This window comes from Harpegnathos saltator, unplaced genomic scaffold, assembly GCF_003227715.2.
Source record: "Harpegnathos saltator strain DR-91 unplaced genomic scaffold, Hsal_v8.6 scaffold691, whole genome shotgun sequence".
Lineage (NCBI taxonomy): Eukaryota > Metazoa > Arthropoda > Insecta > Hymenoptera > Formicidae > Harpegnathos > Harpegnathos saltator.
The window spans coordinates 636,244-708,332 of NW_020230528.1; the positions used below are offsets into that span (position 1 = coordinate 636,244).

At 42.2% G+C, this 72,089-nt stretch overlaps 1 protein-coding gene across 2 annotated transcripts; it reads left to right on the forward strand.

Moving 5' to 3' along the window:
- Nucleotides 1–6,394: 6,394 nt before the first annotated feature.
- On the forward strand, nt 6,395–49,390 carry LOC105186433 (uncharacterized). 2 transcript variants are annotated; one of them, XM_011146637.3, is made up of 3 exons: nt 6,395–8,423; nt 43,214–43,350; nt 46,069–49,390. In XM_011146637.3, the coding sequence occupies exons 1-3, from the start codon at nt 8,252–8,254 to the stop codon at nt 48,634–48,636; spliced, it is 2,877 nt and encodes a 958-aa protein (XP_011144939.1). In that variant the 5' UTR covers nt 6,395–8,251; the 3' UTR covers nt 48,637–49,390. The 2 variants fall into 2 exon arrangements, with proteins under 2 accessions (XP_011144939.1, XP_011144932.1); XM_011146630.3 differs by lacking the exon at nt 6,395–8,423 and adding an exon at nt 18,936–20,348.
- The last annotated feature ends 22,699 nt before the right edge of the window (nt 49,391–72,089 follow it).

A 72,089-nucleotide genomic window follows, 5' to 3' on the forward strand; every position in this document is an offset into this window, starting at 1 on the left:
TAAATGATGTATTGTTTATTCTTCTATTTTACTAAGTTATATAAATTTGAACAAAGAACGGCGGAAACTCATTCAAGTGCCTAATACTTGTAACCGATTCCCGAGAAGCGCGCTGCTAATCACTCGCTTCGACAGGCCAATTTAACTCGAAGCGACCGTGATAACAATAATAATTGTAATAATCTACGAACATATGCAGTTACGAGGTAGACGTCGATATGCGTCGGATAGAGGAGTCGGCGAGTTCCACAGCCCAAAATACATCCGCATCTTTTCCGATTTGGCTCGTTTGGCTCGTTTCGTCAGCCTGACAGGCGCGTCATTTTAACAGTAACGTGACACGGACGTCGTACGGACGATGTATATTTTGAGCGAGAGATCCTCGCGAGAATACTCCCCCGACATAATCCCGATTGGAACTTTATCCTCATCAGGTTAACCTCGTTTGGTTATCAAGTCTGGATAAGATAATACTATCGGACCCTAGTAAGTCATGTAACACGTAATGGATATCAGGACCTTGTTAAGGATTCATAGTCAGGTCCTTGTTGAGTTACCTTACTGAATCCTTATCATGTTTTATTTCAGATTAAGGCTCCTGGCTACTCGCTGCGGCCATATTGGATTGTGACGTCAGAAGTGAGAAATGACACGCTGAAAATTCTTGCGTGCTAATATAGATCTACAATAATATTAGATAACCAAGAAAATTCGTGCTGTTTCAACCAATAGAGACAAATAATATATTTCCGTAAGTATCACACACCGATAAATTCCCTGTTAAGTAAGCTTTTTTTAAGCGTACATAACCACACTTTTGATGGACAGTGTGCGTATGTGCAGTTTGACAACGACCCAAAACCTAGAAATATACCCTAAAGGCTCGTCTACATTAGCTGTAAGAGTAAGACTGTAAGGTTGCAAGACACGAAATGAAATATTTTCATTCGCTGACAGCTTACGTTACAGCCTTACAGCCTTACTCTTACAGTTAATGTAGACGAGCCTTAATAACCTAAATTATAATGAAAATAATAATCTAATATGGATATATGCTACAAATGCTAATATGGATCCAATCATTATAATCTTACTCAATTGTCATCAGGACGTTATAAGGTCTACGCTGATTAAAACGAGCCTTCACTCACCCTATTAGATCCTCGTGCAATATCAAACGTAGCTGATCAAAATTTCTAGTCGGGACAAATTGATTTCCAACATAGGCTACTTTCTTCAATTATCATGTCTTAGCGATGGACCTCGTCTGAGAAGCATACATAACCACACTTTTGATCGACAGGGTGCGCATGTGCAGTTTGATGACAACAACCCAAAACCTATAGTAGAAACGGCACGAACTCTCAAGGTTATCTAATAACCTAAAATATAATGAAAATAATAACCTAATAACCTAAAATATAATGAAAACAACAACCTAATACGGATATATAATCCAAACATGGACTCAATCATCATAATCTTACTCAATTGTCATCAGAACATTATAAGGTTTAACCTGATTAAGACGCGACCCTTTACTCACATCCTATTAGGTCCTCGCGCAATATCGGGCATACCTGATCAAAATTTCTAGTCGGGATGAAACGATCACTCTCGCTAACGGCGAGGAATAAGCGGGGGGGGGGGGACGCGTTTGTAGATACGGGAATGTAGTCGCTTCATGTCAATTGCTCCGTGCCGGAGCAATTCCTCCTTGGGAAGTCCTCGTGCTCATCCTCGCGACCCCGTGCAGCCGATGAGCATCATTTTGTTTGTCATTACCTCCACGTGATATTTTTTCGCTAGACGACGGGCTTCGCGTTGCGAGACAGCCGGCACTTGGAATGCGTTCAAATCGAATGTCCGCGCTAAGCATGCATCGACACACAGTCTTGTCGCTCTGCCACGAAACACACTCGGACTTTACGACTTGGAGCGCGCGCGCATCACCGGTCTCCGTATATTTACGCGTGTCCGCGCGCGAATTGCCTCTTCGTCCGCGCGTTCGCTCGCGACACCTTCGCGGACAAGAGGGAGGGGGAGAAGAAGTTTCCCCCTTTGTCATTTATCTTTTTATCACTCGCCGTCGGCGTTAATTGGGGGAAGGGGGGGGAGGGATAGTAGTAACTTCGTCAAGAAAGTCAGCGGGACGTATGGCGAGGCGCGCAAAATTTCCGCGCTTCTTCTAATTACCGCGTGAGATAATTACAAGTTTCAAACGCAAACTTGACGGGCCCGTTATTTATACAGCAATTAGGCTCTCATTCAACGTCCGAGCTAACTATATCCGAACTTCACGCGCGCGCTTCTCGTCCTTTTTACACACCTCGCCCTCCTCCCTTTCCCTGCTGCTTCCCTCCCCCCTCTCCCCCCCGTCCGCCTCTCTGCGGCATTCTCGGCGACAACTGTTGATATGTATAGCTCGCGGTGCGAGATGAGTTTTTGACGATTACGTAACTTCATACGCAGAGCGCAAACCTGTGCGAAATGTCGAAAGCTCAACCTCGCGTTGTTGTGTGTAAGACGATTTTTTTCTCTTTTATTTTCCTCTCGAGGATGAATATAAAAGCTCGCGAGCGGTTCAAAGCAATTTTTTTTTCCCAAAATACGATACCGAGAATCTCTTTCTTCCGCTCTCGATCTCTCTCTTTCTCTTTCTCCCACCCTCCCTCTATTCGTCTCTTTCCTCCTCCTTCTTTCTCTTTGTTATCCTTTGTGTCTGCTTGCGGAACAAGGCAACAACAAACGATCGAGAATATGCACCTGCCTCGCGCTTTGCCGCGCGCGATCCTCTTTGACGTCGTTCTCCGGACTTTGAGTGTCGCGAGAAGAACGAGCAGAAGCGGGAGAGAGGGGGGGAGAGAGGGGGGGAGAGAGAGAGAGAGAGAGAGAGAGGGAGAGAGAGAGAGAAGGAGCAAGTGCTGAGGGAGCAACATCTCGCTCGAAAAAAAAAAAAAGAAAGAACCGCTTTTCAAAGCGGATACACGCCCCTCCTGCACCCCTCCTTCTCTCCCGTTTCGCTGGTACACGGACAAAATGTTTTGCCATTCCGCGCATTTATCGAGCACGCACGTCGGATACTCCACAACCCGCAATACGGAAAGCGATTCTCTAGGCGAAGCTGTCGGGAAGGATTTAAATCACGTACATCCTACGAGGCGTCCTTCCTTTCTCACTCTCGCTCCTCCTCTCTCTCTCTCTCTCTCTCTTTCTGTATCCCTCGTGACTATCCGCGGATCGAAGTCTGGTTTGGCAAATAAAATCCTCGTCCACGAAGCCTCTTATATACCGCCGCGGCGATACTTTTCTTGATCGATTTCTGTCGATATAGCGCCGTCGCTTTGGCAATTTATATAAAGTTTGAGAAAAACACATTTTAATGCGGAGGTCAACAAAGTAATTTGCATGCCATACACGGCGAAATATGAATTATCCGATCTGCTTCGGCAGTAATGGGCGGTAATCAATTTGAGGAAGTTTTAATTGAGAAGTGGAATACACCGTAACGAACTGTAAAGTTAAATTAACTTTTCATTGAGGCAAGCGCTTTCTCCTCCCTCCCTCCCTCTCTCCCTCCCTCCCTCTCTCACTGTCTCTCTGTCTCGCCGCTATTATATAAAATATTAATTTGGATATGAAACTCCTGATGAGAGGTGCCGCATCATCAGCGCAAAAGTTAATCACATGCAGAGAACTATTTGATTGGTACAACTGAATTTCAGTCGCGACTACACCGAAAGCTCCGTTCCACAGAAATCAACTGAAAAGTTGCTTGCAACACAAGAGAAATTCCGTTAGGAGGTTTTTGTCGTCTTAGAAATACAAGATGAGGAATCTAAAACAGAGCACCTGAATAACTTTGGAAATATGAGAGATAGAACAAAACTGGCAAATATAGAAGTTGTAGCGTTTTAAGTAACTCATCACATAGCAATGTGTAAAAAAAGTATGACCTTAACCGCGTCGTCATCAAGTTTACAGAAAAGTCACCTTGAATGTTTTTAATAGAAATGCCATAATATTTTTTATTATGTGTTTATTATATTTTTTCTACCAAATAACTTTTCTGAAACATTTTTTATTTGCCTAATATTTTTTGAAATATTTAGGGAAAACTTGGCAAGTGAAATAAAGTAAATCTAGTACCGCTTTTTCTTCCGACAAATAATTCCGACCGAGATATCGTAAGCCAAATATTGAAAAAGTTACCAAATTTTCCTTAAAAATCTTTAGAAATAGTAGTCAAATAAAAAAGTGTTTCAGACAAAAGTTGTTCAAATTAATTGACAGAAGAAAATGATACAATAAAAAATGGAGGTTTTCATTAAAAAATTCAAAGTAACCTTTCTGTAACTTTTTTTTATTTTATTAATCCATTTTTTATTATATTTTTTTCTAACAATTAACTTTTGTTTGAAATATTTTTTATTTGCCTAGTATTTTTTAAAATATTTAAGGAAAAGTTGAAAAATAGAGTAAAAAGATCTAGTACCACTTTTTCTTCCGAGACCAATATAAGCCGAATATTGAGAAAGTTGTTCAAGTTTTTCCTTAAATATTTCAAAAAATATTAGGCAAATGAGAAAATGTTTCAGGCAAAAGTTGTTCAAATTAATTAGAAATAGAAAAAGATGATATAATAAAAAACAGGGATTTTCACTTAAAAAGTTCAAGGTCACCTTTCCACTTAAAAAGTTCAAAGTTTCAAGGTGACCTTTCCGTAACGTTGATGACGCTGTTCAAGGTCATATTAATATTGCTATATGATGCGTCACTTAAAATCCTACAACTTCTGTATTTGACGTTTTTTCTATCTTATTTTTTAAGTTATTCAGGTGGCCTGAATAACTTAAAAATTCAGGTTTTAAGTGCCTCAACTTGTACATCCGGCCACCTGAACCGAACATTAATGTTGTCGAGGGCGCAAGTTTCGTTCTTCACACGAACAGAGCGTCCCCGTCTACGTGGGTGGCTTGCGCGGCCGGTTTGAAAATCACATCATCGGCAGCGTCATGCAATTTCCTCAAATGAATATTTTCGGTCGCAATAGACTGAGATTTCGTTTTTATTTACACATGCAATATTTCGCGCCTTCCATGAGAGTAGCTGAATATTCCGCCGCGGCGATTATACTTTTGAGACGGAAAATTTGAATTCTTTCAGTCGAAAGCAGTTGTCGATGTGATGACGATTCCGCGATCTGCGACACAGAATTCCCTGTTACTCAAGTCGAAGCTCATGTAAACAGAAAAGAACCTCCGCAAAAAATGCTCGTTTTTCAGTCCCCGATTTTTAAATTAAATTTGATGCGAAATGACAGCTCATAATAAAACATTAATCACAAAAAAATTTTACATTGAGCATACAATTGGTTTCAGAGATATATAGGGTCAAAGTGGTCACTACCTACTAAGGAAGTTTGACACTAATAACGTTTTATCGCACGAATTTTTGCGAAATTCAGTACCTATGGGTTCTTTCAGTTGCTTATTACGAATTCGATGTCAGATTTAAAAAATTCAAGATGGCGGATGTAATATAGCGGACACAACTAGTGAAACAATTATTTACTTTTATTAGAACTATTATGTTGTGGTTCTTTTCGGCTAGCTGATTGCGAATTTTCTATCAGATTTACATTTACCTTCAGTGTAGGCAAGATGAAAAAGTTATTCAGCCAATGAAGGCAAGATAAAAATGTTATCCAGCCAGTGAAGTCAAGATGAAAAAGTTATCCAGCGCCAATGAAGGCAAGATAAAAATGTTATACAGCCAGTGACAGCAAGATGAAAGTTATCCAGCCAATGAAGGCAAGATAAACTTCTAAATATAACAAATAAAACTATCACGTTATCCTTTATGCGTCATGTAACGTATCAATTTGAATTTGATTTTTTATAAAAGAACAATAAAAAAATGCATATCCGCTCAAAAATGTCGTTGAAAAAATACTTTCGAAAATCTAATCGAAAATTCACAATCAGCCTAGCCAAAAAAACCACAACATAACAGTTCCGATAAAAGTAAATGATTGTTTCACTATGTGTGTCCGTCATGTTGCACCTGCCATCTTGAATTTTTAAAATCTCACATCAGATTCATGATCAGCAACTCAAAGAACCCATAGATACGGAATTTTGCAAAAACTCGTGCGATAAAGCGTTATTAGTGTCATACTTTCTTAGTAGGTAGTGACCACTTTGACCTTCTACATCTCTGAAACCAATCGTATGCTCGATGTAAAACTTTTCTGTAATTAATGTCTCATCATGAACTATTTTTGGCATAAAATTCGATTCCAAAATCGAGGACCGAAAAACGGGCAAAAAAAAAATCGACCCTTTTTGCGGAGGTTCTTTCTTGTCACAACTACAAAATATCTTTTCGCGTGCAAGTTAACACCGACGAGCGCTACCTCGATCTCCAAGCGAGTAATCGGACGCGCGACGAGCGGGCATAGTTCTAATAGAATGACACACGACCGCAGGAGGCACGATTTCTACCGCATAAAATCTATTTCAGATCGTCGACTGTCGGAGGAGTGGCCTCGACACGGTACTGTGGGACCGGCAGAAGCTCCATGGGATCCGCGAAGAAGGCAGGAAGAGAATGCTGCTAAAGCCAACTAATGACCGACGTAGATTGCGCACTTGGCTCTGCTCAACGCCAGCGTCGGCCACCACCATCACCTCGCCGCTCTTCGCCGTAGCTTAGACGTTGTCCTTGTGGTTGTCCTACCCGCGAGTCTTCTCGGCAACGCGGCGGCGCGCATATCATCGCGGATAATCGTCGTCGTCGCACATCACATCGCACGACCACTCGACGTCCTCGCCTTCTCGCGAACGCCAGCGTGTCCCCCGGCGCGCCGACGGGAAAGAAATCGCAGACGCCAGGACTGCCGGCCGGGCAGGTTTAGCAGAACTTGAAGAGCCGCAACTTTACGGTCCCCCGCGAGTAATCGCCGGCGAGCCGACGGGCGAAAGTCCCGACACGTTCATAACGGCCGAACGAGCCGTCCGCGCGCGCGGCGACAGATAAATTCCCCCGCGTGTGCCCGCGCCGACGTGCAAAACAAATTAGAGGAGAGCCAGCGAGGGAGAGGGAAAACAAAAAAGCGAGAACCGAAAGAGCAAGAGAAAACAACAAGGACACGCAAGGACGGGGGCTCGAGAGCGCGCGCGCGCGCGAGAGAGGGAAAGAGAGGGAAGGAGAAGGAGAGGGAGAGGGAGGCGGTCGTCGTCCACGGCGCGTTGATAAACGTTGAGTAATGGGGACGCAAATTGCGTGCGAGGAATACCGCGTGAGAAACGACCGGCCGATGCAAATTCTTCTGGTCGCGAGGCCGACGCAGCAGCAGCCGGCGGCGCTGCCGGACGCCGTGATTCTGTCGGAAGGCTCGTCCACCCGCGACCACGTGGCCCGCGCGGGCCCCAGCAAGATGGCCGTCCTCCGTGGTCTCCACGGCGCTCTCAAGAGGAGGGACGCGTGATCGCGTCGAGGGAACTCGCTCGCTAATTCCTCGAATCAGAATCGTCGCTCGCGATCCACGCGGATTTCTCCCGGTTCTTCGGGGAACCGCGAGATCTCGCGGAGGACGGGAATCCTCCATTGAACTCTCTTGAGCGCGACGCGGCGTGTCCTGGGCTGGAACTGTCAGCCGACTGTAATACAGCCGAATCGAAATGGCGCGGGGAGACATTGCATACGTCGTAATCGTTACACCGAATGTTCGCGAATGACAGCGCAGATGCGCGCAAATTACTAACGCACAGACCGGCGAGCGTGATCGTCCACCAGTGAGCGACGCACGGGGTGAGGGAGGAAGTGCGGCTGTTCGGAAGTGAGACACCTCGGCGCATAAGAGAGATTACGGCGAACTGCTCGACACGCGCCCCCGCTGCCCCGCTGGTATTTGTCCACGCCCGCGCTAGAGAGAGACGGGAAGAGCGTCGAGTGGCATCGAGGGCGCAGGATCTCGCCCGGCAACTTTTCCCGTCGCCCAGAGGTCGACGAGAAGATCAAACAGGGGAGATCGAGCACAGAGACACGAATAAGACGCGCTCGCTCGAGCTCCGCGAGGCGGGGGAGGGGGGAGGACTACGAGGGGTCGCGTGCCGGCGTCGGCCGGGACAATCGCTCGCGATCCGCTCCCTCTCTCTCTCTCTCTCTCTCCTCTTTGCGATACGTCATACCCACTACCATACCATCCGCGGCTGAGGCAGGCGAGTGGTGGAGAAGGAGAAGCACGATGGCGGGGACGGGGGTGGGCGTCGGCGGCGGGGGGATGCTGAGGACCAGGCGGAGGGATGTCAGCGTTAAGCCAAATAGAAAACTCGACCGGAAGTCCTCGAGAGGGATGATTTACGAGAACGAGGAGCTCAGACTGAGGACCATTCACATCAATGCCGAGGTGGAGCAAGGTAAAGACCGAGCGACGGCGGGGCGGGGGGAGGAGGACGAAGGGTAGGAGTGTGCGGTAACTCGCGCGGATTTATCGGCGACTCGTCTCTCGGCGGGGGAGAAAAGTCGCGACTGTGCGTCGGGGGACGGAGGGGGGTCTCGAGTGTATCCTTACGGGGAGGGGAGGGAGTTATACAATGCCGCGATTACTCTTCCCTTCGCTCCGATCGTCCGATCGCGCAGGGTTAACTGGGATATTCTCGGAGGACTGGCCGAGGAGGAGGAGAAGGAGGAGGCGAAACGTCCGCGCGCGAAGTGATGCTGCGCATCGAGCTGGGCGATTATGAAAATGTGGCGACCCGAGACGAAGGGGGCGTGAGACGACGGCGCAGCCTCTCGCGATAGTCGGAATTATTGGCCGTGCTCGCGCAAGTTGGGACACGGCGTTGATCCGTTTAACACCTCTGCGTCCTGTCCGATCGATTAATTCGCCATTCGCTCGGTCGGCAATTTCGCATGGCGAGTCTGTCTCTCTTCTCTCTCTTCTCTCGGCGAGAGATGCGAATGGCGAGCGTCTCAGACGAGCTTCACCGCGGTTTAATCGATCCGAACACGCTGTTGCTTGAATGATTAATATGTCATTATAAACAAACACTCGCACTCGGTGACGAAATTAATTTCGCAGGGACTCCCAGTGCGCGTTAGTGGCAGACCGAGCTAACTGATGATGTTAAATATTTGATCCTGCGAGCGCCGCGACTGCGCCGGAACAACCACGGATTAATTCGGCTGACTCGTTGGAGGAATTTTTCATACGCGTCGGAACGGTCTCCCGCGACCCGCGAAATTCGATTAAAGTTGCCGGATACTTGGCGACTAAGAGCGAGGGATCGGCTTCGTAATTCGCGGCTGATACGCGGGGTGGTTCGCTTAGCGAGTTGGAGAACCAACCCCGAATTCACTGGGGAATACGTTATCAACCCCCATCGAACGTTAGTGACAATTTGACACCGTTTGAAATTCATATGAATGGATCTTTTTCTCCCGCAATCCGATTAATGTCATCTTTTGGCTCCTGGCTTTGTCAAACTATAAAACGCCATCGTTATTTTAGATTTTACTGGTAAAACTTCAATTAGCGTATCGATTTACTTGCGAATCAAATCAAACTGTCTATTCATATCATCAGATTCGAGTTTTGAAACGAACGTCCGATGAGGATTCATTCTCACATGGCCATGGTTCCTCCTCCCCTCCTCTCTCTCTCTCTCTCTCTCTCTCTCTCTCTCTCTCTCTCTCTCTCTCTCTCTCTCTCTCTCTCTCTCTCTCTCTTCTCTCTCTCCTCTCTCCTCTCCTCTCTCTCTCTCTCTCTCTCTCTCTCTCTCTCTCTCTCTCTCTCTCTCTCTCTCTCTGTTTCTTAAGACAGGAACGTTTGCTATGCGCAGAAAATATTCTGTAATGACGACTAGAAATTTTCTGTTACATGAGCTTCGATTGCAGTAACAGAAAATTCCGTTTCGCAAATCAAAGAACCGTCACAGCATCGACAATTGTTTTCGATTGGAGGGACTAAAATTTTCCGACTCGAAAATATTTTAGGGGTATGCAACGAGTTTCCGTCATACGTATTTAGGCAATGTTTTTATTAATATTATTATAAATGACATGGGATCTTTAATCAAAATATTTTTATTATCTGCTACTTTTTGCCATCTTTCAGGCAAGAGATGGATACCGCGATAAAAGAAGTCTTTTTCGCTCTTGGAATGAATGAAGTTATCGATGAATTGTTGCACTTCCTCAACATTGCGAAATCGTGTATCAGAAAGACTGTGCTGCATAGAACGAAACAAGTGAAAATCCGACGGCGCAATATCTGAGTAATATGCTGGGTAGGACTTGCCATTGCAATTCCATTAAAGTTTCCCGGGTCGTCGATGCAACATGGGGCCTGGCATTGTCGTGCGGAAGAATCACTTTGTTCTGCTTTGTCGCAACATATGCCCGCTCCTCGATCAATTGCTCATTCAACCGCCTCAATTATCGACTATATAATTCCGTGGTGATAGTCTGAGATGGTTTTAACAGCTTATAATATAGCTTATAATATAGCTTGCAAGGGCAAGTCCCAGATACACCAGATACACAGGAGGACCTTATGACCATGAGTATTTCGTTTTGGCTGGGAGAGTTCTCCAGGATTTACGATCTTGTGCGATTGGGATTGTTATAATAAATCGATTTTTCGCCTCCAATCACAATTCGATACAAAAAAGACTCGTGTTCTTCGAAGCATAGTGATAAATATACTTATTACCTATTTATTCTCATATTTTCATGAAATATTTCATATTTGAGGGATTCTTATCGGGTTTTTTGCGTTCTTTAGCTTCTTATATGATATGGGAACATATATGAAAGGTTGAAAAGTGTTTTACATAAGTTGTCCATTTATTATAAATAAAAAAGTGTGAAAAATATACATTTTTAGAAAAAAATCATTTTCCACGAACTACGAGTGAATTTTTTGCTCAAAATCAAGATTTGGGGTTTTGTTGGGTCGCTGATTCTGATACGAATCTGAGGTCCAAATTCCAAAATTAATTTTCCAAGATGGCGGATTCAAGATGGCGAATTATAGAATTTTTATTAAATTAGCTAAAATTGCACTCTGTTTAGTTTTTGAGGTCGCTGATTACGAATCTGAGGTCCAAATTCTAAAATTTTCTAAGGTGGCGGATCAAAATTTTTATATGATTAGTTGAAATTGTATTTTAGTTAGCTTTCAAGATCACTGATTACGAATTCAAGGTCCAAAACTCATTGTTCAAGATTGCAGATTCAAGTTGGCGGATCATGGAATTCTAATATATTTACCTAACATTGTCTTCCGCTTAGTTAATTTTTCATATTTGTGGCCGCCATCTTGAATTTTGAAAATCTGATAACGAATTCGTAATCAGCGTCTCCGTAGACTCCACAATACCCGCTGTCACCGAAACTATCGCAATTTTTCATTTTTGCGTCCGCCATCTTGGATCCGTCATCTTGAATTTTGAAAATCTGATAACGGATTCGTCATCAGCGACCCCAGAACCCCCCGTATATAAATTTTCATGTGATTCGTATTTTCTGAAAAATACGTGCCTCAAAGGGTTAAGCAACAAAAGGCAAATATTGACTCGGCTGGCAATAACGTTCTCGGATACTTCATAGGGAACCCATTTTCCATCCTTTAGAATTTCCCGCATCTTATGCAAGCGTCGAATTACAGTACTCTGATTAACATGTGACCTTTTCGCAAGTTCTATCGCTCGATTGAGTCGAATCTTTTCGCAATAACGCTTCCAAGTCATCCGAACTCATCTCTTGCGGTCGTCCGGCACGCTTCTTGCTTTTCAAGTCAGAATCGCCACTTTTAAAACGCCGAAACTACTCAGGACATGAACTTTCAACTATCGTTCCCTCATCATAAATGTCGCAAATGATTCTGGTTGCTTCGGCAGCCGTTTTGTGCCGATGAAATAAAAAAGCATACAATGACGAATATGCGTCTTATCGACTTCCATCTTTATACGAATTAAAAATGTTTCTGTCAATGAATATGAATCAATTTCTACGCAGGTTGATCATAATCTAATAAAAACGCCTCGCAACTTTCATGTAAATAATTCACAATGCCATCTATACATGAAAGATGAAAACTTTTGTAGTACCTTTAATAGTTACCGCAGCAAAGTATACGGCTACTCTAATTCACACCTTGAGGATTCACACCTTAGCAAAAAGATAGAAAGCAGAAAGGCAGCAGCCAATCGGAAGTCGTGCTGGTAGTCTATCCTTCTCTTGAGAGAGAGAGAGAGAGAGAGAGAGAGAGAGACATACTATCAACACCAGGCCCTTAGGGAGGATTCACACCTTAGCAGAAAATAGAACAGCAGAAGCCAAGAAAATGACAAAAAGAGAGTAACAGACGCTGATATAGTCTGCCTCTCTCTTGCAAGACTATCAGCGCGACTTCTGACTGGATGCTGCCTTTCTGCTTTCTACTTTCCTCCCTAGGTGTGAATCCGTTTTCACAGAAGGCGCGGAACCATATCGTACATGTAAAAGGAAACAAAATCTCAGTCAGAAGAAATTTGTTTGAAGCAGTTGAATGACACTGTCAATGACGCAATTTTCAACTCGCTCGCGCAAGAATCTTCCCGCCCACTTACATACATAGGAACGCTCTGTTTGTTCATATGGAGAGCAAAACTTACACCCTCGCAACATTGATGTTCGATTCAAGTGACCGAGTATATTCCTGAGACGACAGAAACCTCCTAACGGAATTTCTCTTGCGCTGCAACCGAATTTTCAGTCGATTCCTGAGGAACGAAAAGTTTCAGTTGTCGTAACTGAAATTCAGTTATTGACTGAATAACTTCCTGCGTGTGGAGTAAATTTATTAAGGAGTTAGGCCATCTTGGATGGGTTAAAATCACTGTCATTTCCGGGAATTTTTTCTGAGGACATAACAACAGAAATACAAAAATGAAAATAATGTATTTATTAAGCAACTCTTTAAGAGAAAAAAAAGTATTTTTTTCTGTAAATGTTTTAAACAAAGCGGCGACGTTGAAGCCGAGAGCACTGGGAGCCCTTTTTGACCAACGCTCTCAGCGGTGTTCAGTCTCACGGTTACAATATTGGACATAAAACAAAAACGAAAAAATTCTTGTTATCTAGATGCCAGAAACTGAAGAAGTACATGTGGATATTTAGAAATATTTATTTCTGTGGAAATGGTAAACACTTGAAAAGAAATTTCATGTTTTGACCTCAAAATTTCGTGCAAAAGTGTTAATTGTGAAACAAGTTTTTAATATTTCGCAAAATCCATATGTACTTTCTTGGTTTCTAGCATCTAGATAATAAAATCTTTTTCGTTTTGTTTTACGTTCAATTCTGTAGTCATGAGACTGAACACCGCTGAAAGCGTCGGTCAAAAAGTGTCTCGGCTTCAACGCCGCCATTTTGTTTGATATATTTATAAAAAAAATACTTTTTTTCCCTAAACCCTTTGAAGCACGAATTTTTCTATGCAATAATAAAAGAAACTGATTATGTATATAGGGGTTTTCTGGGTCGCTGATTACGAATCTGGAGCCAAAATTTTAAAATTTTAAATGACGAATTCAATATAATGACTTCAAATGGCTAACTTTGATATGATATTATGGATATGTATCAAACTCGGTATATATATATGTTCTTTCGATCATAGATGACAAATCGAGAGTCGAAATTAAAAACATTCAAAATGGCGGATCCAATATGTCGACTTCAACTTTGATATGATATTATGGGTTTTAATTTCGGAAATCTGATAACAAATTCGTAATCAGCGATCCAAAAAACCTCCGTGTACCTATTTCTGTCGAAATCGAAGGATTTTTAATATTTTTGTCCACCGTATTGGATCCGCTATTTTGAATTTCGAAATCCTAACTCGGGATTCGTAATCGGCGACCTCAAAAACGTAAAATAAACAAGTTTCGTTACGATTGTTTTTATAGATAACTGTTAAATTTTTACTGAAAAATATATAATTTTATGCAACTTATTTATTTACAGGATGCTTAAAGTAAAAAGAATTGACATTTTACATTTTCAGCACGTATATCAATACCTAACGTATCTTAGAAGTGAAAAAAATTCGGACAAAAATATCAAAAAGATAGGTTAAATAATTAAAAATGAAGAAAGAAAAGGTGAGATTGTGGGATTCCACCATGCTTCGAAGGGTCAAAGAGTTGCTTAATAAATGCCTTATTTTCATTTTCGTATTCCTTTTGTTATATCCTCAGAAAAAATTCTCGGAAATAACAGTGATTTTGACCCGTCCAAGGTAACCTAAAACTTCTTAATCCAACGACGATCCAACGAAATTTCGAACGCTCGCGCGATTCCGCCGAGCGGAATTGCAGGATATTTTCGACGGGTTCTCATTAGTCTCGCTGTCACCTCGCTTGAATTATGAATTACGCGCGATATACGCGCAGCGACGGGGAGAAGCTGAATGCATTTGACGGGCGGTCATCATAGGGAATTCCTATGGCAGGCCTGGTAAACTGCAACGCGCGCGCCACGGTCACCTACAAATAGACCCGCGCCGGCGGCGACGGCGGCGACGGCGGATCGAAGCCTCCCGTATATCGCGCGGACTCGCTGCGGACTATTTTCGAGAGCTCGCCGCACCCGCCGAATTTGTCCAGTCGGCTGAGCGAGTGGTAGAGCCTCCTAGTGCCGGCGGGCTCGATCCAGCAGACTTGACTCAGTTGCTAAATGCGCCCGAGCGCGCCCGAGATGACGCCAAGCGTATCCGCGTGCTCCACTTCGCGCGCGCGCCGGCAGAAATATTTTCTTTCTTCGCGTGACGTCGGTTTATTTTGCCCCGAGGCCTGCGGAAACCTCCGGGTCTGCAGCGCGATGGAGATCGGCCGGAGTGCGCGTCGCCATTCGCCGCGACTGATAGTGCTGGTGGCCACGTGGAGATCGCGTGACTCGTGCTTCGGTTGTTGATCGGTACGTTCGCGACGAGGAGGGCTCGTTTCCGCACGCGGGCTAAACGAGCCGCGACGAGTAGCCGATCGACATCGAGAGTGATGGTCCGTCAGCTCGGCCAAAGTTCCCAAGTGAAAAGGCATGCAGCGGAAGAACATCATTGAGGTCGATCGGTCGGAGCAAACGCGGTCTCTCTCGGGGAAAGCCGATTAACGATGGTAGGTACACTCGTCGTTTCGTGTGACTCTTGCTGGACCAGGGACAATCCTCGATAGGATGAACGCGCGTAGTGTGCAGGAAGTGGCGTGACGTGGACGCGCGAGAAGGTTGAATGAGCGGCGAGCGTGCGCACCGGCGATACGTGATTCCTCCGCGAGATTTATTTACCTGTGGAGCCAAGAAAAGCTTTGTTTTGGCAAATATTCCGCGGGCATGTGGCGTCCATTCTCTCGGAACTCGAGGTCCAGATGTCGACGCTGTGCAGGCTCTAGAAGCCGAACGCGTCGGCGGCACACTTTCTTACGTAACGCACCGTTACGTCAAACACCGAAACGTCAAATCTCGGAGTTTGAGCTCAGTCGGCCGTCGTTCAGTCGATCGAGCGGTACCTCGGACTTTTTAACCGTCCCATCCGGCAATTATATCAAATTGAGTTACGAATGAAAAATCGCAATTTCTGCTTCATTACTGACTTTGACTGCATCGCGCATGCGGATGAGAGAGAAAGAGAAAGAGAGAGAAGTCACTCATTTGGACTAACTAACGTGATCGAGCGGAGGTTGAAATAAATTCGCGTGCAAATTTGCGCTTATAAGTTGATATTTAAGAAAAAAGAAAAAAAAACTGCGCCTCGCACAAATCGGGAATAAATAGTTCGACGTGAAATTTTCAAGACTGCATGCAGAAAACTATTCGGTTGACATAGTTCAATTTCAGCCACAACACACACCGAAATCTTCCGCTCCTCAGGAATCGACTGAAAAATCGGTTGCAACGCAAGAGAAATTCCGTTAGGAGAAATTCCGTTGTCTCAGAAATATATTCGGTCACCTGAACCGAACATTAATGTTGCAAGGATGCAAATTTCGTTCTCCACACGGATAAACAGAGCGTCTCTGTGTGCGTAAGTGGAGGGGGAAGACACTTGCGCAGACAGGTTGAAAATCGTGTCATTGGCAACTTCTTCGAACGAATCTTTTCGCTCGCGGTAACTGAGATTTCGTTTCACTTCACATATAGGGTGTATAAAAAGTACCGAGACGGTACACTAAGCATTTTAGAACAAAATGATTCAGACAAAAGTTGTATAGTTTCAGGGGGACGTAAAAGAACTATATTACAGGTTTTTACAGGTGATGCTTCGCCACACTTTCAAGACATTCACTGATCATTATTTTTCTTAAATGGAAACCTCATTTTTTTATTATATCATCTTTTTCTATCAATCAATTTGGACAACTTTGGTCTGAAACATTTTTTTATTTGCCTAATATTTTTTGAGATATTTAAGGAAAATTTGGTAACTTTTTCAATATTCTTTAACTTATAATACGAGGCAACTATATCTAAGTAACTACTAGTCAGAAGAAAAATAGTACTAGACTTTTTTATTCTATTTAGTCTCAAAAATATGTATTGTTATAATAGTGCCCTGAGTTGCCTTTTGTTAACTTATCGGCCTTTAGAAATTTCAAAATCATCAAATTAACAAAAGTCAGGGCGCGATTGTGACAATATATTTTTGAGACCATATAGAGTAAAAAAATTTAATACCACTTTTTCTTCCGACAAATAGTTAGCGAGATATATTGTAAGTTAAATATTGAAAAAGATCAAGTTTTCCTTAAATATGTCAAAAAATATTAGGCAAATAAAAAAGTTCTCAAACAAATTTTCGGACAAAAGTTGTTAAAATTAATTGATAGAAGAAGATGATATAATGAAAAATTGGGGTTTCCATTTAGGAAAAGTAATGATCAGTGAATAGTGGCGAAAGTGGCGCCATTTGCAAACAAAATGATATAGTTGTTTTATGTCCCCCTTGAAATCATACAACTTTTGTCTGAAACATTTTTTTCTAAAATGCTTAGTTTTCGAGACATTTCACCATCCCAGTACTTTTTACATACACCCTGTATATGTTATAGGTCCGCACCCTTTGTGAGAGTAGTCGAATACTCCGCTGCAGCAACTATATCTTCGAGACGGAAAATTTCAGTTCCTCCAGTCCGAGGCAGTTGTTGCTCTGCGGTTTGCGAAGCGGTATTTTCTGTTACTGCAATCGAATCTCAAGTAACGAAAAATTTCTAATTGTCATTACAGAATATTTTTCTGCGCGTAGTTACGAGGCGATTAATTAAGAGACCACTCAGTGCATGTTAAATCGAGAGAGAGAGAGAGCATCTTCATCATCCCCTCAGCGTACCGAGGCAAAGTCCTACGGCCTCTTCTTGTTCCTCCCGACACATTATGCAGCCGGATTATCGCGATTCGAGCGGCGTGCGCGGAAAATCCTCTGCGATTAGAAAAACTGACAGCCCCCCGAGAGGGGCTCCAAAGCGAGCTGTTGCATCAAACTGCTGCACCACCGGCGGCTCTTGGACCCTCCCCTTTCCCCGGACGCGCGCTGCGCCTCTAGATAGGAAAAGCAGACGCCACCTACGTCAGGCGCGGAGATTATTTTGAGTCCTTTTTCGACCTCTTGATAGATTACACCGCCGTGTGAAGAAACGGCGCCGGTCTAATGAACGATTTATCATCCCCCAGGCAGGGGCCAGCAGAGCCCGACACGAAATTTCTTCGATATCAAAAATATCGCGTCGTCGTCCGACTTGGAAACTGATGACCTCCGGCGCAAGAAGCGACGGTGTCCTTCTCTGTCTCTCTCTCTCTCTCTCTCTCTCTCTCTCTCTCTCTCTCTCTCTCTCTCTCTCTCTCTCTCTCTCTCTCGCGTCTCGCACGATATTAAATCACCGAGGGCAATTGCCGAGGCGGACACACGCAGCGAAGCCGGGAAACACGCGCGGGTCCGTTCCGCCGAAGGACGGCCGAATGTTGCGTCCTCAGTCGAGTTTGGGCAACACGCTAAAATCGTCGACTTGTTTAAAGTAGACTCGCGCACAATGCGCGCGCGGACGATGAATGAAAACATATAAATTTCAGTGATACGTGCGCCGCGCCGCCGCCAGTCGCGGTGCGGGGGGAGGGGGGATAACGAAGCGGAGCGATCTTTGCCGTACGGCGGCCGGCGTGCATTGCGTAATATCGCGGTCAAGGCGGATAATAAAATGGCGAAATTTATAAGAACGCCGCCGGCTTCTAAAATAACATCGGAGACGCTGATCAGTGCCGGAACACTCGTTGGACATCTCGACGCCGCGTCGTCGGACGCTTGCCCGAGAAAGAGAGAGAGAGAGAGAGAGGGGGGGGGAATCTCCCTCGAATGGAGATCGCGCGCTCTCTGAATTGACGACGAATCCTCCGAAATTTCGGCACGCCGCGCTATCTCTTGCCCCTCGCGAGTCCCGACGGAATTAGACGCTAGAGAAGGTCCTCGAGGGGGCAGCGAGAGGGCGAGCGGGCGGGCGCGGTGATCTTCGTCTGCACGCGTCCGTTCTATTTCCACTTGGGAAGCGGCGGACTTTACGGCGAAACACGCGAGAGGTTATCTCGGGACAATCGCTGAGAATTTTCCTGAGCGCGTCAGCTCTCCCCGGCATATTTCGAGTCGATTTCTCCTGTTTTTCGGGAAACCCTTCGCTCCTCGCCCCGCGCCGAGGACGTCTCCGGCGTCGTCGCCTCGGCGTCTCCGGCGGCACGGCTCTGGTGGCGCGAGACCACGAGAGACTACAAAAGATTTAAATAGTCACGTGGGCGAGAAAGAGAGCGCGAGCGAGAGGAGAGAGAGAGAGAGAGAGAGAGAGAGAGAGAGAGAGAGAGAGAGAGAGAGAGAGAGAGAGAGAGAGAGAGAGAGAGAGAGCCGCGGCGATGCTTCGTGACGCGCGATGAAGAAGCGGACGAAGAGGAGCTCGCGATAGGTAGGGATGAAGAGCGCGGCAGTGATGTAGTTACGCGCCGACTAGTTTCGCCCGGCGACTCCAAACGTCCGGCCGCACTTCAGCCTCGCTGAACTGTCAAACTCGCGGCGACGACGTCGTGACATCGCGACCGAACGGGACCGACCCGGTCCGTGACCGGTCCGGAGGCTCATCAGCGGCGCTCTCTCGTCGGCCCGACACGCCTCGACGTATCGTGATATCTCCGAGGCATCCGACGACGACGACGACGAGGCGCGCGCGCACGCGTCACGTGCTTATGTAACCTGAAAAGAGAAAGACGCCGTGACCGGAAAATTCGCGAGACTGCACGAAGAGGAGCACGCAGAGGACGAGTGGGAAGATCTAGCGGCGGCTAACGCGAGCCGAGTGTGCTAATAAAAAAGTATGACCGACTTGCACCGCCAAGGTTTCCGCAATGGTGTGGCTCTTGCCAGTGATACTCCGCAGCTACTCCGTGTTACCGACGCTCGCAGGTGCGAGGCTCCGCCGAGGATCCGAAGTCAGTCTCGGTAGTCTCTCTCGCTGATGGTATAATTTCAGTTCCAAAGAGGGAGCCCTCGCGCGCTCGCGCTTGTTCATCAGTGGTGATCCGTGGCGCTTGAGCGACGCGCCTCTGTCAACAATGAGAGACCAAGCTCCGCCTGAAATCAGCGGCTCCACTCGAGCCGGTGCCTTCGCCACTATGAATATCGCGATCCGGATGAGAGGAAAGAAGTCTTCGGTCGTTGGAAAAATGCAATAACGCCGTCGGTCGTCATCAGCCGAGCCACCGACCAGCGTCAGTCGTGCAGTGCGCTGAATAGCGCGGCTTTTCGTGGAAAACCGGCTGCCATGGAAAGCAGCCGGTCGCGCGGGGGAGGAAGCAACGAGCGCTACATCATGTCGATGCGACCGACTGACGCAGAAGTACGGATTGGCTACTTCGAGAAACGGCTGCACTCTCGCGGGAGAAACTCGCGTCGGGGATGACGTTGAGGCGAACGCGCGCCGTTAGCCAGCGATGGTGATTTGTCGATGGCACGCTGATGGGCTATTTAATGACTCGATCGGCGAGATGATCGCCGTCGTCGTCGTCGTCATCGTTCAAGCGAGCGCGCATGATTCCGTTACCGAGACGATACGCGCGTAACGCGAAAACTCGCCGCCGTCGATTCGACGAGGTCGTGGCGAGTCACGAACCGATTGGCATTTTCTCAGTGAGCGATTGGATGAACGGTGCCTTTCGAAGCCCGAAGAGATGGAAAGAGCGGGACACGGACACGATGCAGAAAAGAGACTCAAGCAGAACGACCAGGCGGGACGAGAAGGAAAGCTCGTTTCTCTCGTCGCGGAATTCCGGTACGAGCCGCTCTCCTCTCCATTTCGCACGCGCTCTCTTTGAAAACGCGTTGCTGGCACCAGCTGGCGACGATAGGCAAGCCAGTGTTTTTCTTTCTCTTCTTTTCTTCTTTTCATCATTTTGATCATTTTGATGTAACAAAATCAGTAGTACGTCAACGTTTCATTAATATCGAAAGATATTAACGCTTTCTACACGTGTCTTTTCTCGATCTTCACGGCTCACTTCCGCGACGGTTCACACGCAAAAAATTATTTGATTGATATAACTGAATTTCAGTCACGACAACTGAAACCTTCCATTCCTCAAGAATCAACCGAAAGTTCAGTTGACACACACAAGAGAGATTCCGTTAGGAGGTTTCTGTTGTCTTAGAAATACAGGGTGAGTCATTTTAAGTGACGCATTGATTTTTCTCGAAAACCAAAGCTTGTATCGAAAAATGTCTCGTACGAAAGTTTTATGATTTTCAGAGGACATAAAATGGTGCCATTGGTTTGACCTCATTTCGAGATTATGTGAAAATTATCATACATTTTTTAAATAGAAACTAGTTTAATTTTTGAGTGCATATTCTTCTAGTTTACTTTGAGAGTTTTTCAAAACACTATAACAAAGTATTTTTTTATCAAGTGCTTCTCGAATTACAAGGTTTAAAAGTTGTAACATCGCCGGCATTATCAAATAATGTTTCGTATAAAAGTTTTATGACTTCAAGGGGGACATAAGATGGTGTAATTGGTTTGACCTGGTTTCAAGATTATGTGAAAGTTATCTTAAATTTCTTAAATGGAAACCCCATTTTTCACTGCATATTCTTCTAGTTTATCTCGAGAGCTTTTCAAAACACTATAACAGAGTATTTTTTCATAAGTACTTATCGAGCTATAAGGCTTGAAAGTTGTAGTATTAGCACCGGTGTTATATATTAATACCAAAGGTACATCGTGTAGATGTCAAATCAGGTGGGGATACGTCAAGAGAATATCGACAGTTTCAGTGGAAGAATACTCTGACATCATCCTGACAGGTGCGAGACAATTCTGTTCTCCAAGAAACCGTACTGGACGATCAAACTTGAGACTGTGTGTCTCTTTTTCAATCGGAACGACTAATTCATACAAATTTCAGAACAACGTGCTTTCACATCAATAAGTACGATGGTAATGACGTTATCGGTGCAAATTCCGATTCTGTGTGAGCGGGCATACCTCCGCTTGATTTGACCTTTATGCGGTACACTTTCGTAGTACAGTCGACGGTACTGTAACGTTCAAGCCTTAACTCGAAAAATATTTAATAAAACAATACTTTATTGTAGTGTTTTGAAAAGGTAAGCTATAAGAATATGAAATAAAAATTGGGGGTTTCCGTTTAAGAAATTTAAGATGACCTTCACATGATCTCTAAACGACTATCCACTCTGGTCAAACCAAGAACACCATCTTGAGTCCTCCTTGAAGTCATGAAACTTTTGTACGAAACATTTTTCGATACAAGCTTTGGTTTTCGAGAAAAATCAATACGTCGCTTGACCCATTACTACCCAAGCAGACATTTTATAGTCGATTGGTTTTTCGCTCAGAAAAGTGATAAAATCACATGAAAACTAATAACAAAATATGTTTTCCCACGTAAAAAAACCTGATCTTTCAGAATCTGGAGTCATGATTTTGGAATTATCAACTGATAATTAAATATGGTGGCTGAAAGTTGACAAAAACATTTTTTCATCGACTATGAGCATTTTACCGAGGAGAACTTCGAAAAATTTCGTCCAGAGCTGTCAGGGATAATTAAATTGACAGAGTTTGGCTACTCGAAGGATAAACAATGATTATTGATTCTATTTTGCAACTGATTCAAGATGGTGGATGCAATATGGCGTCCAAATACGCAAAAATCATACTTCATTGTGATTTATATGTGTAAGTAGTTATTTCTTAAGTTTTGAAATCGCTGAACACGAATCTTAGATCCATTTTCAATTTTGCAAAATGACGGATGCAATATGGCGTCCGAGTGCCAGGAATTCGCCACAGATTTGTAAATCAGAAGGGGAATAAAAACATACAAATATTTTTTGCAATATTTGCCAGAAAAGCATATGCAACGAATGTTTTGAAAATTTCCATAATTCATTATAAGTTTTCAGATATATTTTGTCAAGAGTTTCAACATTCACCTGAATCATGGACTCGGCGACCTCAAAAACATATGAAATAAGTACCCATATACATGGTTCGCAATGAAGTATGATTCTCGTGACACTCGGATGCCATATTGCATCCGCCATTTTGCAAAATTGAAAACGGATCTAAAATTCGTGTTCAGCAACCTCAAAAACATAAGAAGTGACTACTCACACATATAAATCGCAATGAAATATGATTTTCGCGTATTTGGACACCGCCATATTGCATCCGCCATCTTGAACCAGTTGAAAAATAGTGAATCAATAATCATTGTTTATTCTTCGAGTAACCGAACTCTGTCAATTCAATTGTCAATTGTCCCTGACAGCTCTGGACACAATTTTTCGAAGTTCTCCATGGTAAAAAACTCATAATCGATGAAAAAATTGTTGTCAACTTTGAGCCGCCCTATTTAATTATCAGTTGATAATTCCAAAATTATGACTCCAGATTCTGAAAGATCAGGTTTTTTTTACGTAGAAAAGCATATTTCGTTATTAGTTTTCATGTGATTTTATCACTTTTCTGAGCGAAAAACCAATCGAATATAAAATGTCCGCTTGGGAAGTAATGGGTTAAAATGACTCACCATGTATATTCGGTCACCTAAACCGAGCATTAGGGCGGATTCACACCTTGGCAGAAAAACAAAAAGCAGATGCCAGAGAGAAAGACTTTCGCAAGAGAGAGACAGACTTTGTCTGGATGCTGCCTTTCTGCTTTCTGCTTTTCTGCCAAGGTGTGAATCTGCCCTTAATATTGTCAAGAATGCAAGCTTCATTCTTCACACAGATAAACGGAGCGTTCGTGTGTGCGTAAATGGAGGGGGGAAACCACTTGCGCGGCCAGATTGAAAATCGCACCATTGGCAGCGTCGTTCAACTTCTTCAAACAAATCTTTTTGGTCGCGATAACTGAGAAATTTCGTTTCTCTTTATACACACAATATAGTTCGGCGCCTTCTGTGAGAGCAGCCGAATATTCCGCTGCGGCAACTATATTTTCCAGACGGAAAATTTGAATTCGTTCAGTCGAAAGTAATTGATGTGATGACGGTTCCTCGGTTTGCGAAACGGAATTTTCTGTCATTTCAACAGAAGATTTCTAATTGTCGCAGGATATTTTGTTGCGTGCGGAGATTAATAATCCCAAATTAAAGCGATCAGGTAGATGTCGTTGATGCAACTTTAAGCGGCTTCTGCTTTCCGAAGGAAATCTGCGGCGTTCGGCAGACGCGCCTGAGCGCTTGAACGTTTGCGTTACGAATTTTACGACAGGAAGCTCATCAGAGCTTCTGACAACGACCGGCGATGGGGGCGGTAAACATCGAGTAACCGAGCGTTTAAATTCGAGAAACGTCATTAACGTGACCGAGACGGGTGGAGAGTTACTACCCTCTCTCCCTCTCTCTCTCTCTCTCTCTCTCTCTCTCTCTCTCTCTCTCTCTCTCTCTCTCTCTCTTCCCTCCTCGCCCTCAGGCTTGTCCTGCCTCTCTTGTCTCTCCTGCGCGGCACTTACCTCGCGCGCGCGCAGAGACGTTTTATGAAAAAAGTTTTTAATACCCACCCACCTCATCTGCTTGTCGCACGGCCACCCTTTCGTTCGCTATAAAAAGGCAGACACGATAATGTCTAGGACGCACACACAGAGGTGGATGCGATTCTCTCTCGCAGATAGAATCTACGTGGCTGCGCTTCTTCCCGCTGCAGCCCTCCCCTCCTCCTCTCCTCTATATAGAGCTGCGCAGGGAGAGATATCAGTTTGTCATAATGGCCTGCGCGCTCGCGCGCCGTAGAGAAATTCTTCGCTACGGTTTAGGGGAAAAGAGAGAGGATCCGAGAGAGTGTGCGAGTCCTCGTAAAGGACGACGCATCCGACGCAGAGGAGGGGGGGGGGCGGTATTATCGCTCTCGCGGCGATATTGAATCCGAGGACGAGTCAAAGGCGCGGGTTTTATAACGCCGAGGCCCGGGCCGAGTTTACGAGATCGTCGCCGGGCTCTTCGCGCACGAACGACTTCTCTAAGTACACGATATACGTCCGCTCGAATTACAGCCCCGCGCTTTTGTCGGCGTGCTCCCTCCCCCCTTCGCGCCATTCGCTCTCAGTCTTTCCTCGTCGTTAATCCCCAGCCGCCCCTGATCGCGATCAGCGCGCGAGGCGACTGCGAGGTGATCGAAGAACGCGCGCGCGCGATTAACGTCAAGATCGGCGCGTTTCCACGACAGCGCCGCTAATTAACGAGGCGCGTAGCGCATCGCCTCTGCCGAGCGCGCGAATGCGCACGCTGCGCTACGGCGCACAGCAACGTGGCGGCCGACGACGCGGCGAGCGCACACGCGGTCGTCGGGCGCGAGCACGTGACTCTCCCTCTCCCCTCCCCTCCCCTCCCCTCTCCTCACTCTTTCTCTCTCGTTTTCTTTCTCACTCTCTCTCTCTTCTGCTCTACCGGCAAAATTAGCATAAGCTGCTCCGAAGTCCGATACGGCGTCTCGCTACGGCGCGGAAAGCACCCGCGAGACTCCCGGAAAGCCCGACTTGACAATGCGCGATCTTGACTAACAATAAGCGCCGCGCGCACGCGACGCGAAAGTAATCCCGGTCACGCGCGACGACGCGCTCGGCAACTCGCCGCTGCGAGCGCGGAACCTCCACCTCGGAAACCTCGGCCCCGCGTCGCAGTTTCCCCGAGTAAGCCCGAGCACGGAGGCTCTCTCTCTCTCTCTCTCTCTCTCTCTCTCTCTCTCTCTCTCTCTCTCTCTCTCTCTTTCTCTCTGCCCTTGTTTTTTGTCCTCTTTCTCCTTCTCTCTCTCGCTACAGGCGAGGAGAACGCGAAATGTTCGGAGACGAGTCGCCGTGTGAGTGGGCGGCAGTGATAAAAATACGAGTCCCGAGGCTCGATCGTGATAATATATGGCGGTAACGAGGAGCGCAAGCTGGTAGAACGCGGCGGTGCGGAATGACAGAACGGGTGCGAGCTTTCTAAACGCAGTCTCGGTCGGTATTATGCAATCCCGCGCGCGCTCTCGTCTGCACTTGGCTTAAGCTCGCGCGGGAAATTCGCGGCGCGGCGCGTCGCGCTGTGAGGAATTGTTTAATCTCGCGCGAGTTCGGTGAAGAAACGTGTCGCGCGGATAAACTCCGAGGCGTATAAATAATACAGCAAGAGATGACGGTGGGACGACACAATAGTGAGCGCGGCGGAAATAAAGCTGATGTCATTACTCGCTTTTCTGGCGCCGTTGCCGTTCCGGGTAATTCGTACGGGAACGATGCAATGTTACAGTGAGTAGTCCTGCTCCTCTTATTCCGAGCAAAAAATTGTTAGGGTCATCCTCATGAAGCATAACGCTCCAATAAGGCTGAAAGTAGGATGCTCTAAAAAGGGATATCTTATTATTGCAATATCAGGTCCCAGATGGATCTTTTAGGGATACTTTAGATTTTACGCAATAATGCTTTGATAAGGAAAACTGGTGGTGAAGGCTTTAGAAGGATTTTTTAGGGATGCCTTAGATTTAAATAAATAAGGCTTTGATAAGAAAAACTGGTGAGGGTCTTAGAAGGATCTTTTAGGGATGCCTTAGATTTAAATAAATAAAGCTTTGATAGGAAAAGCTGAGAAGGGCCCTTAGAAGGAATTTTTAGAGATGCCTTAGACCTAATAAACAAGGCTTTGATAGGGAAAGTTGAAAAGAGCCTTAGCAGGATCTTTTAAGGATGCTTTAGATATACAAAATCGTTTTGTTATGGAATATTAATAAGATCTGAAGCGTGTAATAAAATTGTCATAGTTTAGTATTGTTTTAGTAGGTACGCTCTATCTGGTTATTTTAAAGATTTTTAAATTATACCGCGATTGAAAACAAATTTTATTATTTTTATTAGTTGCCATATTCATTAGCCTCTTCCAAGGATTTTTCTAGTATTGCCTTCGCTTTGAAATGCAGTAAACTTTAATAAAAACAGTAGCAAAATTTTTATGTGTAAAGAATGCTGTATTTTATTGTAAAATATGCTATATTTTTAAAATAAAAAATTCTTGTTGTATATTAACAAGATTATAAAGAAATAAACAAATTACAATCTAAATGTTTTGAGATAAAAAGAACGAATACTTTTACTCGAGCAATAATAAAAATATTTCTTTATAAGGCCCTATTAATATTGTCTTAAAACCCTTATAATATTGCCTTAGAAGGAACCGTTAAACCATTTGTTACACATCTTGTAGGTCCGTTGTCTTTCTATCTCTACTAGCGCCCGATTAATGTTAGAAAAAAATATGGTAGATCCTTACTAGAGCCCTATTAATTTTTCTACTCAGGACAGTGTCCTTTGAAGGAAGGCGATCGATGTTCGCGCGGAAAATTCGAATCGAACCTCGGCCGGACACGAAAAAAGTCACGGGCCGTCCTCTCAATTAAGCTCGGATTTTTGCGCGCGCAAAAACGGGAAGGACAAAAGGAAGGGAAGAAGAAAACTCGGCTGCGAAAGCCAGGGCCGGAAAGGAAGGAAAGGGGAGGGAGGGCATTCGAGAGAAAAGCGACGGGCTTGTGAGAGCCCGCGAGACTTGTGACACGGCGCGAGCCGGCGCGGAAAGAAAGCGTCGCGCGAGACAGAAAGCTGAAAGCGCGAAAGACGAGTGCGCGGCCCTTTTCAATGCGCGACGGGCGGAAGCGCAAGCTCGCCGGAACGTAGAAATGTTGTCTCCGTTCCCTCCTCCTTCCGTGCGCGCAAAGCGTTACGGGACACCTCTCGCAGCCGGGGGCTTTCATAAAAATCTGCTATATCGCGTGTACGAAAACGAGCGGCGGCGGCGTCGCCGAATGGGGCGAACGACGACGACACTCGAGGAGTTCCCTCGAATGCCCGTCCAACCCCGTCGACTTGCCGAGTGTTCGATCGAGGACGCGTGATCGTATACGCGCGAATACGCCGGCGAATGGAGGCGTCTTTGCAGGCCGAAACTTTCGAGCGAGATGGAAATTCCGTGCCGATCTCGACGCCGTGCCGCGCCGCGCCGCAACGTCCCGCGTCCGTTTCCGATCCCGACGGTTCCGAAGTGCCTACTAAAGCGAAACTTCTAAACCTCCTCGTATAAATTTCAGATTTTGTGGCCCCATTGTTGCCGGGGAGCAAACCGCAAATTTTACCGAAGTAGCGAGTCGGAATCATTTAAGCTCCAGGCGCCCTGCGGGCCAGCGTGTATTTCACGTTCAGTCGATACCGCCGCGCGACTCTGCCAACACCGTCGCCCACGTTGTTCCACGTTGTTCCACGTTGTTCCACGTTGTTCCACACTATCGCTATTAACCGTTCCTGGTCACTTCGGACAGTTTCGTGGTAGTCACGTTGGGTCAAATTGACCGGTTTTTAAAGGGTGTTGCCGTTCGAACAATATCGGTCCGATAGGATTTAAAAATTATGAAATATATTTTGAACATTCAATTTAGAACAACCGCGTTCATATAATAAATTAAATAATATTTGAAAAACGCGTAAATTATAATTATAAACACGTAAATGCATAAAGAACAAGTCTTCTGACTAAAAGACAACTTATAAAAGATTTTCTACATGTTTTCCTCTTATTTCTGTATACGTACATCTTCGTACCATAGAATTGCGAACTCTTTGAAAGATTACTGGCTTTGTTCCAATTACTTTACTACTTGATACTTTGCATTTTTTCGTCGCTCTCCCGCTTTAAATCCCCTGGACCTTTTCACGGAGATTTCTCAAGAGCACGGTGTGCTCTTCACCGATTAACGACAGGCAGAAATATGTAAGCACTAGAAGCGAGCAGGTCTCACTTGCTTTAAGTAACAGAAATAATTGTTTATAATATTATTGTTCCGACAATATTAATTTTTCGACCCATGTCTATCAGGACTTCACCCCCTCCTCCATTTTGTGACCATTTTGTGAGTACTATTTGCCCTTAAAATTCTGTACTCTTTTTTTCCAAACACCCGGTATACCCGGTAATCAAAAATATTTATGGCAGCTATGTATGCCACTCTCGGGACGAAAGGGTTGAGCAGCCGGCGGCTACAGTCGAACGAATCGTACGTTATTGAACACAGTAGCAATTTTTAATAAGCTTCCGAGTTTTAAGCACAGCCAATCAGCTCGAGCGAGACGCGAGCCTGTCACTAGAATTCCTATAAGAGTTGCGACAGTTCGTCGCCATTTATAAGGCTAATAATGTTGGCAACACAAATTTGATGAAAGACAGGTGGGACCTATTGTGTTTTACATACCTATATATATATAGATATATTTATTAATTAATTATATATATAAATATACAGGGTGCACGATTTATCTGAAGACATTGAAATATCTCGAGAACTATGCATTGGATAAAAAAAGTGGTTAATGAAAGTTGTTAGTCTCGAAGGGGGACATCCAATGATACCAAACTCGACCTCCCACCCCATCCCCTGAGGGTGGGGGTTGGGGGCAATTTTGAAATCTTAAATGGAAACCCCCATTTTTTATTGCAGATGCGGATTCTACGCCACAAAATACGTAAATTTTGTCCGAAACTTTTTTTCTGATTCGTGATAGATGGCGCTGTAATCGCAAAAAATTATATTTTCCGCAATTCTCCAGAAATGATCGTTGGATTGAGAATACCCGTTCAATATTTTTAAAGAACATAATAAAAGTTATTCCCCCCCATCCTCTCGGGGTAGGGTGGGTGGTAACGTTCAAATCTCAAATAGGAACCCGAATCGAAGAGGGAACTGCTCGACGCGCCACTGTGGGTGTATGGCGAACTACGGCTTATTATAAAAGGCAGTGCAATGCGGTCAGAGCTCACTATAAAATAAATAACTATAAAAAAACTATAAAACTATAAAAAATAAAATAACTTTTATTATGTTCTTTAAAAATATTGAACAGGTATTTTTTATTTCTCAATCCAATGATCATTTCTGGAGAATTGCGGAAAATATAATTTTTTGCGATTACAGCGCCATCTATCACGAATCAAAAAAAAGTTTCGGACAAAATTTACGTATTTTGTAGCGTAGAATCCGTATCTGCAATAAAAAATGGATATTTCCATTTAAGATTTCAAAGTTGCCCCCAACCCTCACCCCCAGGGGGTGGGGTGGGAGGTCGAGTTTCGTATCATTGGATGTCCCCCTTCGAGACTAACAACTTTCATTAACCACTTTTTTTTATCCAATGCATAGTTCTCGAGATATTTCAATGTCTTCAGATAAATTGTGCACCCTGTATATCGCATATATTAAATTATATGCATACTGTCACAATGAATCTGTTCTTTTTAAAAGAACTTTTTGCACTGGTGCACACTAGTGTAATTAAATATGATTCGCCATATGCAATAGGGCACCAGTCAGAAATCATCATCACAATGTCTCAACTCTTAGGGCCGGTTGTGCCAACTTCTTGATAAATGACAGTTAAATCATATGTCTGTGTCTAAATCTTTGTCCGAATTGACGAAAGAACAAAGATAAACATATGATTTAACTATCAGTTAACTTACCAACAAGTTGGAACAACCGGCCCTTATTGCACGTAGGAACTCTAGCTGTCACGCGCGCAGCGCGATGCTTAGCGGATTCGCCGCGCCGCGCCGGCGGGTTTCGTAGCACCGCATTGCACGTGGCGACGAAGTCGCGGTTATTAAGACGGGCGCGCGAAAAACAGCGCGGCGATTATATCCCGAGGCATCCACTCGAGCAGCGGGATATTTTGACACTATGAGCCGCGCAAAGCCGGCGACTGGGAGCGACGTCATCGGACGAATTCTATGGAACTCCCGGCGCGTCCAGGAATACCCACTGGCCAAGTGTATCTATATCTGCGCAACGTGCGCACGTTGCGTTGCACACGCGACACGTGTGCGTGCGTGTGCCGGCGATAATTTAGCCACGCCGGTGTGTCTATAAAGCGCGCGGAGGTGTCCGCCGGCGACGGACGAAGGCATAAACAACGGAGCCGCTTATTTCGACGGCGGCGCTCGCCGTGCGCGCCGCGTGTATCCGTGTCAATCAATCGACGTTGCGTGCGCGCATGTTTGATGCGCGGGCCCCATTTGTCCCGGAGTTAAAGGTCGATACTACTACGCTCGTCACGTACCGCCAATATCGCCGCCCGGGGACGCGTTAATTGAAACATCGACGGTCGGACGCGAGAGACATTCGCCGGCGATCCGCGATTCCGCGGCCGCGCGAAGCGCGCCAGCGAGCGTCAGACTTTGGAGAAATCCTTTCTCGGTGTAGCCCCCCTCCCCGGTGGAGGCATCCCTTGGCCGGCGATGGCCGGCTAACGGCTTGGGCGATAACCGGGCGTTCCACTTTCGGCGGGATATAAGTCGCCTGTCTGACAGCCGATTAGAACTCCGGCGTATAACTAACGGCGGAGATTAACCAGTCACCGTCCGTAGCCGCAACCAGTTCGCTGGTGGACCCGAAATCAACGTTTCGTGCCAAAACCGGTAAGAGCGAATAATTTCGTATTTTACATGGAGGCTTATCTGTAAGGATCTTTTGATATCGCTGATGGCGAATGCAAGGTGAAAATTTCAAAATTCAAAATGCCGGATTCAATGCCGGCGCCTTCAAGTGGCTAGCTTCGATGTTTCATTACGGATACGTGTCGAACTCGGTATGTTTTTTGGGTCGCAAATAACGACTGTCATAAATCTGAAGATTCCAGCAGAACCATTCGGCAAAGAAGTAGTTTCCTTCAACATATTTCACTCGCTAATAACGGAGGTAAGAATACCCATAATGGAATATCGTTAGTGTCACTAGAAATCGCTATATTGGATCTGCCATTTTAGATTTTGCAATTTCGACTGGATTCATCATCACTAATCCAAAAAACATGAACATATCTCAATCAATATGACCTCTGTAATGGAACAACAAAATTAGTCACTTGGTATCGCCACATTGGGTCTACCATTTTGAATTTTGAAATTTCGACCACGGGTTCGCCTCTAGCGATTTGAAAAACCCTGTTTAAAATTTCCATATAAAACCAAACGGGGATATCAATCTTAATAAATATTTCTCAAAAACTGACAATATTGAGTATTTAAGCGCAGCCGTATTGGATTCGCCATTTTAGATTTTGCAATTTTGATTGAATTCATCATCAGTAACTCGAAAAACATCAACATATCGGATATGATCTTCTCCGTAATGGAATAACAAAACTAATCACTTGCCGCCATATTAAATCTTTTGCCATATTAAATCGCCATTTTGAATTTTGAAATTTCGGCCACGGGTTCATAATTAGCGATTTGGAAAACCTTCTACAAAAATTTCATACAAAATCAAATGGGGATAGCAGTTTTAATAAATATCCCTCAAAAATTGACAATATTGAGTATTTATGGGCGCAGCCATATTGGATCCGCCATTGTGAGTTCCTCAAATTCGGTTCCGGATTCAGAATCAACGACGCGAAAGACATCGAGTTTGATGCAAATTCGTTGAAAGTTTGCAGAACTATTCATGGTGCTCATATATGAGTCATTAATAACTGTGGCATTTTTTTTTTCGTTCATATGAGTCATTAACCGCGAACTGATTAACGGAACAATTCCGTTTTCAGGGAGACGACTCTCTCGACGATCCGTTTGATCCCCGACACTTTTCACCTGTTCCTATCGACGGGTTCCTATCGATTATATCAGCCGAATATCGACGGGAGTAACTTGGTGCGCGAATTTGCTATGGCGGTTTCATTGAAAACAGTCACTTTTCCATCGTTCGAGGTCTCCCGAGTTTGTCCCACTGTGTGATTTTCGCAAGAAGGGAATTTTCCAAGCAAATCGTCGAGATCGTCGTTTCCCTTCGAGAAAAGAAAAAATCAATCGAGATCTCTGTCGTGTCTCTGCGTTTATGAGAAGTTCACGCGGCTCAGTGATGGAAGCCCGCCAGGAAGGCCGCTAATCATTCTCGCGCTCGAAGCGGCTTTCATTCGTCGCGTTCGCTATCTCGACCTGTCCTCCGTGGCTTCGATTAACCCCCGGGGGATAGTCCGCCGATAAGTCGCGTGACGTGTGCAGGGAGAAAGGAAGAGAGGAAGAGAGAGAAAAAAGCGAGAGAAATTCAATCTCGTCGGCGCGAGGCTAACGCGCGAACGTCACATTTCGCAGCCTGCTCGCGACGTTGTGGTGGCACGCTGACTTTCGGCGCGCGGTGGCGCGACGTTATGTTTGTGTAAAAAAAGGAAGGAGGCGAGAGGAAAAAAGGGCGCAGAAAAGGGGGGAAGACGAAAAAAAGCAACGCCTACCCTGGACATCGAAATGGAAAATATCTCCTGATTTACGAGCCCTCGGTGTAACCGGCGACTACCTGGAACGTTCGTCATTCTGTCAATGGTACAGCTGCCCCGCGGCGATAGTCCTGCATATCCGCGACGTAACATTTAGGTACGAGAGCCCGTGAGGCCCGGGGCCCGGGGCCCCGGGCCCGGGGGCATCAAGCCGCATGACGATTGGACGCGTAAGCGTGTTGTGTGAAGAAAAAGCCCGCGGCGGTTCCCCCGACGAACGAGAGAGAATCCGCTCATTTTCGAAGAGAGAGTAATTAAATCCCACGATTATAAATTCACGTTTCCTCGGAGAGCGCGCACGTGCATAATGGTTATGATGCTGATGATAATAATAATAATAATCGGATGACGATTTATCTCGAAAGGGGAAGATTAACGACAAAGAGGGATATTTTATTCCCACTGAATACCCCGGCACGTTTTTGTTTCACTCTTTCAGAGTATTTTGTCGTAACGAGATATTATGATAATTAATCGTAACAAATGGCGCATCCGACCGTATCCTTCGCCCATCAAAAGGATCGTCGAGAATGAACGTGCCCAAGAGCGTGATTTCGCTCCGGCTCCCCTTTGCATATATACGACCTCGCACGGCGATTCTCGAGAATGAGAGGCCGCGAATTTCGGCACGCAGCTTCGTTAGATCAGTTCTTAACACCTCTCATGCGCGAGGCGCCAGGTCGGATCTCGGCAGAGGAGGAAGAGGGAGGAAGGGGAGGGACGGCAGCGAGAGAAGAAAGAGAGCGAGCGAGCGAGTGAGCGAGCGAGCGAGCGAGACGAAAGGGTCAGAGATATTTATGAGGTGGTTCTCTACCACCGTGGCCATCGAATATTAATGTGTTTCCTTTAAAAAGAAAGGTCGATCGGCCTGATCTCCCGTGGCCGGTATCAGCCATCTTAACGCGACGGAAGATAAAGGGCGACAACGGGTTAATTGCAGCCGCTCGCGAACGGATATACACTTCGTGTTTTTCTCACGTCGATCGTGTTCCCGCTATATTTATAGAGCTACTACGTTTGATAGAGGGAGAGAATGGAGGGGGGCAGGAAGAAATAACTGTCTGAAACAACTTGAGGTGAGCGTTGTCCTGGCAGAGATTTAAATTGCCGACTCGATACCGAGAGAGGGAGAGAGAGAGAGAGAGAGAGTACCGTAATTCCAGAATTTACCGCAAGATAAATTATTACGGGTGTGATTGAGGGTTCTGCAAGAAATGGCATCTAATGTCAGTTTTCTCGAAGAACATTCCAATCACAGCTATTGTTTCTTAATGATTTAATATTCATCCGTGATATTTAGTGACATTTACTAACAATAGAGACAGCAAAAATCGTGTTAACACCATCTTAAAAATGGAGCTTCCTAGAGAGCACTTTCGACACGCGTTGCTTTGTTTTTTAATCAGAAGGAAACGGCGGCTGAAGATCGTAGAATGCTGATAGAAACTTGCGGTGATGTTGCTCTATTAATTAAGATTAAAAAATAAGAATATTGGTTTAGACGATTCAAAAGTAGTGATTTCAATGTTAACGACAAAGATCGCTCGAGACAAACAAAAAAGCTTGAAAATGTAGATATGCGAATATTATTGGACGAAAATCCAGCATAATCCACTTGAGAACTTGCTAGAGCATTAAATGTCGCTCGTGCAACAGTTATCAAACGTTTACATGATATAAGAAAGATTCACAAAAAAGAAATGGGTTTCGCATCAATTATCGGAAAATGCCATTGCGAACCGGTTGAACATTTGCATTCTGTTGATCGCCGGATAAAAAATGAAGAGTTTCTCGTGTCGAATTGTTACTGGGGATGACAAATGGATCTATTTCGATAATGCCAAACGAAGAAAATCATGGGTTAATCTAGATCAACCAGTAACATCCACTTCAAGGAGCAATATTCACGGTTCATAGATATCGCTGTGTATTTGATGGGATCAAAAAGGTGTTGTGTACTACGAACTGTTAAATCCGAATGAAACTGTCACCGCTGATCGTCATTGACGATAATTATACAAATTAAAGCGAGTATTGGGCCCAAAGCGATCATCAATTGCGAGCAAACGACGTAAAGTGATCCTTCTTCGCGACAACGCTCGACCTCATGTTGCATTATCAATGAAGCAGACGCTATTAGAGCTGGAAGGGGAAGTCTTACCGCACCCCGTGTATTCTCCAGACATTGCTCCATCCGATTATCACTTGCTCCGGTCGATGCAACATGTTCTGGAAGACACACACTTTCATAACTAGGAACAAGTACGAAAATTTGTCGAAAATTGGATCAACTCCAAAGAAGAATCTTTTTATCGCCGCGGAATTCATCTCTTGCTGGAAAGATGAGAAAAAATTGTAGAAAGCGAAAGAAAATATTTTGATTACGGTATTCGTTCATTATCTTAATCAAGTAAATTAATTTTCGAGAAAAAAATCCTCAAAACTAAGTCACGTTCCTAATAATTTATATACGTGCCAATATATTATAGTTAGCCCCGAGCTATTCGATAAAACGGCTGTACCGGGTGATGCGGTCGATACAACTAGAGGATACACACTTTCATAACCTGGAACAAATGCGAAAATTTGTTGAAAGTTGGATCAACTCCAAAAGAGAATCTTTTTATCATCGCGGAATCCATCTCTTGAAAGATAGGAAATAGTTGTAGGAAACGAAGGAAAATATTTTGATTAAGGTATTCATTCATTATCTTGTTTAAGTAAATCACTTTTCGAGAAAAAGAAACCCTCAAAACTAAATTACGCTCCTAATAATTTATATACGTGTCAATATATTATAGTTAGCCTCGAGCTATTTGATAAAACTGTACCGGGTGATACGGTCGGTGCAACTAAAGGATACACGCTTTCATAACTCGGAACAAGTGCGAAAATTTGTTGAAAATTTTGAAAACTGGATCAATCCCAGAGGAGAATCTTTTCATCGTCGCGGAATCCGTCTCTTGCCGGAAAGATGGGAAAAAGTTGTAGAAAAGGAAAATATTTTGGTTAAGGTATTCGTTCGAAGGAAAATATTTTGATTATAAGGTATTCGTTCATTACCTTGTTCAAGTAAATCAGTTTTTGAGAGGACAAAGAACCCTCAAAGTTAAATCACACTCCTAAATAATAAATTACCTTTCCTGCGAGTTGTATAACGTACATCAAATTTTGAAATTGCGCTGTATTCAGTTTTCGCTCGCGAGGTTCTGTTTGTTGACTATTGGACGAAACGAGAGAGGGAGAGAGGGAGAGAGGGAGAGAGAGAGAGAGAGAGAGGGGGGGAGAGAGAGGGAGAGAGAGAGAGAGAGAGAGAGAGAGAGAGAGAGAGAGAGAGAGAGAGAGAGAGAGAGAGAGAGAGAGAGAGAGAGAGAGAGAGAGAGAGAGAGAGTGAGAGAGAAGGAGGTGCTATCTTCTCGGGCGAGAACGGGTCAAGATAACAGATTTTCATTTTGCGCAAGCGAACTTGTGTTAAGCCTATCTTTCCGCGTGGCCGGCCCGGATTTGCTGGGCTGCGGAGGAGTTGCTCCGGCGGTGCCGCAGCGGCGGTCTCCGCAGCGATAATTTACATGGGATATTGGCGCGATCTAATTCGGTCGTGCTCCGGCGGCCGATGGATGGACGGCCGTGTCACGTTCGATTATATCCAGAAGGAGCGCGCGCGCCTCGTAACTATGAGCTCGCCGGCCTTAAATGAAGTGGTAGTTAACGCGGCAAGCCGTCGATCTAGATTACCCGGTCTAGACCGGGCGGTGTCTCTATGGTGACCGGTTTCCAGCGAGCGAGTCTCTCCGTCAACGACGGCAGACGACGCCGCGCCGGACCGCCCAATCGCATTATGGCGAAATTGCAAAAGTGAAATTTCCAATGACGGCAGATGACGCCTCGTATTTTTCGCGGCCAGACCGAAGGCGGTCGATGCGCGTTACCCGACGCGTTGTCCTCGCCAGGCCTGTCGGCCGGCCAGAAGAGGGGGGGGGGAGGCGAAATTTAATATGCCGTTGGAAAATGTTTAAAACGACCGATACTCTTCATTACAGCAGCGTGCGCGACGGTGCACTCCGTTTGTTACGTCTCGCATCGTATTTTCACATCTTATTACAAGCGCCGCCGTCTCGCTCGGCTCGTTAGCAGACTCGACCGCGCGCGCGCGCGCGCGAAGTGCGAAACGCGTAAACAGGCGCGCGAGATCAATCGGCCTGTATGCGATCGCCGTAGGATTTCTTGTATTCACCGGAGATCACTGCCGCGCGCGCTTCAAAGTAACGCGAGTCGTGCTGGAGCAAGAGGAGGAGGAGAGGGGGGGCAAGGGGACGACGACGAGAGAGTGAAAAGCGAACCCGGGCGAATATTTTCCCCCGAGTTCGTTTGCACTCGCTCGCTCGCTCTCTCGTCAGCAGGCGCGCACAGCCAGGACGCAATTTCTACTTTTCAAAGAGCCAGAAGAAATTCCGGCCTGCTGATAGGCGGAAGAGGAGGAGGGGGGAGGAGGGCGAGTTGGCGAAACCAAATATGTATTTCGCAGCTGCTTTGATCACCTTCGCGGCGAAAACGCCCACAGCAAACGAAAGGAGGACGACGGCGGGAAACGCGAAGCGGACTCGTGCGCTCCTCCCCCTGCCTCTTCCGACGGCGTGTAATTTTTGTTTTCCTTATTCCCCGTTCTTTTCTCGCGAAAATGCGAATTTGCGCGAATTAGTATAAGCGCGCGCGCGCGCGCGCACGCCGTCCCTCCGAATGCAATTACGCTTTAAAAGAAGCAGCTACAGCTTTTCGCGCGCGCGCGTCTTTCTTTCCTTCACGCTCGTCTCCGCCTTCGTAAAGGCGCTTTTTCACCAACATCGGGCTTCGTCGCCGAGCGCTAGGATTAAAATATCGCGATATAGCAAACGGTGTTCCTACCGCGCCGCCGGATATTTACGCTCGGTAGGACGTACGGTGATAACTCCGCGCGCCAGATGACTTTTCGAGTTATAAGGCTTGAGAGTTGTAGTATCACCGGCATTAGCACTACCAAAGATGTACCGCGTAGAGATCGAATCAGGTGGGGACACGTCAAGAGAATATCCACAGTTTCAATGGAAGAATAACCTGACATCGTCTTGACAAGTGCGAAACAATTCTGTTCTCCAAGAAACCGTTCTGGACAATCGAACTTGTGACTGTGTGTCTCTTTTTCAATCGGAACGACTAGATCATACAAATTTCAGAGCAACGTGCTTTCACATCAATAAGTACAATGGTAATGGCGTTATCGGTGCAAATTCCGATTCTGTGTGAGCGGACATAATCCCACCTGATTTGACCTTTACGCGGTTCACTTTCGTAGTACAGTCGACGGTACTGTAACTTTCAAGCCTTAACACGTTCATTGCCGTTCACGCGATATCGCGTGTTGCGGCCCCTCACTAAACGGCCGTTCACGCGATTGTTTTTTATGATGAGTGACAAACCAGGACCCTCGAAAAGACTCAGTTCAATGCCAGATCGTGCAAAAAAACGACTAAAAATAAATAAAAGAAAAAATAACTTTAGTCACCACACGAAATTCAAATTTTCAGTTTGGCAATGAACGTGTTAACTCGAAAAATATTTAATAAAACAATACTTTATTATAGTATTTTGAAAAAGTCTCAAAATAAGCTACAAGAATATGAAATAAAAATTGGGGGTTTCCATTTAAGAAATTTAAGGTGATCTTGATATAATCTCCAAACGACTATCCAAGGTCAAACCAAGGACATCATCTTGAGTCGCCCTTGAAGTCATGAAACTACGAAACATTTTTCGATACAAGCTTTTCCAGAAAAATCAATACGTCGCTTAAAATGACCCTATATATTCGATCTGAACTGAACAATAACACACTGGATTCACACTGAACAAGCGGATTCACACTTTGGCAGAAAAGAAGAAAGCAGAACAGCCAAGAGAGTGACAGAGAGAGAGAGAAACTCTTGCAAGAGAAAGACATGTCAATGCGACTTTTGACTGGATGCTGCCTTTCCGCTTTCTGCTTTCCTGCCAAGGTGTGAGTCCGCCCTTATCTATGAAAGAGCGACGGAATTAATTAGTTACCTGTATAAAAGAGAGAAAAGTTTTCGAATGAATAAGGAAATAACAATCGAGAGGTGTGAACGTGCTTGCAATAGAGGAAAGAAATCGCATGTTATATGAGCTTTCTTCTTTTCGCACAGTTTTCAGGGATTCTCGTGTGAGATTGATAATTACCCTTGGATTACTCGGAATGTGTTGTTTAATGTCGTGCATGATAATATACAATAAAAAAATTCGTCGCCATGTTTTGATACAAGATCTATAACTCGCGCGATGCGTCTTCTTTTTGCGTGCCGCTCATAAACGTCAGGCGTGGCTGCGGATCCGCGTTACAAACGTACGACCGACTGTAACTTTATTACCTTCCTGCATGCGCTGCGTACAGGATATCCAAGGACGACGGACAATCCATTTTTCGAGGGGCGGACTTTTCGGCGAATTAGACAAAAGGCGGGACAATATTCAATAAATGGGGAAATATTCAACAAATGTCGCGTCAAGCGCGCCTGTATATGTGCATATATGTGTGTGTGTGTGTGTGTGTGTGCGTATGCGTGCGTAATTAAACAAAATCAGAAAAATTCAATATCGACAAGCGACCGATTTATTATTGTCCGGTTGACGCACGTGAGGCACGTGTCGCGCGCTCGGTGCCAGCGGATATTTCTTCTGATGCAATAAAAGGATTCTGCAAAACCAAACATCAACGAATCGCCGAATCGCCGAATCGCCGAGCTAATACGCTACCAAATTGCATCGCACGCTTTTCATATGAACGAATTCACCGGACGGCTTTATTCCATCATCGACGAATGAGAAAGAAAAGGGGAAAAAAGAAAAGGGGAAATCAACGACCGAGCGATTCTCGATAGTGTATTCGAAGCAAATATCGCTTTCAAACGGGGCTCGCGCGCAAGATAAATGGCCCAAGTTTTAATAACATCCAAATAGCGGGCCGGTGTCCACGGGGAAAATCCAAATTTATGAACCTCTCTCCGGAAGGATTTAATTTATTTAAATTTCAGACCGGTAAGCCAGCTTTTATAATCTTGATTTACCACACGGCTTTTCTCTTGTTACACGTGCGCGCTCTCGCGCGCGCGCACTTACTCGCTAAGCTTCAAGCGAGCTGTTGTCGCGCGCGTATGATACGGGACTTTTGCTCGCGCCGGGAAAAACCGATAAGCCGCGCGAAATGTTTCGTATACACGCCGTGTGCGAAAAATCTGATTAGGGGAAAACGGAGTGCGGGCGGGGAGGGGGGAGCGGAGCGCTGTTCCCAGACTCGCAAGATTCTGTATGATCGCGGTAAACCCGGTAACGTCTTTTATTGTATCATCTTTCTATGCTAATTAATTTAAACAACTTTTGTTGGAAACATTTTTATTTGCCTAATATTTTTTGAGATATTTAAGAGAAACTAGACACAGATTTTTTTAATATTTGACAACTACGACATTTCGGTAACTATTTGTCGGAAGAAAAAGTGGTACCAGGACTTTTTTACTCTAGTTGCCGAGTTTCCCTTAAATATTCCAAAAAATATTACGCAAATGAAAAATGTTTCAAACAAAACTAATCCGGCTAATGATATCGGAACTCGCCGCGACGAGTGCCGACGCTGAATCATCGACACTACACGCGAGTCGCGAACAAAATCCGCGTCTCACCGCAGCCCGGCATTTTCCGGCGAGTCCGTTTCGCGGCTCGCGAAAAGGACGCGCGATGTAATCAGGGGCCGCGATTTTTCCCGCGAGCCTCCGGTTTCAGCCTGATTTGCCTGATCTATCGGCGCTTCCCAGCGGCTGATGTTCAAGACACTGGGCGACCGGCTTTTCTGAACGGAGCAAGGCGCGCTCGCGCACAGCGTGGCTGTAATAAAAAGCTCTTAACGGTATAGATCGCGGAGTTATCTGAAAACTTCCACGATCGGGTCGTAGTTCAAGCACGGGGAAAACATGCCTCGAGCATAAAGCCATTAATCACCGAAGTGGAAGGAGGCGCACCGATGACTGATGAGATACTTAACTTAACTCGCATCTAGGTGGGTTGAAGATCACTAACGCTCGACAGGAAGAACCAATCGACCGAGTTTCCACCGTCGTCGGCGCTCGCGCTCGCATATATCAAACGGCCCGAGTGAGCATTTCGAGACTCTGCGAGTGTGTACTGACCTGCAACAGAAAGCAGAGAACAGCGATGTAGATTAGAAATTTGACCACACTGCTTTCTCCTTTTCCTCTTGCTTCTTTTGAAGACTCGGGAAAGCTTGAAATCTTTGCGGGAAAATGTCAACGTCTCAAATGCGGCCTGCACAAATCGTGCTGGCGCACGCGCTGTCAGATGCGGATTACAATTGAGAATATATACAGGGTAAGTCATCTGAACAACTTTGAAAGATAGAAAAAAATGCAAGATAGAAAAAAATGTTAAACACAGAAGTTGTAAGATATTTTTTTCAAGTGAGACGCATCACTCAGCAATAATAGTACGACCTCGAACAGCGTCATCAAGGTCACCTCGAATTTTTTAAATAAAAACACACATTTTTTATTATATCATCTTTTCTGCCAATTAATTTGGACAACTTTTGTCGTGAAACATTTTTTTATCTGCCAAAGATTTTTTGAAACATTCAAGGAGAACGAGATAGATTTTTTTAATATTTGACTTACGACATCTCGGTAACTATTTGTCGGAAGAAAAAGTGATACTAGACTTTTTTACTCTTGCCAAGTTTTCCTTAAATGTCCCAAAAAATATTATGCAAATAAAAAATATTTCAAACAAAAGTTATTGGTAGAAAAAAATATGATAAAAATACAATAAAGAATGGGTTAATAAAATAATACAAAGTTACGAAAAAGTCACTTGATTGAATTTTTTAAATAGAAACCCTCATTTTTTATTACATCATCTTTTTTTACCAATTAATTTGAACAACTTTGGTCCGAAACATTTTTTTATTTATCTAATATTTTCTGAGGTATTTAAGGAAAACTTGGTAACTTTTTCAATATTTAGCTTATCTCGATATCTATTTGTCGGAAGAAAAAGTCGCACTAAACTTTTTTTATTCTATTCGATTTGAAAAAATGCTTTTATACTGTTATAATAGCGCCCTAACTTTTGTTAATTTGATGACCTTCGGAAATTTCAAAATCATTACTAAATTTTTTGTTAATATTTCAAAAAGATATTACCCAAATAAAAAAATGTTTCAGACAAAAGTTGTTCAAATTATTCGGTAGAAAAGGATGATATAACAAAAAATGGAAATTTCTACCTGAAAAACTTAAGATGATCTTCCCGTAACCTTGATGACGCCGTTCAAGGTCACACTAGTATCGCTATCTGATGTGTCATTAAAAACCTTGCAACTTCTGGATTTAACATTTTTTTCTATCTTGCATATTTTCAAAATTAAGGTAGCCTGTCTCAGATGCTCCACTCTGTATACATAAATTAAATTGTACATACATAATTTAACTATATTATTTATTTTATTTATATATACATAAATTAAAATTAAAGTTAAAGAGTCATACACATATCGGGCACATAACCCGGCGAGTTGTGAAGGTCAACATATTCTTCGCGCAATGCAAAATATACGCGTTTGTTATATTTCAATCTCACGACTAAGGAACACGATTGCCTGTCTGTTTCTACATTCACTTTAACGCACCATCGGCGTTCTCATCGGAAGGAAGAGAATCAAACGCTTGTATCGGCATAGAAGCGCGTTCTCCGCGGAAAGAATTTAACGCTTTTTTCGCACGGACGACCGGCGAAGTTTATTCGTATCTCCTCTCTCTTTCTCTCCCTCCTTTCTCCCTGTTTCCCTAGCTTTCTCTCTCTCTCTCTCTCTCTCTCTCTCTCTCTCTCTCTCTCTCTCTCTCTCACGCGTTCCACGGACTTAAGTAATTGGAAGGCCCGGCACCGGTGATTTATCACCGGCTCCTTGACGCACGAAAGGGCGAAGGGTTAGAGGCGGCCGGCTCCTCAAGCGGAGATTGTTGCCGCGTTGACCAATGATCGATCGTTGCGATAGGTGCAGCGCGCGTATGTTGCGCGCAACTGTATGTTGCCGATCCTTACTACAACGGATGGAGTGATTAAGTGATTTCCGCGAGAAGAATCGCGAGACGAATCCGCCGCGATGGCAGCCTATAATGTCGATACACGATGATAGCTCGGTCGGGATAGCTCGACGTGGCGTGAGCACCGAGAGAGAGCCGCTCTTTCTAGTCCTTTCATCGTGCTTTCAGGTCAGAACGACATCAAGAAACTGCGCAGGGAGAACGAGCAGCTACGTAGGGAGATATGGAGCCTCAGGGACGAGTACGACAAGCTCGAGGAGATCCTGAAGAGACAGAAGATCCGCGGCGAAAGCGAAGAGTACGAAGTGGGTATTATTCGCGCGATCCATTCCCAGATTCCTGACTTTCGCGAATACCAAGTCATCGACGTGTGACGTCGATTGACCGGAGCGAACGAGAGGACGTATACTCTTTGCGGGAAAATACGAAGATCTCAGGTGGCCCAAATCGTATTCGTGTCGTCACCCGGCTAGAGATTTATCCCATGTTCTTGATCAGATTATTATTTCATTTGGTTATTAGATAAGATAATATACTATCAGGTCTTGGTAAATGTCATGTAACGTTGCGTGGTATCAGGATTTTATTAAGGACTCATGATCAGGTCCTTATTAAGTTATCTTATTGGATCCTTATCACGTTTTATTTCAGATTAAGGCTCCTGGCTACTCGTCGCGACTATATTAGATTTGTGACGTGAGAAATGACACGCTGAAAATTCTTGCGTGCCATTTCCAAATAAAAAGATATTTGTATGAAGGAGCACTTCAGATCGTGCCTGTGAGCATTCTTGTAAATTCTTGTGGTTCCGAAAACCATCTATTTCCGTGGAATGAGTAAAAACAGCCGTAAAAAATGAACGTGGCAAGTTCACAAGGAATGGTAATGTTAAAGAGAAAAAGATTGCGTGCCACGTTAATTTCACGGCTACTCATTAACTGTCAAGGGAAGAGGATCATTAACTACAAATGGTCCTTATTATAATCTGATAATGCAAGTCACATTAGGTATAATGAACAAGAATCCCGAACCAATCAACTAAAACTTCCCGACTAGAAATTTTGATCAGATACGCTTGATATTGATAAGGACCTAATAGAGTGAATGAAAATATTAATCTTAATTAAGCCCTTATAATGTCCTGGTGACAGTGAGGAAGTTGAGTGAGGAAGACTTTTATAAAGTTATAATGATTGGATCCATATTAAATCCTTCATATAACAACCTTGTGTATCATGTAATAAAGTTCAGTCGATTGGGTCCTTTATTCGTCGTATCTAATGTGACTTGCGCTATCATGTATAGGATATCCGGAATCCTTTGGAAACGAAAAATTGTGAAGATTAATCGGATCAAACTGAGAAGAAAAGTCAAGTACCATTTTGCAAAAATCGCAATAGTTAATAAGTTATTGATGATTGAAAATGACCATATCTAGAGACTCTTTGATAACTTGAAAATTTGTACGTTTATTTGCAAAATAGTAAAGGACTTTTTTGTTCAGAGTGACCTAATTTACAATTATATGACGGCTATTGCGTAGCGACAGGTTCAAGATTCAAGGTTCAAAGTTCAATATACTCATATCTATCGTTAGACACGATAGCCATCATAATTGTAGATTAGGTCATTCTGAATAAAAAAGTTCTTTACCATTTTGCAAATAAGTACTAAAATTTTCAAGTTGTCAATTAAAAGAGCCTCTAGATGCGGTCATTTTCAATCATTAATAACTGACACATTATTTTTCTTCTCAGTTTAATCTGGTTAATCTTCATAATTTTTCGTTTCCAAACACCGGACACCCTGTATATCGTATCAGTCGTCGCGTATCTAACATTGTTACCTTATTCAATGTTTATTTATTCAATGTTAATATGTAATATATAAGTAATGCTCTGCAAACTATAAGAATATATAATATAACCATTGGTCGCAAGAATATTGTCGGAGCCATTGGGGTTGCTACGTGTTGCTCAATTATCAAGGTTAAGCAATATCCGCGGTCAAGACGAGTGGAATGTGACCGCTCGCACCGCTCGGGATTGAAATGCCGGAAAGAATGCACGCGGTTTCTCAGAGTGTGTGTGTTGTATGGCAATCCTTCAGTTCTAATGGTCGCGAGACGTGAGAAAATTGGGGGTTATTTTTTGTATAAACATATACGCATATTGATTGACGTTCCTTGAGTAATTAGTTCGACATTGAAACGATAATGAAATTATTGTCGAAGCTCTATATTGAGTTTTCGTTGTTGATTCGGCGTCGTATAAACCAAATGTTTCTGACTAGGCAGAGGAGTTTTGATCTGAAACAAAACTTGAGAAAGATTCAATAAGGTAATTTAATAAGGACCTGAGTATAAATCCTTAATAAGATCCTGATATCCATGCGTTATATCCACTTACTAGGACTTCATAGTATTATCTTATCCAGACCCCTGATGACCAAATGAGGCTAACCTGATCAGGACCATGGGATAAATTTCTAATCGGTTTATTACATGACACACACTAGGTTGGTACGTTAAAATCCTAATATGGATCCAATTATTATAACCTTAGAGATCTTAAAAATCTTCCTTACTCGATTATCATCAGGCCATTATCTAACCTGATTAGGATTACCCTTCACTCACCCTATTAGGTACTTGCATAATATCGGACGTACCTGATCAAAATTTTTAGCAGATGCAGATTAACATCAGGGATGTAACGAACGCGTAACCCGTTAATGGAATGTAGACGTATTTTTATGTAACGCGAAACACACGTTCTACTTCAATCTTAAAGCAGAGAGACATCCAAGCTTCGACACGATATTTTTAAACTGTAAACTTCATTGTACTCGGCATAGCATAGAATCCCCAAATACACAACTGTGTAAGTTGGAGAGTAAGAGAAAATCCCATTGACCCTTAACTCTTGCCGAGGACCTGTTAATGCTCCACCAAACGGAATTTCATGCGAACGTTACGAAAGATTTGCGATCAGTAACCGATCGGGACGTGTCGGAAATTGCAGGATCGCTCCGAGGAGGATGATGGCCTGCAGTCGGACTTCTCTTGCGAGGAGGACGTGGACGTCGAACGAGAGGAGTACGACGGAGACAACGACAAGACGGCCAAAGGCTTTAACCAGGAGGAGCAGCTGGAGAACGCTGAGAACCAGAAGATTTCCTTCGAGAAGATGAGCAGCAGTCTGCATCGGCTGCACGTGGAGTTCGACGATCTGTCGGTCGTCGACGAGGAGGAGGAGCTGAAGAAGGACAAGGAAAGGAAGGAGACGACCCCGTCGCTGGAGGAGCAGAGAAGCGACGGTGGCCGGCACCTACCACCGCCGTTCTCTGGCCCCCGCCAACTTCACGATAACATCCCGTTTTATCCGGCCACGTACGAGCCGACGAGTGCTTTCAGCGAAACCAGTTATTACACCGAATGTCCGTTCGAGTTCCCGAATACAATTGATTTAATGCTACCCACGGACACGCTGCTGCCTTCGCCCTGCTCAGGATTACAGTCCGACCCATTGGTCCCGCTGGCCAGCTTAGACTCCAGATCGTTGGATCAAGTGGCCGAGCAGATGCTACCTCGAATCCACGTCCCGCCCGTCGGTTGGCAGAACGATGTGGTTCCTCCTCCGAGACAGCCGCCGGCCTACTCCGGCGCGAACGTCATTCCCGACGCAACGACGAAGATGCAAACGACGGGCATGCCGGAGTCGAAGATGACGGTTTCGCCTGATGTTTACGGCTTCCTCAGGCGGAGAAACGCAAGGCAACTCACGAGGATGCCGGATGCGTCGACTCTGGAAGACTCTCAAGCGTGGTTTTCGAGTCGCGAGGAAGCGGTCGCTCGAGACGCCTGGGACGTCGGCGAGGACTTCACCGACGGCAAGGATGCGTCGGCTGAGCTCCGAAAGACCGAGGAGGTCGCAACGTCTACCGCGCCGGAGAGACCGAAGCACTTTTTCGCGCCGTTGCCCAGCAAACTGAAGAGACAAGAAGAGGAATCACCGACCGCGAGTCACTTCGGGACCGGGACCAGCTCGAGCAGCGGTAAGACGGTCTCCACCGTCGTCTCCCGCGTCAACCCTTTCGTAGGGCAGCAGAAAGGCTCGGCGGACATTTACGTGAACGGCGCGGTGGCCTACGACGGCGAGAACGTTTCGAAGGAGCGAGACGAGTCGAGGACGTTCTTCAGCACTGACGACCTGCTACTCGCGGAGCACAGCAGAACCGCCGCTGTGCACGCGAGCGGCGGTCAGCTGACGAAATCGGTGTCCTGTCAAGACCTCTCGAGCGAGTGTCCAGGTATGGCGCTGCAGCAATCGAAGCTGAGCCACGCGGCCGACGGCAAGCCCCAGATGCTCACAAAGAGCGACAACACACTGGACAACATAACGAGCGGCTCTTCCCCCGGCCGGCCGTACAAGAGTCACCTGAACGTGACCCTGAGGGTACCTCGAATGGAGCAAGCGCAGAGCCCTGAAACGCCGGAGATCCCAAACTTGCCGTCGATAGACTACCGTCTCTTCAGGAATCCGTTCCTGAGGAACCTGGACAAGCTCTGGCCGAGCTACCGGCTAGAGTCGAGTCCGCCGGCGACCAAGCCGCTGTCCGTTCAAGTGAACGACGACGCTTATCAGTACAACCTGCCGACTTACGGACGCGCTGTGCATCTAGACGAGAGCTTTCGCGCCGCGCAGTTGCCTGACAAGAATCGTCTGCTGATCCCTAGCGACCAAGTGCTGGGCAGTAAGCAGGACATTCAAATAACCTCTTTCGAGAGACCGAGCCCTTGTACCCTGATACCTTCCGCCGCGTCGTACGATCTGTCGACGTTGCGGAGGCTGAACGCGAATCGATACCTCCAGAGTCAGAATTCGTATCAGAACGTGCCGTCGTTCGTGGCGTCGTCGCGTACTGGTGGGCAGTTTTATCCGCAAAGGCCGGGAGGAATAGTGGGGTACTACGACCAACTTGCGATCAAGATACCAGCGCAGACGCAGACGTCGATCGACGGCGACTCGCATCACGAGGACGAGCATCCGGACGAGGAGACGACGAGCGCGCCGAACTCGCCGAGTGGACAGAGACGGAAGAGGGTCATGAGTCGGAGGGACAAGGCTACGTTGAAGGATCAACGGCCGCTATCGCCGGCGGCGCAACGGAGACTGAGGAAGCAGAGCAGTGTCACATCTACGGACATCCCCGACTCGCCGGACAAAATGGCGCGAAAGAGGCCGAGGAAGCTGAGCACGACGACCACGTCGGACGTGCAGGAAGACAAAAACGAGAGCCGTTCGTCGTCCTCGGGCCAGGACTCGCCGCGCAAGGACCAGAACAGGCGGGTGTCGGTTTATATTAATTCCAAGAGACGATCGTCGCAAACGTCTCTCAAGACCTCGCGGAGCGGCAGCGTGGACGCGACTAAGGACAAATACGCGGACGCCGCCGGTGTACCGAGTTCGGAACGTGAGAGAACCAACTCGATCAGCAGCCGGGAAATCGCCGGCGTGAAAGCTCGCAAGACGAGTACCAGTAGCGGTAATGTGCCGTGGTGCGCGTGTTGGGGAAATGGTTGCATTTAATCACAGCTGTGTAGTCAGTCCCGTTCAGGGACGTGACTAGAGAAGCACAGGCTGCGCGGAAGGACCAACAAGGAGAGTGATACAACTGTCCCTCACCGATTTGAATGGGCTTCGGATATATTGTAGAGCATCAAAAACTAAGGGACAAGATTTCTCTACAATTACGCTATGCTTCACGACTGCTTGTACATATTTTCTTATGCTACAATTAATCGTAATGATATGATATACAATGTATTACACGAAATAAAAATGCTTGATAAAAACGTGAACAATTGAACAATTTGCATATATAACAGTAGCAAATGTGTGCGCAGCATCGCTATTTGTACAAAAGCTCCAAATGTATATTTTCTTCATTTAATGTGTAAAATTTATGTTCACTACAATCTGAAAGGTATGTCGATTAAAATGATTAAAAAAGTATTTCATGCAATGCACGTGAAATAATGAAACACATTATCATCGGCCTAATTAGAAAACCTCCTAACTTCAATTTTTGACAAAATTGAGACACTCATTTTGTTCGATTTATCTCGTCGAATTTGATCGAATAAAATGAGTCTCAATTTTGTCAAAAATTGGAATTAAGAGGTTTTGTAATTAGGCCGACGTTATGTTACCTCTGCAAGCATGTAGTGTGACAATAAAATATATTTTATTAATTGCTGAATGAGACATAACGAAGGGCTTAACAAAAATTATGGAGTAATAATTTGTAGGATAGAGAGGAACAATACAATACAATAAATTATAGAAGAATAACACGTTATTATATATATTTCACAATATTAATAAAAAAATCAATACAGTGTTTGCATATAAACGAAAAATAAATGTTACATTTATGGCACATATTCGTTGCAAAGGTGGTGATCATGAAAAAAAAATCTGTGATACAAAGCGATTTTTTGCACTAAGAGCAAATATTTATGGCAGTTTCGCCACAAATATCGAATTTTATTTTAGAATCATTTTGGAAACAAAACTCAACCGGTGTTTCGAATTCGCATAGCCTACTCTGTAAATATCCACTTTTAAACCACGCATATTTATAAATTGTGAAACCTGGATGACGAGAATTGATGGTGCGTTAATGACTGCAGTTTTAAAATATTGTTTCTAACATGAAGATCAATTGCAAGGTCTAATAGCATTACTATCTAATATCAGAAAAATGTTTAATAAAATTTTTCCATAATCGAAAGCCATATACATCTAATGATTGTATTTTTCCCGTTGTACCGGCCGGAATGGTTAGGGAAACAATATCTGATGCAAAATCCGATCCAGTTTCCTGAATTACATTAGGACAATGTCCACTCCATGAATCTAATAATACGGATTGTGACCCGACATTCGAAAAAAATATTTCTCTCAACCAGATTTTCATATAATCTGATGTCAATTTACCTGATTTGAAAGCCATTATAAAAATATTAGGAGCATTGAATAAAATTTCCTGTACTCGTGGACCGAATGTTCCTGTTAGTTCTTTTAATACAATTAACAAAGGCGACAATAATCTACCATCAGCGGAAATAGTCGGCTGTATGGTATAACTATGCGTGGTTGCTGATACAGATTGCACTGCGGATTCTATTTTCTTTGTACCTTTTTATGCTACGGTACAACCGGTGTGAAGTTCTAATTGGAACCCACTCTGATCTGAATTGTAGATATTTTCCACCCCGTATCGATTAATATAATATTTGACATTTATAATAAATGTATCGTATTTATTTTTTAACTCTGATTTGAATAACAAGGATTTTTTCGTGACAAATTTGGTTATTTTCCTAGACACAATATTATGTTTCTTTTTGAATCTTTGTACCCACCTACGTGATGCTATGAATCCAGGCACATTTTCCTCTTCTTGCGCTCCATTAGCCCATCGAGCAATGTTAATATCATGAATAATGACTCCTTTTTCAAGTGTTTCAGCGAAACGGTTTAGTGTACATTCAGAAATTGTTTTTAATTTTTCATTTCTGCTACCAACTGCATTGATATAGTCCTCCCACTGTCGTAATTGTCGAATTAATGTAACTTTTTTGTACCTTCGTCTAACTCCTTCAATCGTTCTTGGGCTTATTTTACCGTTCTTATTTACCGTCCAGAATTCCACAGCTTTCCTTTTATAGTCACTTGATATTTCTGCTTCAACATGAATACAAATAACTTCTTCTGGAAGATAATCCTCATCTTCATCATGCTCCAACAAATCAACTCTTTCCGCCTGTGGGATATCATTTGTATCATAGAAATCAAGTGTTCTTTCCTCTTCTATTAGAAAGTCCATTTTATTTTCCATGTCTGTGAGCATATTTATAATCTTCTTCTTCACTTCCATTTCTTCCGAAATTACCGGAGTTTATAGAAGGTTACGAGCAGTGAATGTTGCGTATAGCAACAGTATAACATTCCATGGGTTAAATGGAATCATTCTACAAGATATTAAAATTTAACTATTGTTTAATGCTACTCCGGTCTTCCGTATATTATAATATTAATAACTCCACAAAGTGTATAATAATCTAAATAACATAAATATGAAGAGTGACAAGCGTAAGACAACAATGCAATACAATAAATACTTACATAATTTCACAAAATTATAGTGTATAACACAGTTCTTTACACTATGAACTCCAGTAAGCGAAATTTGGCCAAGTCCTGAGCGAAATTTTTTTTTAGAGTTCTCAGGAGTTCTGAGGGCAGTTTTGGATAACATTCTAAGAGTTCTAAAAGAAATTATAATGGTCGAAAGCGATCCGACCAGTAATTAAAAAGTTATTTGACGTCAAACGTCTGTTACGGTAATACTGTTAGTAATTATTTTTTAAATAATTTTGTGAATTTAATTTTTTTTTATATCAGGAACTCTAGAACTCATCGAAAGAAATCAAATAGGCCATTCAGAACTATTCGAGCTTGATGTTCAATTTTTCGAAATTTTTAATTTTTTGGAAAAAAATCAGAATATCTTTTCATCTATCAGAAACTCTAATATTTGTCAAAAGACATCGAATGAGCTACTCAGAACTATTTGATCTTGAAGTCGGGTGTGAAGTTAGCACCCCATTTTTTAATTGCTATTTTAGTACTGTTAATCGCCGGAACTCTTTTTATTAATATAAAAGAACTCTTATACTCTTCAAAAGGAAGCTAGAACTCTAATCAGAACTATCGAGAACTAAAGTTGGGTTGCTAACTTCACATACCCCGTTTTGCTATTATTACTGTTAAATGTCTCTTATTACATACCATTATTAATTGTCATTTTATTTTTAGTTGGAAGATGCTACAAATTGTTTAATACGTTTGCTACGTTCTCCGCATCTCTACTACAATTTGCTAGGTATATTTACACAAGTTAAACTATGACAAAATTCTTTTTTCGTTTTCGTATGAACATTAACATTATTAAACCATCTTTTCTCGTCATTTTAATCAAATTCCTGTACAAACACCGATTATCTCTAACGTTTTGTATTACATATTGTAATGCAAACTTACACATGTCTGGGCATAATGAGATTATACCATTATGTTCTTAAAACATTAAGTTATATTATTTCTGATCGTATGCTTGTTTTATTTTATATAATGAATTATATATATTTTATATATATTATATATATTTTATATAATGAATACGAAATATAAAAACTGGACGCTAGCCAGCTGAAAGCTAGAAGCTTGGCGTTTCAAATTTTACGGGATAATTTTTTTGTTAGCAATTTATTTCTGTCAAATTAATGACCGAATACGTTTTTATACGTATTGATTCAATAATTTTTATTAATATTATATAAAACATTTTTTAGTTCAGTTATATGCGCTTTACGATTGTCGTTTAAATTTTACAGGCCTCTAATTGTATATATAATTGTCAATCTCAAATTTTACAATATATTATTAAATTATATTATGCGCTAAATAGGTGAAATCATATTTGATAATATTTAAGCGATAATATAAAATTGATTCACACACATACATAATAATGTCTTACATAAACATGTTAGTATATCTAGTTTATATTTCTTTAATTTTGTGTTATATTATCAAAATATTCAATGCACTTCATGCACAACGCGCTTGCCCTTTTTTATTCACTTTGACTTTTCTGTAAAATTGCAGTATAAACATAAATTTCATAAATATGTGATTCAGGAAACAAATGAGAATAAAAAGACAATTGAGCTAGTACGCTGTTAGTCGTGCGTCAATTATTTACTTTTAATAATCATAGTTAAAATCTACAAATATCCATACGTATGTTCCAGTCGTAATTTTTCGACCTTTTTCAATAGTAAAATATAAAAATTTTAATTCGTGACATTTGTGTGATAATTCATTCGGGAATCGCGGAGATAACATATTTTATAATTATATCGTGCATATATGTAAGTTTGTGTTATTTCGAACTTGTCTGTGTAGAGTCCTTATTTGTAACAATGAAGGATTTATAAAATATTTCGTCAGCGAATCCGGTCAACGAAAGTTGACGAGTTTTCATGACTAGATAAACGTTATTCACCAACAGTAAACGCCGAAGCCCCGCTATTTGCAAGTATTATATGTGAAAAGTCAAAACCCTACAGCGCCCAATGGCCTCGATAACAAACGTGATTCACCTGTAGGTTAAACAAAAATAAGGAGCAACGCAGATTCGCCAAGAAAAACAACTTCAACAAAGTAATCGTCCACCAACCGAGTCAAACACAGACAATCACAATGAAATTGAGCACGTTCAATAATAAACAATAACTATTATTCGCGTGCGATAAAAGATATAATAAACATTGACTATTATTAGCGCGCGTCCACGTTTAAAAATCAAGGACGAGTGACGAGTACCAGACGGCAGAAAGACTTAAAATATATCTCGAAAACTCTGTTTGTAAACAGGATGGTACATTATAATCTATCGAGTATTTTGATGATGGATAGATAATTCAGAAAATATACATTTGAAATTTCTGTACAAATAGCGCGCCCCACACGCATTTGCTACGTTGTTATATATGTGATTTATCTGTGCTCACATGTTTATTTTGTGTGAAGGACTGTTCTCACGATGCTCGATTGTGTTAATAATTTTCTATACGCTAACTTTTATGAAGTTGCATATGGAACATTATATGACAACGTTCATGATTTTGAATTGTTAAGGCCATCACACACAAACGAACTTAAGCAATAAGACGTAAGTAGTAAACAAATCGACCAATCACAATCGAAATTTAAGGACGCCATTTTAAAACTTACGAGAATAATTGATTGTGATTGGTTAGTTTCTTTACTGCTTACGTCTTACTGCTTACGTTCATTTGTGTGTGATGGCCTTTAGTGTTATTGTTTTTGTCGAAATCATGAAAGTTGCCATACAGAGCTCCGTGCACAACTTCATAAGTTAGCATATAGAAAATCATTAACACAATCGAGCATCGTGAGACTACGCCTTAATATGTTGTACATCATATCATTACGATTAATTATAGCATAAGAAAATATGCACAAGCAGTCGTGAAGCATAGTGCAATTGCAGAGAAATATCACAGCGTACCTACCTACAGTATCTATTATCTATTCGGGCAGCACGGCACATATATCATGAAGATTTTTCATTGCGTTTTGTCCAAAATATTAAATACCATCTTCTAATATTATATATGGATGGATTTGGTATTTAATGCTCTACAATTTTTGTCCTTACAAAAACTTAAAAATTTTGCCAGAATAACCTCTCGTTATCGAGAGGGGGGAGAGTAGTTCAACATTTGAAATTTTAAAAAATTGGACACATGATTGCAAAGAGCATAAAATATTGCAAAACTTTCGTCTGAAACTTTTTTTCATATGACTCATAATGTAGAAAATATTTGCTAAAAGCGATAACGGCTATTTTTTTCAAGGGGTGGTTTCACTCCCTAAACATGCTCCGAAGCAGATATAAAAAAATACGTGTCCCTTAGTTTTTGATGCTCTACAACATATTCGAAGCCCATTCAAATCGATGAGGGACAGTTGTGTCACTCTCCTTGCAAGCGTCACGAGTGATCGCCGAGGTTGTATTCAGAAGATACAACGCAAGCGCAAGCAAGCGCTCGGCAAAAGTTGTCTATGATTGCTATGTAGGGGGAAAGGTCGCCTATATATTGGGCCAGTTTTCAATTTTTTTAATAATTTTTTTTGTAAATACTTAATAAAAACGGGATAAAGACTGATAGAAGGTTATCCTTGATCTGTTTGTGTTATCTTATAATGTTTTGAGATTTTTTGTACATCTTCTGCAGATGCGTCTCTTTTATATATATCTCCGCTAGTGATATAATATTGGCAACTAATTGCCTAAATTATGCCACGGGGTTTCGTAAGTTATATCGTGTTTTCTTTATCGTGCGATGTGATTAATTTAAAAATGATGAGGGAATAAAAATGAAATACAAACAATTTAAATAAATACGTGTTTAATTGAAAATATAGTTTGTGTAAAAAGCTAAAAAAATACTTTTAATTAAAAAATGAACATTGAAATTACAAAAATGAAATAATTTGTTTTCAGAAACTTAACTAACAAGTAAACCGTCGGAACCGTCCCTCACCAATGTAGATGGGCTTTGGATATTGTAGAGCAGCAAAAAATAATTAGGTCATTTTTTTTATCTACGTATCTCGACGTTTAGGGGTTGAAAACACCCTTCGAAAATAACGGATTTTTTCGTTTTTAGGATTATGTTCTAAACTATGAGATGTATGAAAAAATAATTAGATGAAAGTTTAATGGTATTTTATGCTCTACGTAATGGTATATTTAGATTTTAAAGTATCAAATTTTTTTATTTTCCCCCCTCCTCCTCCATTATAATTTTTGCCAATTTCAAAATTTTTGTGAAGACAAAAATTAAAGAACTTAAAAGGACAAATTCATCCATATATAATAATATATTTGACTGATTACATTTTTAGAAAAACGCATTTGAAACTTCGTATTATAGGAGTTGCGCTGCGTTACATTGCGCTATAGGCTTACATACTATGTTATTTCTTTCCTGCAACATGGTGTTTACACAAACAATAACTACATCTTCTGCATATTGTAAATGAGCAAAAATTATTATTAATTACATCATATGCAACGTATTATATAACATTATATGGCATTTGATAAATTATGCTGCGTGAGAATGGAAACATATTTGGTGTCGCTATTGCGTGAGTGAGTCTTAAAATAAGAAATACATACAGATATATACACAAAAACATACAGAATTTATACAGAACACACGCAGTTGTTTAACAAGATTTAAAATGAGACTTGATATAACTCGTCGAGAGTGGCACAAACATTATATATGTATAAATAATGCATATGCGTAGCGCATTTATGGTACATATTCATCGCAAAGATTATGTTCATGGAAAAAATGTGTTACACAAAGAGATTTTTTACACCAAAAACATATAATTATTGCAGTTTGGCCGCAAATATCGCAATATATTTTTGTATTACTTTTGAAACAGAACTCGACAGGTATTTGAAATTCCGTCGCTTTATTTTGCAGATATCCACTTTTAAACGATACGTATTTAAATAGATTTCGAAATCTAGGTGATGAGAACTGATTATGTGTTAATGATTGCAATTTAAGTATATTATTTCTGGCATGAATATCTATTGCAAGATCTAAGAACATAACCATATCTGAAAAGTATTTAATAAAATTTTTCCATATTCGAAATCCGTACACATCTAATAGCTGTATTTTTTCCATTATGCCAGCCGGAATAGTTAGTAAAACAATATCTATTGCAAATTCTGATCTAGCAATTTCTGCAATAATATTAGGACACTGACCAGTCCATGAGTCTAGTAGTCAAACTGATTTCGTTCCAACATTTGGAAAATATACATCTTTTAACCAAGTTTTTACATGTTGCGATGTTAATTTGCCTGATTTTGAAGCCATAGTATAAATATTAGGTGCTTTAAATACATTTTCCTGAACTCTTGGACAAAATATTCCATCAACTTCTTTTAATACTATGAAAAGAGGCGACAATAATTTACCATCAGCGGTGATGGTCGGCTGTATAGTGTAACTATGCATGGTTGATGATATTGACTGTATTACAGTTTGTACCTTCTTTGTACCTTTGCGCGCTAGAGTACGACCGGCATGAAATTCTAATTGGAATCCGCTTTGATCTGAATTATAAATATCTTCGAGTCCATATTGACCGATGTAATATTTTACATTTTTTATGAATGTTACGCTTTAATGAATGTTATTTATTTTCTAGATCTGTTTTTGATAACATAGACTTTTTAGTAACAAATTTTGTTATTTTCCGTGATACAATATTATGTATAAGTTTAAATCTTCTCACCCATGTCTCTGAAGCTGTAAATCTTAGTGCATTTTCTTCTTCTTGTGCTCGGGCAGCCCATCGTGCGATATCAATATCGTAAATAATTATTCCTTTCTCAAGTGCTTCATTGAAACAATTTATTACGTAATCAAAAATTCGTCTTAATTTTTCACTTCTAGTACCATCTTGATTGATTTCTTTTTCCCATCGTCGTAATTGTCGTATTGATGCAACTTTCCGAAATCTTTGTCTCACTCCTTCTAACGATCTCCGTCTCGTTTTACTGCTCTTCCAGTATTCCACGGCACTCCTTTTATATTCAATTGGTAATGCTTCTATAGAACATAATACTTCTTCCAGTAAATACTCTATTTCTTCATGACTCTGAAGTAAGTAAACTGCTTCAGCTTCGGAGGTCTCATATGGATCATAAAAATCTAGAGATATTTCTTCTTCTATTTCTAATACTTTTTCGTTACTTATTTCTTATAACATGTGTTCAATTTTCTCTTTTATTTCCCGTTCCTCCAAAGTTATCAGATTTTGAGGAATATTTAATGCAGTAAAAGTCACATATATAATAGTAACATTACTACATTTAATGGATTAAATGGCGTAATTCTAAAAAAAAATTATTAATTAAATATCTGTTCTAAACTATGATTATGTAAAACATATTGCGTACTTTATATTTAATGAAGCAATCTCTTTATGTTAGTTATATGATACTCCTTTCTCTCTTGATAGAAAATGTGATTTGAGTCCAAAATAAACCACTGAATCGTGAGAAAGTAATCAATAATTCAACGTCTCGCTAATATAGACACAGGAAGCAGTCCTACAAAATATGTAATAATGAAAAAAGTATTCTAAAATATGAAGCATGAAAATCCAAATATTACATAGGCTGAAAAGAATTGTAGAAATTTGTTTAAGTTTACTAGAATGTAAATAACTTTGTTGAATTGTTGAATTAATATTGACGCATTACGTGTTGGATTATTTTATGACATGCACACCACAGTACAAAAACTGTACATATAAAACTGCACAATAAAACAATTATTTGCTAATTTCTAAAATTAGAATAAAAAGTAATTTAAAATTATTATAATATATTTACACGTTTACGAAATCACATTACCAATAAATATAGTGTTACGTGACGGACACGCTCGCGGACAACGTCGTTCGGACAACGTCGAAGTTACGTTTTGAACTGATAATATTCCACATCACGGATGTTTATACACACTTCTTGCTATTCACGACTCCATCATGTTGCACACGATACTATTGTTTATTTCACAATTCTATATCAATATGCGAGTGTTATTTTTATTCTCAATTGTGTATCCAAATCAGACCACTTAGCAATACTTCATGAAACTTTGCCAGCAATCGTTATGTAATAGCACAATATCTCCTACATTTTTAACTTCAGTCTCAAATTCTCTTACATTTATGTCTCGATATATTTATGCTAATAAAAATAGAATTAACAGAAGGTATTGCTATTTATTAAATATACTATATGAGAATTGAGTCAGTCTTGACGAGCTATATCGAGTTTCATTTTAAATCTCGTTAAACAACTGCGTGTGTTCTGTATAAATTCTGTATGTTTTTGTGTATATATCTGTATGTATTTCTTATTTTAAGACTCACTCACGCAATAGCGACACCAAATATGTTTCCATTCTTACGCAGCATAATTTATCAGATGCCATATAATGTTATATAATACGTTGCATATGATATAATTAATAATAATTTTTGCTCATTTATAATATGCAGAAGATGTAGTTATTGTTTGTGTAAACATCATGTTGCAGGAAAGAAATAACATAATATGTAAGCCTATAGCGCAATGTAACGCAGCGCAACTCCTATAATACGAAGTTTCAAATGCGTTTTTCTAAAAATGTAATCGGTCAAATATATTATTATATATGGATGAATTTGTCTTTTGAAACTCTTTAATTTTTGTCCTCACGAAAATTTTGAAATTGGCAAAAATTATAATGGAGGGGGGGGGGTAAACTAAAAAATTTGATATTTTTCGAGAATCTATATATACCATTACATAGAGCATAAAATACCATTAAACTTTCATCTAATCATTTTTTCATACATCTCATAGTTTAGAACATATTCCCCAAAAAAACGAAAAAATCCGTTATTTTCGAAGGGTGTTTTCAACCCTTAAACGTCGAGATACGTAGATAAAAAAAATATGATCTAATAATTTTTTGCTGCTCTACAACATATCCAAAACCCATCCAAATCGGTGAGGGACAGTTCCGACGGTGTACTTATAAGAAATTAATTAAAATCTCAGTCGATATGAAAAACTAGAAAAAAATTTTTTAACTAAACATAAACATTAAAATTACTTATTAAAATAATTATTAAAATTACATTCATTTTTATATAAAGTTTATTTTATGTGAAAGTTGACTTTGTATTTATAAAATCATTCTTTGACCACATAACTAAAAATTGCAGAATTTATACATTACATCTTTGAAATTAAAATTACAGAAATAAAATATTTTCGATTTTGAAAATTCAATTAAGAAATAAACAACCATTAAACAAAAATCTGTTTCTCCAAATCTAAATGTATGATTTAAAAGACTAGTCTTTTTTAAAATTATGGTAGCAAAATGTACACAAAGTAAGGTTATGTCCAAACTATGCCATATGCAAATATATCACTTCCAATGTGGTATAAAAATGACAAGCAACCAAGTTAATACACCTTTCGAAACTTTCTTATATAAAAAAGTAGATAAAACTTCTAAAACTAAAAAGAATCTTTACTTGCTCTTCCCAACAAGACGCTTTCGTGCACAACACTCATTTTCCTCTGATTAATTTTATCGCGATAGATGAATCTCGCATAATATGCAGATGGCGCTGAAGCTTTAGATTCTATCAAATTGGTACAATTTAGGAGACGGTACAATATAGACAACACTTTCCCCTATACTTTTAAATCTGCTATATTATTATATATGCTTTAAGTCTATCAATGACATATCCGTCTCTTAGAAATCGTTCATTCGATCGTTGTGTCTTCTCTGAGCGCGGCTAAAGTCAAGGGATGGATGGCAATCGGAGAACCTCGCATGTACGGTATCACGATCGGCATCCAAATGGTGTCTGTTTCTTTTCTAATGAACCGTATCGATCCGTGAAACTAGTCCTACGCCTGCAGGCACGAGAAAGAGAGATCACATGAGGGACGATAATGTCTGCGGATGGGTATCACCGGGAATTACCACAAACATCAGCAACAACGAGTTGTGTATTATTATCGTCTGTTATCGCGTATAATCTGTCCGTGAAAATTGATATCCGCCACAATCGGGTCCTCCGAGGTGAGAAGCACGCACCTCTCGCCTGGCTCCTTGGAGAGGCGATGATCGCGGCGCATTCCGTCGGTTGCGTGCCGGGCCACCTAGTTACGTCAGTGATCCGAGCCGGATGCGATTGGACGCGTATATATTCTCGTATGCATCTCGCGATGCATGTGAAAACAAGGGGCTACCGGTCGGAGCGATACGAAGGAGGGAAGGTCGTCCTTATTTATTTAAGACAGCTACGATTTGTGTCAACAGCGGCAGATTCTTGCTTTCTGATTCTCGGCCGTGAGAGGGCCCAGACCGACTGAATAATTCGAAGGACAAATACCAAAGGGAAATGCTGATGGGCCTCGGAGCGAATTCAAGGAGGAAGAACCCTTAACCCCTCCGTGGCCGTTGCCGTGCCGCGCAGGAGAACCGCCACTGTAGCCAGTAGTGCAGCTCGTAAAATAAGCACAGACAGCGACACTACGACGGCGTTCTAATGCGCGAGAGCCCGGCTGTCGGCCGGGGTGACAGTTGTATCTAAACTGGTTCTGCTAGGAGACCACGAAGGCGAGCCTGCGTCCGCTCTCAAGGCAAATTTGCCGGAGTCCGCGCGAGAAGAGCACGCCCTAAACGCGCGCGCCGTGGACAATAATGCGCGGCCCTGCTCGAATTATGTGGCTTCCCTCTGACGGTGTGCAACGATCCACAATCAAGTTTCTCGAGAGAGTGTCGGATAATGTACATCAAGTAGGTGATTATATTAGACGTCTTCGTGTACGGAACACGTCTTGGACAGATCGGTTATTTATTATCTATTAGCGTATCTTTTGTACGTATTTTGTACAAACGTTGGATCGCCAAGAGCACGAGTGTGCGTGCGTGCGTGCGTGCGTGCGTGCGTGCGTGCGTGCGTGCGTGCGTGCGTGCGTGCGTGTGTGTGTGTGAGAGAGAGTGAGAAGAAACATATTAGAAAATAATTACTCTTAGGAAATCGCTGTTACAAACGTGTCTTTTACCGATTATCTAGCATATTGATTATTAGTCGCATATATATTGTTTTATAATTATGAGGTAAGATGTATCATATTTTACAGTTGCGCACAACACAATGCGAGATTCAACGAAACGTCGTATACGAAGTGAAAGGTATTGTACTACTACGTCGGTCGTCAACGTCGCATAATTTATTGCACTTTCGATGCTTTAGCTCGTACGGGGGAAATTATGAATCGTCGGCGATTGGCAATGAGTATTTCACGCATTTACGTAGGCAGGTTAATGTTTTGAGTAACGACGACGAAGCAACAGAGATGTATATAGAGCAAACATGGCGTGCACTAGTATATATTCTTATATATTTTGATAACTATTAGGAGTGAGATTTAGTTTTGAGGGCTCTGCAAGAGATGGCCATAATGTCAGTTTGGTCAAAGACATTCCAATCACAGCTATTCTTTCTTAATGCTTTAATATTAATTCATGATATTCAGTCATTTATTAACAATAGACGCGATTAAAGTCGTGGCAATACTATCTTAAAAATGGAGCTTCTTAAAGAGCATTTTCGACACCCGTTGCTTTTGTTTTTTAATCAGAAAGAAACGGCGGCTGAAGGTCATAGAATTCTGATAGAAACTTGTGATGATGTTACTCCGTCAATTAAGACACGTGAATATTGGCTGAGATGGTTCAAAAGTGGTGATTTTAATTTAGTTTACGACAAAGATCACTCGAGATAAGCAGAAAAGCTTGAAAATGCAGATTTGCGAGCATTATTGGACAAAAATCCAGCACAATCCACTTGAAAATTTGCTAGAGCATTAAATGTTGATCGTGCAACAATTACTAAACGTTTACACGATATGGGAAAGATTCACAAAGAAGGAAAATGGATTCCACAATGAATTATCGGAAAATGCCATTGCGAACCGGTTGAACATGTATATTCTGTTGATCGCCAGATAAAAAATGAAAAGTTTTTCGTATAGAATTGTTACTGAGGATGAAAAATGGATCTATCTCCATAATCTCAAACGAAGAAAATCATGGGTTGATCCAGGTCAACCAGCAACATCCACCTCGAGGCGCAATATTCACGGTTCAAAGGTATCGCTGTGTATTTGGTGGGATCAAGAAGATGTTGTGTACTATGAACTGTTAAATCCGAATGAAACTGTCACCGCTGATCTTCATCGACGACAATTATACAAATTAAAGCAAGCATTAGGCCCAAAACGATCACCAATTGCAAACGACGTAAAATGATCCTTCTTCTCGATAATGCTCGACTTCATGCTTTATCAATGCATTATCAGTGAAGCAAACACTATTAGAGCTGGAATGGGAAGCCTTATCGCACCCCGCGTATTCTCCAGACATTGCTCCATCCGATTATCACTTGCTCCGGTCGATGCAACATGCTCTAGAGGACACACACTTTCATAACTTGGAATAAGTTCGAAAATTTGTCGAAAATTGGATCAACTCCAAAGAAGAATCTTTTTGTCGCCACGGAATCCATCTCTTGCTAGAAAGATTGCTAGACCTCTTGCTAGAAAAAAATTGTAGAAAGCGAAAGAAAACATTTTGATTACGGTATTCGTTCATTACCTTGTTCAAGTAAATTAATTTTCGAGAAAAAATTCCTCAAAACTAAATCGCGCTCCTAATAATTTATATACGTGTCAGTATATTATAGTTAGCCCCGAGTTATTTGATAAAACGGCTGTACCGGGTGATACGGTCGGTACAACTAGAGGATACACACTTTCATAATCTGCAACAAGTGCGAAAATTTGTTGAAAACTGGGTCAACTCCAAGGAAGAATCTTTTTATCGTCGCGGAATCCATCTCTTGCCAGAAAGACGAGAAAAAGTTGTAGGAAACGGAGGAGAATATTTTGATTAAGGTATTCGTTCATTATCTTGTTCAAGTAAATCAGTTTTCGAGAAAAAGGAACCCTCGAAACTAAATCACGCTTCTAATAATTTATATACGTGTCAATATGTTATAGTTAGTTAGCGCTAGTTAGCTCCGAGCTACTTGATAAAATGATTGATGTCATTCGAAATATGCCTCAATGGCTGTGCCGGCTGATACGGACGAACAATATCGCCAGCCATCTCTATAACCCCGCGTAACATCGATTATCCGCTTGCGTGAAATTTATTAATGAGCCAAGAGGTACAAGTGAAACTCGGCGGCAAAGTTCGCGATTACCTCTTCTCGAGAACTTCCCTGCTGCGCTATCTCGTCGTTGAATTACGTAAAGATGGAAGAAGGAAGGAGCACGAGTGGGGGGAGAGAGTGAGAGAGAGAGAGAGAGAGAGAGAGAGAGAGAGCGAGAAACGGGCGACGTGATAGAAGAAAACATATAATTAAAATTGGCTATTGCGTAAATTACCAGCGGGTAGAAAAATTCAATCTTAATTACGACACGTCACGGTCGTTGAGAATTAGCTCGCGATCTTAATCGCTGCCCCAGGATATGAGCGAAGATTGGACAATCACTTTTCCACGCTTAGATGAAGCGATCGCCGAGCGCGAAATACGAATTCCTCGGGATCCTTCTCGCGATCCTTCCGACGTTATTCGTTCATCTTCATCTAACGGAACGATGCGACGACACACGCTCGCGTCACACGAGCGTGCCTTTAATAACGCGCGTAAGTTGAATCTTTTGAGGCCGCACGTTATTGAATCACACGGCCGTTTATCCCACGGGACGAACCCCGTCCCAAACAATAATTAATCCCGGATATAAAAAGCGCGCCACCCTGCGGGCAATTTTGAGACGCGCGATTCTGGGAAAAGCCAATTGGATCGTGAGCGCGTGTACAGGCGTGTTAGCGACGAGGGCGACGAGGAAGATTGTCGGTGCAATTAAAATGCAAATCATCCCTTTTCCCGCGGCCCGTCCGCTAGACCATCTTTCCAGGAGGTCCTCTCGCGTCCTCGCAATCCTACACCATAATGGTAACGCCGTCACCGATTAACTTAGAACTAGTTTAGGAGCGACTCTGCACTCGACTCGACTCGACTCGACTCGACTCGACTCGATTCGACTCGACTCGACTCGGCTCGGCTCGACACGACTCGACTCCGCTTGGCTGCACGAAGCACACAAGGAGCAGGAACAGGACTCGGTATTTCTCTCTCTCTCTCTCTCTCTCTCTCTCTCTCTCTCTCTCTCTCTCTCTCTCTCCCTCTCTCTCTCTCTCTTTCTCTTCCCTCCTCCTCCCTCTTTCGCACACCGTCTGTCTCTCTCGCAAAGTGGCACGTAAATGGAAGATGGCACGCTAATACGATCTAACATCATTTGCAAATGTCACATCGAGACGTGCTCTCTGCAAGCAGCGCGAGGTATGTGAGGGAGAAAGGGGGGAGGGGGAGAGAAGTTTCGTCTTATCGTAGGAGGAACAGACTTCGCGCCACGACGAATATGGAAATTATAACTCAGACCTCGAAGATCATCCCGACACAATAAGCGTCGAGGAATTCGATAATCCGTGTCGATTATCGCCAATGCGTTTGCGCCGGCGCAGAATGCGATTAGAAGTCTGCGAAGTAAGCGTCAAGAAAAACAGAAGTTCTTCCTGAAGGAGCGACGCGCAGGTAGCCGTGTGGAAGATGGAGACGCCGAGGATTCAAAAGCTCAGTAACTTTCATCCCGACTATATGACTAAAAATTTCAATATTCGCACATTGAGTGAAATAAAAGCGTCCGATCCTGTACCTCGATGCGTCTCGAACTTCTCGCAAACTTCCAGCCTACCACCCACCGCGAACTTCCCTATTCAGGAGTTTCCTTCGGAAATCCTGTCACAGCTATGGTCCTGAGTCGAAATTTTGCTTCTACACGAGTCTCGCAAATGCAGTTAAACTTGGAAGATTAATCGAGAGAGGATCGCCAGATATAGCATTACACAAGTTGCGGTTCCTTGGTGCTATAAATAATCACTTTTTACCCTTTTAACGAGACTAATATTGGGTTGTCCGGAAAGTAATTTCGGTTCTTTCGGTATAAAAATGGAAAACGGTATTTTTAATAGAAAGAAAAGTTTTATTCTGTTAAGTATTGATCATTTTGTTCCAACATCTTTTGCCATCTTTGAGGTAACATGATGCCACACTCGTAGAACTTCTGCTCCTTATTGGCAAAAAGCTGAACCAAGTGGTTTTTAACACCTTCGTTTGAATCGAAATTTTTATCATCTAGAAAATTTTATAGTAACCGAAACAAGTGATAATTGGATGGTGCCAGATCAGGTAAATATAGTGGATACGGTAGCGAATTCTATCCAAGCGCTAACAGCTTCTGGCGAGTCATTAAACTTGTTTGAGGTCTGGCGTTGTCATGATGAAACACAACACCTTTTCTGTTCGCCAATTCTCCTCTCTTCTGCTTGATGGAATCATTCAATTTGTCCAATTGATGACAATACACACTCGAGTCAATCGTTTGGTTGTTTGGTAGTAGCTCAAAAAAAAACCATTCCTTTCCAATCCCACCAAACAGAGAGCATCGCCTTCCTTTGACGGACAACTTTCAACGTGTTTCATCACATTTTGCGTTTAATATTGTTGTACACTATTCATTTTTCATCTCCAGTTATGAGTCACTTCAGAAATCGATCGTTTTCCTCACATTTCAACAGCAAATCGCAAATGGTAATATAACGAATTGAATCTCTTTCTTTGAGAAAATGTGGAGCTCAAATATCAAGCTTTGAACCGAAACCAAGTTGTTTTAAATGCTCATGCATGGTCGAATTCGATAAATTCAATCTCTCGGCAATTTCTCGTGTTGTTAAATGACGATTTGCGTCCACCAGTGCCTTTATTTGGTCTTCATCAACCTCAACTGGCCTTTTAGAACGTGATGCATCGTTGAAGTCGAAATTCCCAGAACGAAATCTCGAAAACCAATTCTGACACTGGTGTTCAGTCAATATATCTTCTCCATATATGGCACACAATTTATTTCTTGCTTATGCTGCATTTTTGCCTTTACGGTAATAAAAAAGTAAAATGTGACGAAAATCCTCACGTTGGTTTTCCATTGTTGATGTGACGCTAAACAAAAACAACTTGACGAATTGCAAAACAACTTTTTTCAAACGAAACTTGAAATGTGCGTTATAAAAATGTAAAATGATTTTCTGGTTTAGAATGAGGTTAATTGCTTAAAAAGGCGACTAACACCTATTTGAAAAAACCGAAATTATTTTCCGGACAATCCGAACAATATACGAAGAGATTCATTAAAAAATGATTAAAGTTTCGGTAATGAGGAGGGGAAATTGTGAAGAATTTGTTTAAGAATTGTCTAATATTCGACAGTCCATCTATAAACAGTTAATCTGCGTTGAATCTTTTTTAATTCAACTAATTACGCAGTATTGTCGATATCTTCCATTCACCTGCCGAAAGTTCAGCGATACTTTTAAGATTAATGCGGAATCCAAATTCCTAGTCGGGGAACTAATCTAACGAGATTCCGCGCGCTTTCGTGTTTCTTGACGCCGCGCGAGCGAGCGACTCGCTGCCGAGACGAGTATGCAGATTAATCGCGGGGCAGCGGGCGATATCAATGTCATCCGCCCGCGAGATAACCGCGGAATGCGGATGAGCCGGAAGTAACGTCACATTGTCTTGGTGGAAATAGTGGAACGAGATGGAAGAGACAGTACCTTAATGGCCTGATTTAATTTGCAAATGTCATCAGGAATTTTCGCTGCGCCGGCGGAAGCGTCTCGCGCTTCGCGCATACGAGCTTATAAGCGTAATAATACAGAGCGTAGCATAATCCTACTAACGCATGCCACTTAATTAATTATGCGTAAGAGCCGTCGCGCTTCTTCTGCTAGCTCGTGCGTTCAATTTGTAAATTATAAAAATATAGCATCATATATATACAGAGTGCATGAATAGTACCGGAGCGGCGAAATATCTCGAAAACGAAGCATTTTAGAAAAAAATTGTTTCAGACAAAAGTTGCATAGTTTCAAAGGGAACATGAAACAGCTATATTGTTTTGTTTACAGATGACGCCACTTTCGAGATATTCACTTTCCTAATTATTGCTTTTCTTAAATGGAAATCTCAATTCTTTTACTATTATCTTTCTCTACCAATTAATTTGAACAACTTTTGTCTGAAATTTTTTTATTTGCCTAATATTTTTCGAGATGTTTAAAGAAAACTTGGTAACTTTTTCATTGTTTAACGATTGCTTACGATATCTCGCTTACTATTTGTCGGAAGAAAAAAGATACTGGACTTTTTTACTCTGTTTGGTCTCGAGAATATGTTGTTACAATAGCGCCCTGACTTTTGTTAATTTAATGATTTTGAATTCTCCAAAGGTCGATAAGTCCCGTCCCGGTACTTTTTATACACCCTGTATATATGTCTCGTACTCGCCATGGTGCATACGACGCCAGATAAAGATTGTAAAAATACGGCATATAATAAATAATAATCCCGGTATAGAATTGAGACCCTGAAAGTGGAGCGTAGAGTGATACAGTTTGTAAATAAAAAATAAAAGAGAGAAGAGCATAGTGTCGTGTATATATACAGGGTGTTTGAAAAAAAGGACTTTAGGGAGAGATAATATTCATAAAATGAAGGAAAATTTCCAAGTAAACCAAGTATGGGTCAAAAAATTGATATTGTTGGAATTATGGACAATTACTTATTTTTTAATTAACACAAGTGGCTTGCTTTTCGTGCTTTCGTATTCTCTGATGTAATTCGCCTATGTCATTTATCAGTCAAGAGTACATTTTAAAGGAATCTCTAAAGAAAGTCTCTTCGCTTTTACTCAGAGTGTTAACAAACATCTACTTTTTTTCCATTTGTACACACTTCATCAAGCGATTGTTAGTCACATATTCTCGTGAACAGTGAACAGTTGCAGAGAGAGCTATCACAAAGTTTCTACAATACAGTAAGAATGACATCTATTTTATTACTCTAATTGAGAAATGGCGGAAATGCATTTCGTGTATGGCCGTGCAACAGAAAAGCGAGTTACCTGCTTCGATTAAAATAAAACAAATGTTTACAACTCCGACAGTATTCATTTTACGGTCCATGTTTGTTAGGGCTTTTGTCGAATTTTGATATTTTTTTGCGGTTTTCTTAGTAAAAATCTTTGTTGTGATAATCTAATAGTGATAATCGATCGCGGGAGCCTGAGAAATATGCCATCTATTTTATACATTTTTAACTACTTTTTCCCAGCGTGGCTTTCCGGATCTGCCAAGAATAGAAATATATGATGATCCTTTTAAAATCCGATTTTGTGTCTGTTTATACTTAAAAACAAAGCTGCAAACAAAATAAGGCTACTAGGAAAGATTAGTGAGAGCCCTATGCAAGATAGAATATGTAGGGTGTTTCATTAAAAAAAACATATATATATATGCTCAAATATATCAAAAACGTCACGTTTTAGAAAAAAATATTTCGAATAAAAATTGTTTGATTTTAAAGGGGACGCAAAGTAATAAGGCCAGTTTGATCTTGCGTAACAATTCTACAGACGCATGAAATTTTTAACTGTAAACCTCTATTTTGTATTATAGATTCTTGTAGTCGAGACTTTTTCAAAACATTATAAATAAGTTGAATTTAATATTGAAAGATTCGGAAAGTCACGTTGGAAAGAAATAATTGAAAAACAACATGTAAATGGCATATTTTTCAGGCTCTTCGGATTAATTATCACTCTATTACAGTCGCAACAAAGGTTTTTATCAAGAAAACCGCAAAAAAATATCAAAATGCGAAAAAAGCATAATTAATGTGCATAAATGAATAATTATCTTTTTTTCATTTTAAGTATTGGGTGTACAAATTAGTTCGGTCCGTTTTCAAAAGATGGCTCCAGCTGTTATGAATAGTTCATAGTGACTGCCGATTTTGGCGGTTTCAGAGAGGTTAGACATCTGCCAATAATATTCAGTTTATATCGCTTTGAGTTTCATACAAAAACCTTGCTTTTTACAGTGTTGAAAATATCGAATTTTGTGTTAACCAAGCAGCATTTGCGAGAGGTTTTAATTTTCTGCTTTAATTGGAAGAAAAGTGCAGCTGAAGCCCATCGAATGCTTGTTGAAATTTATGGTGACGCTGCTCCAACTGATAAATCATGTAGGGAATGGTTTCAACGTTTCAAGGGTGGAGATTTCAATGTCGAAGACAAGCCTCGCTCTGGACAGCCAAAAAAATTCGAGGACAAAGAATTAGAGGCATTACTCGAAGAAGGCCAGAGTCAAGCGCAAGAGGAGCTTGCAGAATCATTGGGAGTGATTCAACAAGCCGTTTCCGTACGATTGAGAGACATGGGATTTATTCAAAAACAAGGAAATTGGGTGCCTTATGAACTGAAACCGAGAGACGTTGAAAGGCGATTTTTTACTGGCGAGTAGCTAATTCAAAGGCAACAAAGAAAATGTTTTTTTGCATCGGATTGTAACTGGAGATGAGAAGTGGATATTCTACGACAACCCCAAGAAAAAAAGTACTACGCCAAGCCCGGTCAATTGTTGCCATCGACCTCAACATCAACACCAAAGCCGAACATACATGGTTCGAAGATCATGCTCTGTATCTGGTGGGACCAAAAGGGTGTTGTTTACTATGAGCTGCTGAAACCTGGAGAACCCATTACGGGCGATCGGTATCGGCTACAATTGATTCGTTTGAGCCGTGCATTGCGAGAAAAACGGCCGGAATACGAGCAAAGACATGATAAAGTTATTCTTCTTCATGACAACGCTCGGCCTCATGTCGCAAAAGTCGTAAAAAAATATTTGGAAACGCTCAAATGAGATGTTTCACCGCATCCGCCGTATTCTCCGGACATTGCTCCTTCTGATTACCGATTGTTCCGAAGGATGCAGCACGATTTGGCAGGTCACCGGTTTACTTCTTTCGCAGAAATCGAAAATTGGCTCCAAACTTGGATCGCCTCAAAAGACGAGTCATTTTTTCGAGATGGAATTCGAAAATTGCCTGAGAAATGGGAGAAAGTAATAGCCAGCGATAATACTTTAATTGATCTGTTCATTCATTTTTGAAATAAATATATTTTTTAACACAAAAAACGGACCGAACTAATTTGTACTCCCAATACTATTTGCCCTTAAAGTTTTGCTTAAGCCCTTAAAGAATCCTTTTTTGAAACATCCTGTACGCAGACTGCATCTTATGAGAGATCTCAAGACAAGATGTGAAGGATAGCTATGTTTTCCCTCCACTGTTCACAGGCGTGCCATCTTCGTCTAGCCTACTTGAATGCGAATCGGGCTAGACAAAGATCAAATGCCTGTGTTACAGGCCATCCTTCTCAGGCATCCTTTTCAGACGAAGTTTCCGCAGCTCCTTGTTGAGCGCTCAGTCTATATATATAAGTCTGTGAACGTCGGGAAATTCTCTCCAATTTTCGAAGAAACATGATCAGCCAATATCCGATAGTCCGTAAATCGCGTGAACGGGCATGAAGGATGATGCGCGCGCGATACACGCCATCTTATTCCCCCTAGATCCCAATTAAAGGCCGATCCGCCAATATTTACAGATATAAAACGTCGGACGGTTATCCACTGTTATAACGGTCATTAAGATAACGAGCTTTAATTACGTGCTTTGCGGGAAGCTGTACCATGAATCCTCGCAGTGTACGGCCGGGTCATTGGCAGCGAGCGGGCGCGATGGCACCGATTAGCCGATTTTTGTGAGGAGAAGCAAAAAAGAACCCGCTAAGCACAATCGGCAGCCGATTCTACGATGGGACATTTCGCCGGCCAAAACGATTAATAATATTTCATTCTTCCGATATATTGGGTTGTTCGGAAAGTAATTTCGGTTTTTTCAAATAGGTGTTAGTCGCCTTTTTAAGCAATTAACCTCATTCTAAACCAGAAAATCATTTTACATTTTTATAACGCACATTTCAAGCTTCATTTGAAAACAAGTTGTTTTGGAATCTGTTAAGTTGTTCTTATTTGGCGTTAAAAATAGAAGACCAACATGAACATTTGCGTCAAATTTTGCTTCTTTATTATCGTAAGGCAAAAATGCAGCATAAGCAAGAAATAAATTGTGTGCCATATATGGAGAAGATATATTGACTGAACACCAGTGTCAGAATTGGTTTTCGAGATTTCGTTCTGGGAATTTCGACTTCAACGATGCACCACGTTCTAAAAGGCCAGTTGAGGTTGATGAAGACCAAATAAAGGCACTGGTGGACGCAAATCGTCATTTAACAACACGAGAAATTGCCGAGAGATTGAATTTATCGAATTCGACCATGCATGAGCATTTAAAACAACTTGGTTTCGGTTCAAAGCTTGATATTTGAGCTCCATATTTTCTCAAAGAAAGAGATTCAATTCGTTATATTACCATTTGCGATTTGCTGTTGAAATGTGAGGAAAACGATCGATTTCTGAAGCGACTCATAACTGGAGATGAAAAATGGATAGTGTACAACAATATTAAACGCAAAATGTGATGAGATGCTCTCTGTTTGGTGGGATTGGAAAGGAATGGTTTTTTTTTGAGCTACTACCAAACAACCAAACGATTGACTCGAGTGTGTATTGTCATCAATTGGACAAATTGAATGATTCCATCAAGCAGAAGAGAGGAGAATTGGCGAACAGAAAAGGTGTTGTGTTTCATCATGACAA

Coding starts and splice junctions, on each gene's coding strand:
- LOC105186433 (XM_011146630.3), top strand. CDS start 20,108: ATGATTCCGTTACCGAGACGATACGCGCGTAACGCGAAAACTCGCCGC. Junction 20,349..43,213: donor TCTCTCGTCGCGGAATTCCG/GTACGAGCCGCT, acceptor TCGTGCTTTCAG/GTCAGAACGACATCAAGAAA. Junction 43,351..46,068: donor GCGAAAGCGAAGAGTACGAA/GTGGGTATTATT, acceptor CGGAAATTGCAG/GATCGCTCCGAGGAGGATGA.